The sequence below is a fragment of the Apus apus genome, unplaced genomic scaffold (genome assembly GCF_020740795.1).
Source record: "Apus apus isolate bApuApu2 unplaced genomic scaffold, bApuApu2.pri.cur manual_scaffold_34_ctg1, whole genome shotgun sequence".
In the NCBI taxonomy this organism is placed as follows: domain Eukaryota; kingdom Metazoa; phylum Chordata; class Aves; order Apodiformes; family Apodidae; genus Apus; species Apus apus.
Genome location: NW_026248849.1, coordinates 290,698 through 360,431, shown reverse-complemented (window position 1 = coordinate 360,431; position 69,734 = coordinate 290,698). Strand labels below are relative to the sequence as shown.

The 69,734-nt window shown below is 52.0% G+C and overlaps 4 protein-coding genes across 4 annotated transcripts; 2 read left to right on the top strand and 2 right to left on the bottom strand.

Annotated features, from left to right (window-relative positions):
* Window positions 1-9,180: 9,180 nt before the first annotated feature.
* Window positions 9,181-10,146, bottom strand: LOC127396217 (olfactory receptor 14A16-like). Its single transcript, XM_051643837.1, has one exon. It carries the CDS (start codon window positions 10,144-10,146, stop codon window positions 9,181-9,183), a length of 966 nt encoding a protein of 321 aa, XP_051499797.1.
* Window positions 10,147-18,733: 8,587 nt separating this feature from the next.
* On the top strand, window positions 18,734-41,989 carry LOC127396215 (histone acetyltransferase KAT7-like). The gene is made up of 10 exons (XM_051643836.1): window positions 18,734-18,962; window positions 19,419-19,849; window positions 32,120-32,230; window positions 33,333-33,524; window positions 33,705-33,794; window positions 39,553-39,693; window positions 39,991-40,081; window positions 40,248-40,394; window positions 41,034-41,140; window positions 41,822-41,989. Exons 1-10 carry the CDS (start codon window positions 18,734-18,736, stop codon window positions 41,921-41,923), a joined length of 1,641 nt encoding a protein of 546 aa, XP_051499796.1. The 3' UTR covers window positions 41,924-41,989.
* A 7,323-nt stretch (window positions 41,990-49,312) lies between these two features.
* Window positions 49,313-50,269, bottom strand: LOC127396214 (olfactory receptor 14A16-like). Its single transcript, XM_051643835.1, has one exon. The coding sequence runs from the start codon at window positions 50,267-50,269 to the stop codon at window positions 49,313-49,315; it is 957 nt and encodes a 318-aa protein (XP_051499795.1).
* A 10,633-nt stretch (window positions 50,270-60,902) lies between these two features.
* Window positions 60,903-61,874, top strand: LOC127396213 (olfactory receptor 14C36-like). The gene has a single exon (XM_051643834.1). The coding sequence runs from the start codon at window positions 60,909-60,911 to the stop codon at window positions 61,872-61,874; it is 966 nt and encodes a 321-aa protein (XP_051499794.1). The 5' UTR covers window positions 60,903-60,908.
* Window positions 61,875-69,734: the final 7,860 nt, after the last annotated feature.

Genomic DNA, 69,734 nt, shown 5'->3' with positions numbered 1-69,734 from the left:
GAGAGAAGGATGTTTTGAGGGACCACGTCAAGGGCCTCACACAATCCAGGGAGGTGACACCCATGGCTCTTCCCTTCCCAATGATGCAGTCACTCTGCTGCCCTATTTGCAACTGGCCTTATAACTCTGAGCACACACCACTGGCTCCTGGGACACTCCTTGAATGCCCAGGCCCTTCTTCTCAGGGTCACTGCTGAGTTGCTCAGCTCTCAGCCAGCCCTCATTCTGGGGATGATTCTGCCCCTGGCAAAGGACTGACTGCTTCTCTGGGTAAAACTCTGTGAGGTTTCTTCTGACCGAATCCCAGAGTTTTTTGAAGTCCCCCAGGAGTGAAGCTGTGTTTGGACCCCTGTTAATGTGTGTGTACAGGTGGCTCACCCTGACATGGGGGGCCTCTGGCAAGATCAGAGCATGAGGAATTGCAGAACACCACATATCTCAGGTGAAGGCACTAGTTTTATTCAATATGTGGCCAAGGTAGGAATGCCCATGGTGACAAGCTCAGAAACACCAAATGAAGGTACAAAGGAAGCCAAAGCAAGGGCCAGGGAGGAAAGTGTGAGCAGAGATGGGGTCTTTGTGTGGGAGGGCACAGAGATCACAGAATCACAGAACTGTCAGAGTTGGAAGATCATCTAGAGATCATCTAGTCCAACCCCCCTGCCAGAGGAGGTTCACCTAGAGCAGGCTGTACAGGGGGTTTTACTGTCTCCAAAGAATCATAGAATCATTAAGGCTGGAAGGGACCTTAAGGATCAGCAAGTTCCAACCCCCATGCCATGAACTGGGCACCCTACCACTAGACCAGGTTGCACAAATCCTCGTCCAACCTGGCCTTAAAAACCTCCAGGGATGGGGCATCAACAGCCTCCCTGGACAACCCATTCCAGCTCCTCATCACCCTTAGAGTGAAGAATTTCTTTCTAATATCTCACCTAAATCTCCCCTCTCTCAGATTAAAACCATTGCCCCTTGTCCTACCACTGTCCTCTCTCATGAAAAGCCCCTCCCCAGCTTTCCTGGAGCCCCTTCAGGCACTGGAAGGTGCTCTAAGATCCCCCCAGAGCCTTCTCTTCTCCAGGCTGAACACCCTCAACTCCCTCAGCCTGTCTTCATAGCAGAGCTGCTCCAGCCCTTTGATCATCTTTGTGGCCTTCTCTGGACCGTCTCCAGCAGCTCCATGTCTTCCCTGTGCTGAGGGCTCCAGAGCTGCTCTCAGTACCCCAGGTGGGGTCTCACCAGAGCACAGCAGAGGGGCAGAATCCCCTCCCTCACCCCGATGCCCACACTTCTTTTGATGCAGCCCAGGACACAGTTGGTTTCTGGGCTGTGTCCTGCTTTCAATATTAAAGCTGAATCCCAAAAACCAGAGGACAGAATTGCTCTCTATTACCCCCCCTCCACCCTCCCAAGGGAAGACAGAAGGGGAACAAGGAAGAGAGACTTAAACTTTGGAAACTGAAACTAGAAACAAATTTACTGCAACACAAGGTGAAAGGGTAAAACGTGGGGGAAGAACAGGGAAGTACTTCTATACAAAACCCATCTGGATGATGGCAGGGATATGGGACAGGCAGGGCTGCTCCAGGGAGAGGTCCACAGCTCCTCACAGCACCCGATGCAGGTGGATTCTGGAGCAGCTGGGAAGCCAAAGGAACCAGCAGCAGCCCCGGCAGGGAGAAAGGAGCAGGAAGGGAGAAGGGCCCTTATTCCAGCTCTCCTGGCTTGGATAGATTGTGACAGGGAGGGGGTGGGAATACTGACCCTTCCAGTCTTTCAGGCTCCTCAGGACCCTCTCTCTCTGTTGGTGTCCAACACCGTGCCAGGGTCTCCCAAACCATAACATCACAGCCCTTATTCCAAACCACTTCCCGTCACAATCATTCACCAGGTTGTGAACTGTCCTTGTGCAACAGAGTCCATTGGGTCCAGGCTCTGGATTTCCATCCACCGTGGCAGTCTCTCAGGGCAGAGGAGGTGTCACAGGGTCCCTTGGAGTTCATGCTCTTGTTCTGCAGGTTCTTCTTGGGCACCACTGAGTTCTCCTAGAGACATAACACTGAAAACAACTTATCACTGTCATGCAGTAATTAAAACTGTACAACCCAAACTAAATACTCTCAGCCAGGGTTAAGCTCCCCTGTGGAACACACGGAACTTCCCCATCCTCCTGCACTACCCACCAGGTATGTCCAGGACCTTGAGCAGAGACAACCCCACGGATGGGTTGGCCTCTGCCCAAAGCAGGGAACACCCAGACAGTTTTTCCCAGTAGATTCCTTTCACACACAACAGGGACTTTTTCCCCATCCACTCTATGTAAAAAGTTTGACTGGGCAGGCACAGCTTGGTTGGCAGATCCCCTGGTGTTAAGTAGCCAAGGAGCTTCTGCCAGATGTTTAACCCAAGTTTTAACAGTCCCACCACCCACTGCTTTCAGGGTGGTTTTCAGCAGGCCATTGTAGCCTCCAATGTTGCCAGCTGCTGGTGCATGGGAAGGGATGTGGTACATCCACTCAATACCATGCTCTTTGGCACAGCTGTCTACTAAGCTGTTCCTGAAATGAGGTCCGTTGTCTGACTCGATCCTCTCAGGGGTACCATGTCTCCATAACACTTGTCTTTCAAGGCCCAAAATAGTGTTATGAGCAGTGGCATGAGGGACAGGATACGTTTCCAGCCACCCAGTGCTTGCTCCCACCACTGTAAGCACGCATCGCTTGCCGTTACGAGTCTGAGGGAGGGTGATGGAATCAACCTGCCAGGCTTCTCCATCCTTTATTGGCACCAACGTCCGTGGCACCACAAAGGTTTTACCCATCTGGCTTGTTTGATTGGGGCACGTATGTCACAATCATGGATAACCTGTGCAATAGGACCCAGAGTTAAATCTAACCCTCGGTCACAGGCCCATGGGTACGTTGCATCTCATCCTTGATGCCCAGATGTGTCATGGGCCCCCCAGGCTAAAAACAGTTCACCTCTGTGCTCCCCGTCCCAATCTGTTTGCAACACTTTAGCTGCCTGCTCTGCTTGATGGTTGTGTTTCTGTTCTTCAGTGCCCTGGCTCTTTGGTGCGTGGGCATCTACGTCCCGTCCCTTTACTGCCAATGTCTCTAATCAGGCAGCAATATCTTGCCACAGGGGTCGGCCCAAAGGGGCTTCCCCCTGCGCTGCCAATTGTCCCGTTTCCATCCCTTCAGCCACCCCCACAAAGCATTTGCTGCCACCCAGGAACCCGTGCAGAGGTAAAGTATTGGCCCCTGCTCCCGCCCTGCAATGTCCAGGGCCAGCTGGACGGCCTTTCCTTCTGCAAATCGCCTCGAGCCACCTTCTCCATCCTCAGCTTGTGCAGCCTGTCTCGTAGGACTCCAGACTGCAGCTTTCCACCTCCAATGACTTCCTGCAAGATGGCAGGATCCACCAGTGAAAAGAGCAAATTGCTTTTCATGCTCTGACAGTTGATTACCTGGGGCAGCCTCCTCTGCACCAGTCCCTGTCTCGTCCGGTGCCATTCCAAAATCTTTGCCTCTGGCCAGTTCGGAATCACCTCCACCCTGCCTGGGCCACTGGGGCCCCTCTTCCAGCTCGCTGTGTTATCAGGGCCATCCCCTTGATCCAGGTGGCATGGGTGGCACGGTGTGTGGGTGAGGCCCTCCCTTTATCCATCCATTCCAGGACTGGCAGGCCAGGTGCTGGGAGGAGCGTTGCTTCTGCACCAATGACCTGGGAAGCAGCTCGCACTCCTTCACAGGCAGCCAGTATCTCTTTTTCACCTGGGGTATCATTGGCTTCTGAGCCTTTATACTGCTGGATCCAAAATCCCAAGGGACGACCTCTGGTCTCATCAGGTGCTTTTTGCCAGAGGCTCCAGACAAGGCCACTGTCACCAGCTGCAGGGTAGAGCACAGTTTTGGTTTCCTGTCCCACTCGGACGGGTCCCAGGGCCACTGTGTGGACTATCTCTGGCTTTATCTGTTCAACAGCCTGTTGCTGTTCAGGGCCTCATGGAAAAGTCCTTTTCTTTCTGGTGACTTCATGGAGGGGTTTCACAGTCTGAGTGTACCTGGGAATGTGCATTCTCCAAACCCCACTGTGCCTAAGAAGGTCTGTGTCTCTTATTAGTGGGTGCAGCCATGGCTGCTGTTTTACTGACCACATCCAGAGGGATGTGTCAGTGCCCTTCTTGCCATCTGACTCCTAGGAACTGGACCTCTCTGGCAGGTCCCTTGACCTTGCTTCTCTTTAGAGCAAAGGCAGCTTCTAACAGAAGCTGGATCACTTTTCTCCCTTCCTCAAAGACTTCCTCTGCTGCATTACCCCACACAATGATGCCATCAATGCACTGCAGATGGTCTGGAGCTCCACCCTTCTCCAGTGCAGCCTGGATCAGTCCATGGCAGATGCCAGGGCTGTGCTTCCACCCCTGGGGCAGTCCATTCCAGGTGTACTGGACTGCCCTCCAGGTGAAAGCAAATTGAGGTCTGCACTCTGCTGCTATGGGAATGGAGAAAAACACGTTAGCAGTGTCAATAGGGACAGACCATTGAGCTGCTGGGGATTCCAGCTCCTATTGCAGTTCCAACATGTCTGGAACCGCAGCTCTCATCGGTGCTGTGACTTCATTCAGACAAAGACTGTCCACAGTTAATCTCCATTCCCCATCAGGCTTCTGCACTGGCCATACGGGGCTGTTGAAGGGTGACTGAGCCCTCCTTATCACTGCTTGGCTCTCTAGTTGACCACTCAGCTTATGTGCTGGGAGCAGGGAGTCTCTGCTGGGGCGGTACTGCCCACGATGTCCTGCAGTAGAAGGGGTTGGTACCTGCTGCTCCTCCACCCTCCTCATGCCCACCACAGAAGGGTCCTCAGAGAGACCAGGCAGGGCAGACAGCCAGGTAATGCCCTCAGTCTCTATGGCTGCTACACCAAAGGCCCATTTATACCCTTCCAGGTCTTCAAAGTCCCCTCTCCGGAGCAATCTGTACCAAGGATGCAGGGAGCAGCTGGGCCAGTTACTATCCAATGGGTCTCCCAGTCATTCCCAGTCACGCTCACTTCAGCCTCCAACACACTCAGCTCTTGAGACCCTCCAGTGACTCCAGGGCTGGTAATGGAGTCTGCCCCTGTCTGGCTGGATGGTATCAAAGTGCACTGTGCAGCAGTGCCCAGCAGGGCTCTAGAACCCTGTGGTTCTGTTGTGCCAGGCCACCCAACCCACAGTGTCCAGTCAACTGGGTTATCCCTCTCCTGCAGCTGGCTGGAGGCAGGGCCCCTCTAACGTTGAGCATGGCATCCACAAGTAACACAGGGCTTTGTGTGGCGTGCTGGACTCTCCTCTGGGGTAGAGACCCACCTGCTTGGGCCAGCAGATACTTCCCGGGAGAGCCGAGCAGTCATCATGCTGGGACTGTTCTCTCTAGTGGCACCACCCTGCAGCTCCCGTGCTCTGGCACGCAGAACAGCAGTGGCTTTGCCGTCCCACCTGCTCGTGTCCTCACCATGTTCAGCAGAGGAGACCACAGAGAACCTCGTGTTTGATTCTGCATAACCTGAGCTGGTCTCCTTGGAGTGCCCCTGTTTCTGACAGCTGATACATGGTTCCATTCAGGAGAGGAATGGGTGGTTTGTGCCTCTCCAGTCTGGAGACCCTATCACCCAGCTTCTCACAGAGGTTTTTCCACTCCTCAACTGTTTTTTCCACAGCTGAGACATGGGCATTTAGGGGGTTAGAGATACTGTCTGCATATTACCTAAGCTGGTTAGCAAATTCATTGACAGTTGGTGGTGTTTCACCATTTCCCACAAAGACCCTTCCTCCCAACATGGTGGGATACATAGGAGGAGCACTCTGTGAGAGCCTCTTTAGCATGGGCTGACTGCATGGCAGCTCCTCAGGGCTTTCAGGTGTGTCCCCATTACCATAGATGACCTCCTGGACTGCCAGCTCTCTCAGACAGGTAATACCTGTTTCTACAGTGTCCACCTACTGGGGTGGCATCCAGTGTCCTCCCTGTGGGGATACTGGCTTTTGACAGCCATCAAAAGGCGGTGCCAGAGACTGTAAGGACCGTTTTTCCTGCCAACCATCTTATCAATGCCTGCATCTCTGGCTAAGGATCCCAACTGCAGAGCCTCCCTGCCCTCCAGATCGACCCCAGCAGCTCCCAGGCCATCCCACCCCAACAGCCTCCAAATCAGTGACTCATCCTCCCTGTGTGTAGGATCCTTTCCTCCATCCCGTGACTCCTTCATGGGCAGGGATTTAACCCTGATCTCAGGCCCGAATCGCTGCCGTGTGCTGTTCCTGCCCCAGGCTGCCTCTCCCCTGGACCAGCGCCTGCCCCTGTCTCCCAGTCCTCATCCCTCCCCGGGCGGTCTGACTTCTCCCCGTGCTCTCTGCGCCTTGTTCCTGGAGCCCCCAGGGCTGGTTGGGACTGAGGGGAGCGGTGTCACGCGCTGCCGCAGGTCCCGCTGACCCCAGAGCAGCGCCGGGGGCGGCAGCAGCGGCAGGGGCCGTGGGGGCAGCAGCAGCGGGGGCAGCAGGAGGGGCCCTGGGGGGCTGGCAGCGGCAGGTTTCCTGCACCACTTCCCAACTGGAGCCAGCCCTGGCACACAGCAGGCACAGCCCTCATGCAAGCAGAAGGGAACAGCCATGCCTGGGGCCCCCAGGCTCGGGCACGGGGAACTGGCCAGAGAAAGGAGCAGAATCATTTCTCATAACACCCAAATCCTCAAGTCGCCCTTGAACTGCCCAAGCCAACCCTCAGCCCAGCTCCTCCCAGCAGCAACCACTGCTTGAACCAAATGAGAAAACAACTCAGGTGGCAAATAGGACATAAAACTATAAATCATTGTCTATTCCCCCCCTTCCACCCTCCCAAGGGAAGACAGAAGGATAAGGAAGAGACTTAAGGGCTGGAAACTGAAACAGGAATGAATTTACTGCAACGTGGGTAAGGAAATAACACATGGGGAAAGAACAGATCTATACACTTCTGTACTAATATGGACAAAACTGATCTTGCTGATGGCAGGAACGGGTGGGTGAGGGTCCCTTGCAGCAAGGCCACTTCAGGAGAGGGGTCCACAGCTCCTCCCAGCACCTGGTGGAGTTGGATTCCAGAGAGCACCTGGTGAACTGAAGAATCCCCAGGCAGCAGCAGCAGCAGAAAGGAAGGAGGCAGAGGAAGGAAAGGGCCTGAGCTTCTGGTTCTCCTGCTTTTGTAGAGTATGGCAGGAACAGGGGGAATATTGACCCATCCCTGTTCCGACCCTCCTGGGTCTTTCAGGGAGTTAAGGACCCTCTCTCTAGTTCCTCTTACAGGTGCTCAACACCAGGCCAGAATCACTCAAACCTAAACACCCCTGACCCAGGTGCCATTGCCTGCTCAGGACCGACCTTCCAGCCCATGAATCCTGCAGACAGAGGCAGGTGACAGCAAGCCCAGCCCTGAAGGCAGGCTGTGGCCACCAGCAGGAAACACTCCCAGGTGCAACAGGCTGACAAAACAGGACTCACAGCCCTGTGGGCAGAGATGGTGGCCAGCAGCTGGGACAGGCTGGTGGCCCTTGGTTCAAGGAAGCACATCCCTCAGCTGCATCCAGGTGGTTTCCAGGGGACGTTGCTGTCAACATGGAGTGACCTGGAGACACTGTCTGTCCTACAGACCCTCACAGCTCCCCCAGGAAGAGCTGGGGGGTTGTGCTCTCTGGGGTTCATCTCACCCCCCGCACATGATGCTCATGCTCAGGTCTTGTCTGCACAGGGCAAACAGGGACTCCTGCCCTTGCTGACAATGTGTCCCTGTGGGAGGGACAAGCAATCTCTGTCAGCTGTGGTGAGAGGCCAGTGCTGGGGAGGGTGGTTGTTCTGGCTGCTGAGTGACAATGGCCCTGGGGCAGCTTTCCTGGGCTGCCCAGTGAAGACAGAGCAGAGCCTGCCCTGCTGGTTGCTCCTGCCTGTCCCAGGAGCCTGGCTGGGCCAGGAACACGCCGCTGTGCCCCCACCCTGCACACTCACACACTGGAGCTGTTCCCTGCTGCTTTCCTCTCGGGGACTCTGCCCAGCCCAGCTCTTCCCCAGCTCTCCCAGCTCCACCTCTCCCTGCAGCCCAGTCTGGGCAGGCCCTGCAGAATGAAAGGAGGAAATGGAGCTCAGGGGCAGGGACTCTCCATCTGGCAGGCTCAGCAGATCAGCAGCTCAGGAAGCCAACAGCCCCAGGGCCAGCCCTGCTCCCTCCCTCCAACCTCCCATCTCTCTCCTCCAGGCTCCTCCTGGCCTCCCCAGAGCTCAGAGTGAGTCCAGAGGAGGCCACAGAGATGATCCGAGGGCTGGAGCAGCTCTGCTCTGGAGACAGTCTGAGAGAGCTGAGGTTGATCAACCTGGAGAAGAGAAGGCTCCAGAGAGACCTTAGAGCACCTGCCAGGGGGCTCCAGGAAGGCTGGAGAGGGACTTTATTTCAGGGCCATGCAGTGACAGAATGAGAAGGGAAGAGTTTCAAACTGAAAAGAGAGATTGGGATTACACTTGAGGAAGAAATTCTTTCCTGTGAGGGTGGTGAGAGACTGGTGCAGGTTTCCCAGAGAAGCTGTTGCTGCCCCAACCCTGGAAGTGTTCCAGGGCAAGTGGGATGGATCTTGGAGAAACCTGATCTAGTGGGAGGTGTTGCTGTCCATGCAGGACAATAGAACTAGATGACCTTCAAGGTCCCTTCCACCCCAACCCACTCTATGACTCTGTGCAATGCAGGTCAGTGGCAGTGTCTCTCTGGCTGGCATGCTCAGGAGATCCTGGTGCCAGGCAGCCTGCAACCCTGGGAAAGTGGGAAGGGAACAGCTTGGATATGCCCAGGTGCTGGTGCTCCCTGGCAGTGCTGTTGTGCAGCCCTTACCCTGCCCCTCTGCACAGAGGCTCTGAGAAGGTCTCCAAGGAAGGATCTCTGAGTGGCTGGAAGGTCTGGATTCTGTTTAAACACACAGAGAGCACGGCTCCTGATTTACACAGTCTCTGGGTCAGACACAAGCTGGACAGACACAGAATTAGAAAGGGCACAAGTACTGACATTCCTTTCTGGACAACATTAGACAAAGAAAAACAGAGCAACAAAAACTCTGTGAAGTTGATAATGAAACCCCAGAAAAACTAGCAAAGATGGGCAGGACATACAATGAGATACATCAGCAGTGATTTGCACAAGAAGACAACCAGGTGAGCACTTCTGAAAATCCTCCAGTCACCAGTTTCTGCACAGCATCCTGGAGCTGCTGGTTCCTCATGCTGTAGATGAGGGGGTTCAGTGCTGGAGGCACCACTGAGTACAGAACTGCCACCACCAGGTCCAGGGATGGGGAGGAGATGGAGGGGGGCTTCAGGTAGGCAAAGATGGCAGTGCTGATGACCAGGGAGACCACGGCCAGGTGAGGGAGGCAGGTGGAAAAGGCTTTGTGCCTTCCCTGCTGAGAGGGGATCCTCAGCACAGCCCTGAAGATCTGCACATAGGACACCACCATGAAGACAAAGCAGCCAAATGCTAAACAGACACTAACCACAATAAGCCCAAGTTCCCTGAGGTAGGAGTGTGAGCAGGAGAGCTTGAGGATCTGGGGGATTTCACAGAAGAACTGTCCCAGGGCATTGCCCTGGCAGAGGGGCAGTGAAAATGTACTGGCTGTGTGCAGCAGAGCATTGAGAAACCCAGAGGCCCAGGCAGCTGCTGCCATGTGGACACAAGCTCTGCTGCCCAGGAGGGTCCCGTAGTGCAGGGGTCTGCAGATGGCCACGTAGCGGTCATAGCACATGATGGTGAGGAGATAAAACTCTGCTGAGAGGAAGAAAAAAAAGAACAAGAGCTGTGCAGCACATGCAGAGTAGGAGATGGCCCTGGTGTCCCAGAGGGAATTGGCCATGGCTTTGGGGAGGGTGGTGGAGATGCAGCCCAGGTCGAGGAGGGAGAGGTTGAGCAGGAAGAAGTACATGGGGGTGTGGAGGTGGTGGTCCCAGGCGATGGTGGTGATGATGAGGCCGTTGCCCAGGAGGGCAGCCAGGTAGATGCCCAGGAAGAGCCAGAAGTGCAGGAGCTGCAGCTCCCGCCTGTCTGCGAATGCCAGGAGGAGGAACTGGCTGATGGAGCTGCTGTTGGACATCCCAGCCCTTCACTCATGAGCTGCTGCCAGAGGAGGAAAGCACATTCACAAGTCAGGACAGCCCTGAGCAAATCTCTTTCCATTCCCTCCCTTCACACCCCAGCCCCTGAAAACAGACATTGTCTCCTTTTTTACAGAACCTTCCTGGATCTCCCTGGCTGGAGCTCTGGTCTGTGCTGGCCAAGTGTGCTGTGAGGAGCTGAGCTCCCAAGGAGTTCTCCCTGCTCCACAGCAGGAGGGAACTGGGAAAAGTATGTCAGCTTCAAAAATACCCTCTTTTCCTCATCTGTGATCCACTTGTGCATATTCCTGTAGGAGAACCTCCAGGAAACTCCTACAGCTGTGGTGCCACCAGCAGAGCTGGCTGGTCCCAAGCCCTCCAGCCCAGCATGTCCAGAGAAGCTCAGCTGGGCTGGGCCCAGCGGTTTTGCTGCCCTGGCCACAGCTGCCTGAGAGCTCCTGCAGAATCGGTGTCTGAGCTGCACCTTAGACACCCTTGTCCTTAGGGAGCCTGAGGGGAAGGGCAAGGACAGCACAGGCAGCAGGGCCAGATGGAGAAATGCCCCGATGCTCCCAGAGAGGGAGGACAGGCACCCTGAGGTGGCACTTGGACGCTTCTCCTCCGCAGGGATCAAGCTGCTAAGCAGGTGACTCAGGCTGAGATCCCAGTGCCTTGGAGCCAGGAGCTCTGCTGTGGAGCAGAGGAGACCAAGGGCTTGCTGCGGGGAAGGGACCTGACTGCAGCTGCTCCTGCTGGAAGCTGTCCCCACCTCTCCTCCCTGGCCCTGCTCACAGCCCCATCCCACCCAGCCTGTGCTCAGCTCTGCCCTGCAGAGCCCTCCTGGCAGCAGGACCCTGCCCAGGGGCAGCTCTGTGCTGGCCACTCCTGAAGAGGAGACCAGATCAGCCCTGGGGAGAGCACAGAGCTGAGGGCAGTGCTTCCTGCAGGCAGAGGAAAGGCTGAAGGCACTTTCTCAGGGGCCTTGACAAACCTGCTCCTCTCTCCCTGCAAAGCTGCAGGAGTCTGGGTCTCCTGTCCAAGCCAGCAGCTCCAGGACTGGTTCCTCCCCCCCCGCACAGAGGGGCATGCAAAGAGACACTCACCATGCCCAGGGCTGTGAAGATGTCTCCTTCAGCAGCTCTCAGCCCTCCTGCCCCTCCTGCCTGCCTTTATCCTCTCTCCCTGCCTGGCTCCTCTCCCCTGCTGCCTGCAGGCAGTGCCCTCAGCCCCTGCTGGGGCTCCTCTCCACAAGGCAGCCTCAGCTGCACACTCCCAACTTTCTGCAGCATTAATGGGTCCCAGGGAGGACCATTACCAGGAAAGGCTGCACAGGGGCTGCTTAGAGCAGGAACCTGGAAGCACTCATGGCAGGCAGGGAAAGGCCATGGCAAGGTGGCTCTGATGAGCAGTGAAGCTGAAGAAACCTCTCCAGAAGCCAGAGTCAGGTGCAAACTCCAGAGTTTCTGGCAGTGTGAAGGGGTCCCACTGAGGGACATCCCTGACAAAGCTGCCTGGGCTCTGGTGAGAGCAGGAACCTGGAGGCCCTGCTGACAGGCAGGCAAAGGCAAGGACAAGATGGCTCTGAGCTGGAGTCAGCCTGGCTGGGGGAGATGATTCCAAGGTGCAAGCCCTGACCCAGAGGCCCTGGGAGAAGAGATCCTGCCCCTCACACGTTGCTCAGGGCTCTGCCCGGGCACTGGGATGTGGGGATGTGCAGTGCCTGGAGCAGGACTAGGAGACACTCTTTCTCAGGCTCACAGGCTGTGATGAGGAGCCCATGGAGTCCTGCTGCTCTCATGAGAAGGTGTCTCCTCGTAGGCAGCAGCTGCAGAGAGAAGCTCCACAGCCCAGGAGATCAAGACCTGGGCTGGGGGCTCTCAGCCATGGCTGTGCCCCCAGCTGTCCCCACCACAGGCTGTCCTACAGTGTCTGACTCCTGCAGCTCTTTCACTGCACGCTGTGGACATCCCCCTGCTTCCCAAACTGGCCACCCATGGTGATGTCATGGCCATACATCCCATTTAAGGCTCTACTGCCCCATGGTGATGTCATGGCCATACATCCCATTTAAGGCTCTACTGCCCCATTGTGATGTCATGGCCATATATTCCATACAAGGCCATATGAGGTACTGAGACCTGAACCAAAGAAGACCTCTAGAGGAATCTCACAACCCAGCACTATATATAGATGTATGTTTTAATGACAATCTCTAACTATCTGGTGCAACACTTACTGTCTAGCTGTAACCAGCAGAAAGATCTCTCTTTATTTAGAGGCTCGCTGCAAGGCCATGAAACCAGACATCTGGCCTTGGGGAGACAGATATGGTTCAAGCCAAAACAGGGAGAGATACCACCCACCCACCCCCCTTTGGCCCAGCCAGTCACAACACTGGTTTTGAAATGAGTCCCATGGTCTGACTCAAGTCTTCCTGGAAGGACCATCTCCTTCATTCCTTCTATTTAGCAGCCCTTGTACAAGTCTCAGGAGAACAGCAGTGAGTTTCTTGTCTCAGGTTCTCGTGTCCTCTTTATTAGATCACACTAGAGAGACCACAGGTGGCATCCAAGTGGGTCCTGCCTCTCTTGCTGCTGTCTCCTAGCAGGACGTGTCCCCTTCATGGCTGCAGCACCAGCCTTCCCATCTCTCAGGCATCTTGTTCCTTCCCTCAGACAGTTTTTCCATGGCTGAGGTGTGGATCTGATCAGAGATCAGGGGGATCAGAGATCATTTCTCCATGCTGTCGTGCATTGAAAGCCACTTCACTCACAGTTGGTCTTTTGTAGTCATCAAACCATCCCCTGAAGCAGAACATCTGGGCATGTGCTGCTGGCACAGCCTGCACAGACCTCTGGAGCATTTGTGTGTCACCCAGAATGTCACCAGGATCTGTAACCCCTTGTTATCATAGATCACCTCTGGCACAGCCAGTTCTCTCAGACACGTGATGTCTCTCTCAAGAGTGGCTGTTCTGCTTCGGCGCCAGTCGATGTCACCCTTGTGGGGTTATCTCTGCCATCTTGCTCTACCATCCACAGAACATTCTAAACATTCAGCAGAAGCATCTCCAGAGCAGCTCCACCGAGCAGGATGATCCCAGCTGCACACCACATGTACAACTGCATCTTTGGAAAAAGCTCCAGCAGAAACTTTGCAGGAAGGGTCTGTTCAGTTTTCAACCCCTCAGTAGATTCAGCAGAAGTGCAGCCCATTGCTACCTGAGGGATTCCTGCCTTCAGAGCTGGAATCTTCAACATTCACCAATGACTTTCGAGCCTGGGCTAAAGATTCAGCCCCACGTGGGGCACCAATAATTGCTGTCACAGTTTGACTCAGGATGGGAATGGAAATGGCCTTTGTCTAGACAGTCTGCACCTGGAAGGACAGCTTTAGAAAGGGCCATTGTCTCATGACCACCAGGCAAAATATTGTGTTGAGGCTCTGGACTTGGTTTTCTCCTTGTCCCTTCTTGGGGTAGCCAGGAGGTGTTGCAGTTTTCCTACAGTTGGTGTTGCTCATTCTCCCACCCACTGCCCCCAAGAAGAGTCCTGACCCACAAGTGAGGGGTAGGATCTGCCTTCCTGTTGCCTGGGGCTCAGAGTTTGGCCTCACTGCTTCATAGAATAAATAAAGACACTAAGAATTCTTAGCTTCAGAGCCACCTGCACAGGGACTTCGCCTCCCTGCAATCACAGCCTCCAATTACCTGCTCTAAGGAGTCCCTGGGGAGGCTTTGTCAGCAATAGCCCTCAGTGGGGCCAATCAATGCTTCAAGGTACTTTCAGTTTTGCTTCTGGCTTCTTGAAACCAACCATTCATTCATTCATTCATTGATTCATCCATCTCTCAGCACCTGGGGTTCCTGGACTCAGCACCAAATACACTGTGGGGCTCATTAAGATACAACAACCCTAACGAGCTGTGACTTTTCCTATAATGATGTTCAGGTCCTCAAGACTTGAACAGCTAATTGGAATCTTTTCATCATGTAGTTAAGCAGGAATCTCTCATTATGTGCCTAATGAAAATGGCTTGGTTTTCTTTATTTGAAAGGCTCTCTTTTGTGGCTTCTCAGCTTAGAGGAGAGATAAAGGCAACTCAATACAAGATGAGAAATGAAAAACTAACAGTGAGATAAAGCTAAATAAATCATTTGTCAGACTTGTTCTAAAATTCATGTTAAACAAATGCAAGTACAACATAAAAATACTTTTTCTGCTTCACGTCTGTTTCAGAGCTGTATTTTCCCTCATAACTGCTTTAAAAATATTTGAAACATTCTCTTTTTAAGTGATATCTGTGTTGTAGATATTTTGTCATGTTATACTTCATTCTGCTCTATTTCATATTGTATTTTTATCTTAGATGTTGTATAATTGCATTTGCTTGGCATACATTTTAAAACTCTTTTTTTATTAAATATCTTAAAACAGTAGTTAAAAATATAATAAATTGTTAAAAAAGACACCCTAGACCAATAGCACTTGGAGAATGCTTCTATCAGCTCTTCTCTCAAATGAAAATCATCCAAAACACGTGTTGAAATAACCCCCATTTTTATGAGGTACTGTCTGAAATCTTCCTCCTGAACTACATGATGAAAATGCTCCCAAGGAGCTGTAAGGGTCTTGAAGACCTGAAGAGACAGGGAGACAAAAGGCTCGTTAGGGCTCTCTGCACTTTAATGACTCCCAGGGTGTGTTTGGTGCTGAGTCCATGATCCTCAGGTGCTGAGGGAAGACTGAACAAAGTGCTCAGGAAGCCAGAAGCAAAACTGAAAGTGCCTTGAAGCAGTGATTGGCCCCACTGAGGGCTATTGCTGACAAAGCCTCCCCAGGGACTCGTTAGAGCAGGTAATTGGAGGCCACTGTCAAAGTAATTAAAAAAAACATAAAACAACTAAAAAAGCTTGTTAGTGCTTTGTAATACTTGCTTGTTAGGATGAGGATGATCTAGCTCGTTAGGGCTAATGACATGAACCTCAGATACTGAGAGAAGCCTGAACAAAAGGAAGGACCCTGAAGCACTCAGGGGTCCCCCTGAGCCTGACAAAGCCTCCCCAGGGCCTCGCTAGAGCAGATCATGGGAGGCCATGAGTGCAGGGAGGCAAAGGCCCTGGGCAGGTGCCTGTCCTGCTGAGAAACCCTTTGCTTTGTTGGATGGAGCAGAAAGGCCAAGCCCTGAGCCCAGGCCCTGGGAAGGCAGATCCTGTCCCTCTCACAGGGCTCAGGGCTCTTCCTGGGGGCAGTGGGGAATGAGGGGGAGGAATGACAAGGGAAAGGAAATGCTGTGACAGTTTGGTTTTGGATTTTTTATTATTTTTGGTGATATAAATATATTTATTTGTTATTAGGATTAGGATTATATTTTGTTTCAATCATTAAGCAGTTCTCAACTCAACCCACAAAAGTTCTTTCCTTTTTCCCCCAGTTCTCCTTCCTGTCCCACTGGGAGGAGGCCACGTGAGCGAGGGGCTGTGTCTTGCTGAGTTGCTGGCTGGGGTTAAACCTGAACAGTCCTTGTGATTTGTGGTGCCCAACGTGGGGCTGGAAGGGTTCAGAGAAGGACAGCTCTGATCAGAGCATGGTAAAATAAACCAGTTATAATTGTTCCTTGTATTGGTTTCACAGTCACTGGGCACCATGTTGGTTGCTTTGCTCTCTGAGCTGTTATGAGAGCTGTGGGATGTCACACCTTCCATGCTTCTGGAGGTGCTGGTGGTCACCTCTGGAGCCTGGCTCAAGGGCATCACTGGGCTGGGCTGTGTGACCCTGATGGTGAGACTGACCCGGGATCCAGAGTCAGCACTGCTGTCACCTCTGTCCTTCAGCTGCAACCTCCTGGAGACTGTTAACAATGACAGTCCTCACCATTTCTCCCCGCTGAACCCATGGATGGAACAGACATCTCTGGCATTCAGGGGCCCTGAAACACCTGCTGCAATCAAACAAGCCCAGCAGTTCCAGCCTCCCTGCTTTGGAGGACAATGGCTGAAAGAGAACTCTGGGGAGGTCTGGCACATGGATCATATCACACTGCCACCAACCACCAAGGCAAGTGCCATGTGCTCACCAAGGTGGAAGGAACCACCGGATGGCTGGAAACATCTCCTGTGTCCCCTGCCAGCACCCACACACTGTCCTGGCCTTTGGAAAACAAGTCCTATGTGACATGGTACCCAGCAAGGATGGAGTCAGACTGGGCCAAAGGGCCCTGAGTGGGTGTATCACAGCCCCCATCATGCACCAGCCTCTAGGAACATCTAATGAAGCAATGGAACACACTGAGAGCAAGGGGTGGTGGGACATTCTGACACTGGGACACATATTTAGCAACAGCTACATACTCAACACTAGAGGACTGTGGGAAACTGTCCTTTTCTTCCCCATATAAGTCTAAACAAAATGTCTTTTAAGCCAGCGAAGGCCTCTCCTGATTATCCCCAGCTAACAAACTAAAACAGACTCGCTTCTCAAGGACAACGGAACCCAAAACAACAGCTGTGGCCCGGGACAGAAAGGATGGGCGACAAGCCACCCTGTGCCCCTGGCAGTCACCGCCCTAACGTGGGGCTGATGGACGCTCGTTGGCTCTGGGCAGTGACACTGACTGGACAGGTGGGTCAGGGGGTATCAAAGGGGCGAGGGCAGCAGGTGGGCCCTTCCCTCCTCCCTGAGGCCCGTTCGGACACTTTCTGCCTGGGACACCCCCCTGCTGCGGACACTGGTGCTGGGACCCTGCCTGCCTGCCTGCCCCGGGTCCAGCCTGAGCCTCAGCGCTGAGCGTGCCGGGGTCCCGAGCCCTGGGGTCGGGGCTGGAGCCCCCTCCCCGTGTTGCTGCCGCTGGAGGGGAAACCAGCGGCTGCTGCACCCGCTGCCGAGAGGCTGCCCCTCCGACACCACGGACCTGCCGTCCTGCCTTCCGGCCACCGACCGACGCTGGACAAGCCGCCGGAGGGTAACATCACCTCACACACACACACACACACACACACACTCACACATTCCTTTCCTCATACTTGCACACACAGCGCGACCTCTTAAGGAGGACCGGCATCGGGTTTCCTTCCCTCCTCCCTCCTCCCTTTGGTCCTTAATCCTCTCCCTTAAAAGCACCTTTGCATTGCCTCCCTAAAGGACACTTTCTCACCACATACATATTGATATCCCTGGTAGCCATTCACACCTGTATTGTCCCCGAACATCATCCCTCGGTTTGTGTTAACCCTTAATAAACCTATTAGTTTGTGGAGTAAATCTTGGCTTCAGAGGCAATTTCTGAGCGTGGTGGGGTGGGGGTGCTTTCTAACACCCCCCCTGAAATACGGCCCCGCGGTGGCCGTTCCTCCGTGAGAGGCAGCGCCGCGTGTGACCCTCGGGCTCATTCACAAACCCCTCCACATCGGGAGGGGCAGTCGCAAAAGGATCCTGACAGCCGGGAGCCCCCGGTACCGGCTTGCGACATCTGGTGTCAGAAGTGGGATAACGGGGGTCGTTAGAAGCCCCCCACGCTCTGAAATTGCTTAACTAGTAACAAAAAAAAAAAAAAATAAAAAAAATTAATTAATTAATTATATAAAAGAAAATGGCAACCAAGGGGGATATAGGTGATGCAGATGCTGTAAGTGCTGGTACAGAAAACGTAGAAAATGAAATTAGTGAGGAAAGCACTGAAGTTCAGGAGGCGCCATTTTCATCTCCCTCTAGTTTTGAGGAGGAATTGCAGAAATGGGCATTTGTGCGTCCCTTCTGGGAGCACCTTAAGAGGCGCGGGCACGCTCTACAGAGGGAGCAGTACAAAGTGATTTACGATGCCTACATGGGGGGAGACCTCAGTAGACTCGCAAATTACATCATGACTTTGGAAGATGGTACTCCTCTGTCTAAAGAGCTTAAAAAGGAGATTAAGAAACACGGGCTTGATTTCATCAATGCCCGAAATTTCTTTATCCTGGCCATGGTGGTGCAGCAAGCAAAGGAGGGATTACAGCAAAGAACTGAAGGGTTACAGCGAGAGAATAAAGAGTTGCAGCAAAGAATTGAAGGGTTGCAGCAAAAACCCAAAGAGTTGCAGCAAGAGATTGAATGGTTGCAACAAGAGATTGAAGGGTTGCAGCAAGAGAATATAAAGTTGCAGCAAAGAATTGAAGGGTTGCAGCGAGAAATTGAAGGGTTAAGAAAGCAGGGAAAGGAGAGAACTGGTGCCACCCTGTCTCACTTAGGTGATAAATGTGGGGAACTTGCTAATTGTGAGGATTCCTCAGGTTCTGGTAGTCAGGATACTGAGGTCTTGGATGACTTTAACACACTAAAGAAATGTAAGCCCGTAAACTCTGAGCAATCAGATAGGAAAAGTGTGAGTTTTCATTTCGGGACAGAAAAGCAGCGCCCGATTTTGGAATCAAAGCCACAGCCGCAAGAGCAGCAAGCCCCCGCACAGCTGCAGCCCCCCCTCTCCAGGGAGCAGGAGGAGGGACTAAGGGCAGATTTTAGGATATTACACGAGGCAGTTAAGGACTTCATGACACATAACACTCAAAGAATTAGCAATTTGGAGATAAATGTCCATAAAGTTTCCACGATTATGGACAATAGGTTTAGTGATTTGGAGATGGATATTCACCATAGCATTCGAAGGATTGGTGAATTGGAGAAATATGTCCACCGACTTCCCATAAATAGGGACAAAGTCCCAACTAATTTACCTTCTCGCTATACCGGTTCTGAGGATGAGGATGAGGAGGAGGAGAGAATAGAGCATAAACAACTGCGCCCGGTTATGAGAACGACTTTTGCTCTTGATGAAGATACTGGTAGGAAGAAAGATAAGGTAGTCAAGGAAGTAGCTTACACACCATTAGAATTGGCACAAATTAGAAAACAATACAGCAGGCGCCCATCTGAGACAGAGGCTGAATATGTAATGAGAGTGTCCCTCACAGGAGGAGACGAGATCAGATTAAGTGAACAAGAAGCTAGAGGGTTCTGGGGATCTGGAATTATTCTAACGACTGGAGAAGGGGGACACCCCTGGTCCCTAACCCAGCGAGCAGCTTTCTTTGTTGGCTCGACTGATCCCCTTAGCAGAGGAGAGCCGAGGACCCTGAGGGGGGGCTATTCTAACATTTTGGACAATGTCCAAAAGGCTGCTGCAATTCAAATGATTTATGACCATGATTTAGTACCAGATCAAGAAAGTCCTATGAATCTTCGAGTGAAACCAGACAGAATGAAGGCCTTAATCAGGGGGCTCCCTCTGTTACTTAAAGAGGCAGCCGTGAAAATCAAACTTAGAATCGAAAAAGGAGATCTGCGAGGATTTACATGGTCTGATTTGGCCAAAGAATTTATAAAATACGGCAAGGAATATGAGGATACATCTGATTCTGAAGATGTTCCCAAGCCTTCTGCAGCCAGACAAAAGACTCGACCCTCCTATGCTGATGTGGCTGCCAGGGCACCCTGGGATCCTCCTAAGCAGCGGGAGAAATCACGGGGTGACTGGACAGTCGTGGATAGATCTAGAAACAACAGAAAGCCAAACAGCACCCATAAAAGCCAGTACCCTGAAAATAAAGGTGCTTCATCTCGAGGTGATGACAAAGGGCCCTACGCTAAGCTTAAGGAGGAAGCCAGGCGTAAAGGTATCCCATCGAAGCTTTTGTCTCAGGATTATTCTTATCAGCTTCTGAAAGACCTGGTAGAAAGTTGGCCTACACGGCCCAGCTCAAGGTCTAATTCAAGAGACAGATCCAGGGAAAAACCCAACAAGTCGGGAAACTAAATAGCCCTCCTTCTGCCAAGAAAAAGAAATCAAAAAGAAAGAAAAAGAGACGGGGGGGGGAGAGGAAAACCAAAATTTTGACATAGGAAATGAAAATGATCAACAGAAAAATGACAAACAATCAGGCCCTAAAGCTCCCAACCCTCCAAGAGATTGGCAAAACGTACTACGATTAGTTCAAAACAAAAATGGGGACTTGGAGCTTACTTGTGCTGTTGGGCCAAGACGCTATCCTGTAACATTTGTGGTGGACACAGGAGCACAGATTTCCACGCTAAAAGCTGATGTAGCTGAACAATGTGGCATTAAACCAGCTAAAAAGCCAATATATGTAAGTGGACCATTTGGTAACTCTGCTTTACAAAAAACAGCTAAAGTCACTTTAAATCTACCAGGAGAGGAAGAACCGATTCGGACTGAAATGATTGTGGGTGACATTCCTTACAATTTGTTAGGAATGGATGTTCTCTTGGGCCGAGCGTGGAGAGATGAGAACGGTCGCTACTGGAATTTTGGCACACCCACACTAAAGCTGAGGTTGCTACAACGTGCTCCCCATCTGCCACAAAGCAGGATCACAAATATTAAGCAGTATTCCATTCCTGTTGCTGCTAAGGAAGGCATCAAAGAAGTCATTTCTGATCTAAAACAAAAGGGCATTATTGTGCCCTGTCATTCACCATTTAACTCCCCAATTTGGCCTGTAAGAAAACCCAATGGTAAATGGAGAATGACAGTCGACTACAGGAAATTGAATGCCAATACAGATGCACTCACCGCTGCTGTACCTAACATTGCTGATCTGGTGTTAGAGATCCAGGAAGCAGCACAGCCAGTGCTGGCCTCCCTGGACATAAAGGATATGTTCTTCCAAATCCCTATTGATCCTGAGGACCAGAAGTATTTTGCCTTCACTTGGGATGGGGTGCAGTACACTTTCACAAGGTTGCCCCAGGGATATAAACACTCACCCACACTAGCTCATCACGCGCTTGCGTGTGAACTGGAAAACATTCCAGAAATCAGAAATAATTCCAAGGTAAAAATCTATCAATACATAGATGATGTGCTGGTACGGGGCCAGAGTGAGGGGGAGGTAAAAGCAGTTTATGATGCTATCATCAAGCATCTCACCGATATGCAAATAGAAATCCCTGAAGAGAAAAAGCAACCTCCATCCCAAGAGGCAAAATTTCTGGGAATAAGATGGAAAGGGGGGACCTGGAATATTCCTTCCGATACTTTATCTTACTTAGGAGAGATAAAGGCACCCACCAATAAGAAAGAACTACAAGGAATACTAGGAACCTTCCAGTATTGGAGAAAGCATATCCCAGACCTATCCATCATAGCACGTCCTCTTTTTGATCTATTAAAGAAAAATCGTCACTGGGAATGGGATCAATCTCATGATGAGGCCCTTGAACTGTTGTTATTGGAGGCGCAGACATACCAAACTCTGGGGCCCCTTCACCCGGAGGATCCAATAATAATAGAGTGGGGGTTTTCAACCAGTGCCCTATCATATCATTTTTGGCAACAGGGACCTACTGGGAGTACTCGACCAATTGGCTTTTACTCTCAGTCATTGAAAGATTCGGAAAAACGATATTCTGTTCTGGAGAAGGGATTGCTAACAGTGTGTACAGCACTAAAAGAAATCAGCAAGATCATTAAAAAACAAAAAGTAATTCTTCTTGGCCCTTTCAAGGTAGTTAACCAAGTACTGTCTGGAAAGGCCCCTCCAGAAGGAATATCCCAAAAGGGGACAATCAGAAAATGGTATAGTCAAATTGAGTACTATTCTGGACTGTTCCAACTTGAAGAAGGCCCAGATAAACAATTGAAAATCCAGGAACAAATTGAATCTACAAATGAAAAGGATCTGATAATGAAAGTTCCCAGTCCTATCAAAGAAGCCCCAGAATATAGAAGTGAACTGGTTAATGCTTGGTTCACAGATGCTTCATCCCAAAGAGAAGAGAAAACTTGGTTGTTCAAATCTGCTGCAGTTAAACCTGCCACAGGCGAACAAATCATAAACCAAGATAAGGGCAGTGCCCAAGTGGGAGAATTGGACGCTGTTCTTAATGTTTTGGTTTAGACTAGATGATTGGTAAATCTAAGTGTTTTCAATGTGTGTATAATTTATTTGTTAAAACTAGTAATAATTAGTGATCATAGAGCTCTTGAAGATATGTTAGATTGTTAGACATGTGATTGTATATACTCATACTATATGGGAATTGTTCCCTTGTTCATACATATGTGTATTCCAGCCAACACCCACGGAGGGTGAGGATCAAATGTGGAGGAGAAGGATTTGGGCAGGAATCCAGATATAATATACATTTATGCCCATAAAATTTAACTTTACACCTTGCTGCCTTAAAAGCCACGGGGTGAGATGTGGGAAACTGTCCTTTTCTTCCCCACATCAGTCTAAACAAAATGTCTTTTAAGCCAGCGAAGGCCTCTCCTGATTATCCCCAGCTAAGGGACTAAAACAGACTCGCTTCTCAAGGAGAACTGAACCCAAAACAACAGATGTAGCCCGGGACAGAAAGGATGGGGGACAAGCCACCCTGTGCCCCTGGCAGTCACCGCCCTAACGTGGGGCTGATGGACGCTCGTTGGCTCTGGGCAGTGACACTGACTGGACAGGTGGGTCAGGGGGTATCAAAGGGGCGAGGGCAGCAGGTGGGCCCTTCCCTCCTCCCTGAGGCCCGTTCGGACGCTTTCTGCCTGGGACACCCCCCTGCTGCGGACACTGGTGCTGGGACCCTGCCTGCCTGCCTGCCCCGGGTCCAGCCTGAGCCTCAGCGCCGAGCGTGCCGGGGTCCCGAGCCCTGGGGTCGGGGCCGGAGCCCCCTCCCCGTGTTGCTGCCGCTGGAGGGGAAACCAGCGGCCGCTGCACCCGCTGCCGAGAGGCTGCCCCTCCGACACCACGGACCTGCCGTCCCGCCTGGCGAGAAGGGGCCACCGACCAACCCTGCCGCTGGGAACGGAGCCTGGGGACAGGCTGGGGGTGACACCACCTCACACACACACACACACACACACTCACACATTCCTTTCCTCATACTTGCACACACAGCGTGACCTCTTAAGGAGGACCGGCGTTGGGTTTCCTTCCCTCCTCCCTCCTCCCTTTGGTCCTTAATCCTCTCCCTTAAAAGCACCTTTGCATTGCCTCCCTAAAGGACACTTTCTCACCACATACATATTGATATCCCTGGTAGCCATTCACACCTGCATTGTCCCTAAACATCATCCCTGGGTTTGTGTTAACCCTTAATAAACCGATCAGTTTGTGGAGCAAACCTTGGCTTCAGAGGCAATTTCTGAGCGTGGTGGGGTGGGGGTGCTTTCTAACTCCCCCCCTGAAATACGGCCCCGCGGTGGCCGTTCCTCCGTGAGAGGCAGCGCCGCGTGTGACCCTCGGGCTCATTCACAAACCCCTCCACATCGGGAGGGGCAGTCGCAAAAGGATCCTGACAGCCGGGAGCCCCCGGTACCGGCTTGCGACACTCCCATTGACCCCCATTGATCCCACTGATCCCCATTGACCCCATTAATCCCCATTGATCCCATTGACACCCACTGCTGCGCATTGATCTCACTGACCCCCACTGATTCCCATTGATGCCACAGCCCCCCATTGATCTCCATAACCTCCCCATTGATCCCATTGACCTCCATTCATCTCATTGATCCCACTGACCCCCATTGATCCCATTAACCACCACTGCTGTCACTGACCCTCATTGATCCCATTGAGCCCCATTGATCCCCAATGACTCCACTGATCCTATTGATCCCACTGACCCCATTAACCCCCATTGATTCTCACTGACCCCCATTGATCCCCACTGACGCCACAGCCCCCCAGCTAAATAGCCCCCCACGGACCCCACAGATCCCCCATTGACCCTATAGCCCCCCAGCCTCCCTGGCCCCCATGCACAGGGAGGGGCAGGCGGGGCTGGCAGCGGCGCTGGTGGCTGCATGTGGGGCTGGCCCCACACAGGGGGTGCAGAGGCTCCAGGGGCTCCAGTCTGACCAGTTAACTGCACTGGGAGGGCACGGGGAGGCCTCAGCCCACAGGACCCCTATAGAGGGAGCCTATGGGAGAAGCTATAGGGTGGATATTGGGTTCTATGGGGTGGCTATAGGGCAGCTATAGGGCTCCATAGGGCAGTACAGGGCAGCTCTAGAGTTCCATAGGACTCTATAGGGTGCTGTGGGCAGCTATAGGTCGCTACAGGGGAGGCTGACTCACAGGAACAGCCCTGGATGTTGTAGCAGGGCTGGAGCTGGATGGTGCCCCATAGATCCGTGGGGCAGGAGGAGCCCGGGCTCTGCCCCCCACGGCGGCCTGGCAGGCAGTGGCTGAGCCCCACGGCTGGCCTGGTGGCACCAGGTGGCACCCAGTGACACCCAGTGTCACCCAGTGTCACCCAATTGTGCCTGGTGGCACCCAGTGACACCCAGTGACACCCAGTGACACCCAATGGGGCCTGGTGGCACCAGTGACACCCAGTGTCACCCAGTGACACCCAATGGGGCCTGGTGGCACCCAGTGACACCCAGTGACACCCAGTGAGTCTGTAGGAGGGGCTAAGGCAGCAATCAGCCAATCAGACTCGTTCCTCTCCCAGTGGCTCGGCACAAGCTCCGCCCCCTCTGGCCTCCTCCAATCAGGTGAGGCACCATGTGGGCATGGCCACCGGAGGGGGAGGGGCTATGGGGGTCACAACAGAGTGGGCCCAGTGACTCCCAGTAGCCCCCCCGTGACTCCCAGTCTCTCTCAGTCCCTCCCAGTTCATCGATTATCTCCCAGTTCCTCCCCTCCCAGTATCCCCAAGTCACACCAGTGTTCCCAGTTCCCACAGACACCTGGTACCCCTGATCTCCCCATCCCCTCCCAACACCTCCCAGCATCCCTTCAGTGTATCCCAGTACCCCAGTGCTCCCAGCATCCCTCTAGTGTATCCCAGTATCCAAGTGCTCCCTGTCCTCTGCCCCCCATCCCTGCCAAATGTTCCCCAGTGCCCTCCCAGTATCCCTCCACTCCTCCTAGAGCTTCCCAGTATCCTCCCAGAGCCCACCAGTCACCCCTGTGACCCTAGTGCTCCCAGTTCCCCCCACCACCCTCCTGTACACCCCCAACCCCCACTGCCCCTCCCAGTTGTCTCCACTGCCCTCCCAGTATCCTCCCAGTGCTCTCCCAGATAACAGCCCCAAATCCCCTCCCTGGCACATCAAACACCCTTTACATTCACCTGAGCTTTCACCTGACCTGTCATTGTTTTCATTCTCTACTGTCCATTGGAAAACAAGGGGTGCAAAGCCCAGCTCAAAGTGACTCTGGAGCAGCCCGTGTCAGGGCAGGGTCAGGCTTCCCCTGGCCCTTCTGGACTGGAGGGTCGAGCTGGTTCCCTGGCTGCTCCTGGAGAGAACTTGGCTTGTCCAAGATGCTCCTGGGCAACCAAAGGATCTCATCCCTTTCCCAAGGTCACTTCCCTGCAGCCACTGCCAAGGGAACAGCTCCAGCAGGGAGCACAGGCTGGCAGCAAAGCCCAGGGCTTGGAGTAGGACTCCAGAACGTGGGCAGAACCTGCTCCATCAACGCTGCCCTGCAGGGCCTGACCTGCACCCCCCTCTGCCCAACTACCTGCTCTGGGGAGCACAGCCCAGGTCCTGCATCCAGAGCTTCTTCCACCTCACCTTGGGACATCCTCCCTCATCTCCCACCCCAGTCGCTGCAGGTGCTTTGACATGTTTTCTCACCCCTTGCAGGACAGAACGACTCCCTTCTTCTCTCTCAGGCACAGGAGATATTCCAGGCTGGACAGGCAGGACGGCGCCCTCATCTTCCTGCGGTGCCCTCTCGACGCCACGCACAGCTGGTCTGCCTGAGAGAAGAGGCTGAGCACAAGCAAATCACCTTCTCCCTCTTCCCCAGCCCTTGGGGCTCTCGAGGGGCTCCCACCAGGGAAAACCTGGGACCTGGCTTTTCAGAGAAAGCAAAGCTCCTGGAGGAGAGAACTCCCTGCCTCCCCATTGCTTCCCAGCTGGGACATGTCTTCTCCCCCAGCCATGGCCCATCAGCCATGGGAGGGCTCCTTGCAGGCCAGCGACGAGCGGGGGGACCGGATGGACCCCCCGTCTGTGGAGCTTCCTGGTGCCCACCCACCTCCCAGCTCTCCAGGCACAGGCCTGTTCACAGCATGTCCAGCTGCTGAGGGCAGGACCAGCCCAGGGGCAGGGGGACCCAGGTCTCCTTCCCCAGGCCCTGGTGCCATCTCCCACCTGCTGCTGCTGTGCAGGCCTCCAGCAGAGCCCTCCTGGCTGCAGCAGAGCTCCTGGAGCAGCCGCAGCTCAGGGACCTTCTGCAGAGCAGAGAGAGAGGGAGGGTTGGAACCCAGCCCGTGCAGACCCTCCAGTGCAGCCCAGGCCTGCCCTCCAGGCTCTCCCACTGCCTCCCAGCCCAGACCCGTGCCCCCCAAACCCTCCTGCCCGCACCAAGGACACCCCCCAGGCCTCTCCCGCTCCCGGACAGGAGCTCGAAGGGCAGGGGGGTCAGTCAGGAGGCGCCAGGAGCTGACGGAGCTTCTTCTCCAGGAAAGGCGGAGAGACCTGGGGCGTCTCAGCCCGGAGAGGAGCTGGTGGTGACTCCTGCCGCTCCCGCCTCCTCCTGCCGCCTGCCCAGGGCAGCCCCGGGCAGCCAATCACAGGCAGCGGCGCCTCAGGGAGGGCGGGAGCCGGACCCCTGGCGGCCAATCACAGCCCGCAGCTCCTCAGGGCACAGACTGACAGCCCTCCCGCCCAATGGCGGCGAAGCCCTGAGCAGCTCTAAAGCGGGTTCTTGCTTGGGCTGGGGATCAGTCCTGCAGACACAGCCCGGCAGGGAAGGGCAACACGCGTTTGTGCACTTAAACATACACGTGTGTTTCTTGTCTGAGAGGGGGGCGGGATTATACAGAGTGATTCCCTGAATTCATGATGATATTTAAATCATTTCCCCGCAGTCATTAACATCAAGCTACACCCCTCCCCATGTGCACTGCCTCTCGGGGCCGTGGGCAGGGGTCTCTGGGAGGAAGGCTCGTGGTCTGTGCTGAGCTGGGTCCTGTTGTTCCTCATGCTGACAGGCTGGCTGATGTACCAGTGAATCCTGCTGCTTGGGCTCTGCGGGAGACACAGCCCAGTTCAACACAGCCCTTGTGACCAGCAGGAACAGGTTCTACTCTTCAGCACCATCTGGGTTTGGCCAGTTTAGCCCTGAAGTCTCTAACTCGGCTGGATTCCTGCTTGCTGGGAGGAGGAGGAGCTGCTTGCTGGGAGGAGGAGGAGCTGCTCCTGTGGAGCCCTTTTCCAGGTGCGGGTTTCCCGCCCCAAGGGCAGGAGGTCGCTGTGTGCAGGAAGGGGAGCAGCTCCTGGCCGCGCCGGGCGCCTTCCCTGCTGCTGGGGAACCTGAGGGCCGTGCAGGTGGGTCCAGCTGGTCCCAGCAGGTGAGGGGTGGGCGTCTCCACAGCCACCCCCAGGCCTCTGTGATGCAGGGCCTGTTGCCCGGACACCGCTGTGATGGGTCTGCATGGGGACCAGGGGGTATGTAAGGAAGCCAAGCCGTGGGGTGCCCACTGCCAGGAGAGCATCTCCCTCAGGAGGCAGCAGCTCCCCTGGACACCCGTGGCACGTCTCCAGCAGAGGACAGCCAAGATGTCCATGGAGAAGGAGCAGGCCCGTTCTCAGCTCAGCAAAGAGCTGCCAGGCCTGCAGCAGAGGCGGCAGAAGAGGAGCAGGGCAGGAGGAGAGGGGAGCCCGGGCACAGGAGCCGTCCCAGCGGGGACACGGGGGCTGCGGGCACAGAGGTCCCGCTCCCACGGCCTCTCTCCTCGGCTCCTCTTGCAGCCGGGCAGGCTGGCCCTGCAGGAGGGGATGGCCCATCAGCCATCCCTGCCACTGCTCCTCAGCAAGGCAGCAGCCCCTGGGCAGGCACCTGCAGCTGGGCGCCCCAGAGCTGCCCCCACCTGCCCCAGGCTGCCCCCTCTGCCCCCTGCACCCCCTGCCAGGGGCACGTCCAGCAGCGACCGACAGCCCGTCCCGTCTGCTGGGGGCATCTGGGCTGAGCGGGGCAGACGCCCCAGGGCCCAGAGCTGGAGACCTGTCCTGTCCAGCCCTGCAGCCTCTGCCCCAGCCGGGCAGGACACAGCCTGGGCCCCAGCCCAGGAGGCCATTGGCAGGGTTGTCAGCGGGCGCTGGGGACCCGTCCAGCAGCCGGTGGCACCGCGGGACCGGGCGGGCAGCTCGGCCAGGGCAGCCGAGGGTGGATGGGCCCCTGGGGCTCGGCCCCTGCCCGCTGCCCCCCGTGCTCCTCAGGCCACAAGAGCTGCCCACAGGGCCCCCGTGCCAGCTGCCCTGGGCAGGGAGGCAGGGCCAGGAGGCCGGGGAGCAGGGGCAGAGCACCAGTTGACATGCACCATGGGCCAGCCCAGCATCCCAGAGCAGCGGGTGGGTCCTGGAGCTGCTGGGGAACATCTGCCTGTCCAGCTGGTGCAGCTGGAGGTGCAGCAGAGGAGCCGTGGGGCCTGCAGAGAGCAGAGCCTGGAGCAGCCCAGCAGAGCCACCCTGCTGCAGCAGCAGGACATCCTGGAGGAGAGGCAGCTTCAGCAGCAGGGTGAGAAGTGGCATTTCTCCCTGGTGCAGTCTGTGCAGCTCCATGTCAGATCCAAGCAGGTGGGTGCCAAGGAGGACACGGGTGGGGGCAGGGCAGGGTGATGGAGCCTCCCTCTGCCTGGAGTCAGCTGCTGCTCTGCAGAGCTGCAGCCCCATCATCTCCTGCACCCCTGCCCCAGCAGCCACTGCTGGCAGGTCCCCAGCAGGCATCTGGTGGTGGGAGCCAGGCTGCCTTTGCCATCGTTCCTGTGCTCTCCTTCCAGGTCTGCAAGGCGAGCTTGAACCTGCACCAGCCAGAGATCACAGGCAGGGAAATCCTGAAGGCTGCCAGGGGCAAACAGGACACGTTGGAGTGGCTGGAAGGGGCTGTGGGTCCCAGCTAGTGCCCCACGGGCAGTGTCACCCGGGGCTGGATGATATCATAGTGGGTGATGTCATAGTTGGTGACATCATAGTTGGTGATGTTGAAACAAAAATTCAGAGCTTCCAACCCCCTGCTTTCTAACACTCCTCACCGCAGTGGGAGGCTGGTGCGGCTGGGTCAGGATTCCGAGATCAAGACCCAATAACAACAACCAAGCTGTTATTGAGCAGGCATTCTTTACTGCAGTGCTGGGCAGCACTGGGGATCCTCCACCATGAGTGCTCCAAGGAGCCAGTGAAACACCCTGACTAATATACACCAAAAACATGCATCTTCAGTTCCATGTCAGTGAGTCCCCAGAATTCTTTTACATACTCATTTTATTTCCTGGAATTGGCTATCTTTGTAATTATGCCTGCTTGAGGGTCTCCTGTGGGGGTCTTTGTTGATTCTAGTCCTTTATCGTCTTTGTCCTGTCTCTGTCCTGGTCCTGTCTCCAGTCTCCCACTGGTAGATTGCCCAGGTGGGTCAGAATCCACATCAGTGTGTCTGTAGGCTGCCAGGGTCTTAGAAGACTTGATGTTATCACAACCTCCAGGATGCTTGGCATAGTTGACTGATAGTTTCACAAAGCACCTTGTTTTAAAAGCAACCCTTAGTATAGCAAATTCATTACTTTAGTAAACTTTTATGAGGCTATATTTCTATTGAATTTACTAACAAATATTCTATGATGTATCAATCCCTCCTTTTCTTTAAACTTTGTAAATTCCTTTACAAAGATTCTAGATCATTATATTTCATTACTTTAGGCAAGGCCCAAATTCTTAAAGTCAGTTTCTTTAGCCTATACCATAAAAGGCAATTAATGACTGTCAGTATAATCACAAACACCAATAGTATCAAAAGTGGGTGAATTAAAACATCCCAGTTTCTTTATGCAGAGAATGATTATGCTGAGAAGATATCCCACCTATGATGGGCAGTTTCAGATTCAATTTGACTAGACAGATCAATAAGTTTGTCTTTGGCTGTTACTGTTTAATGTTAGACTCAGCCAAGGTTTTATTCTGCTTCCTTAAATGCTCTCGAAGTTCTTGAGACTGGTTCAATATCTCATTTAATTTCCCCCAAGATAAGCTTGCATGACTTACGTTCAAGCTTTCATAGTGCCACAACATTGCCAGCTTTTCCTCTGTATATGCAAAAATAAGTATGTTTGTCCGTGCCAGGTTAAATGGGTTATATTCCTGAGACACCCTACAAACAGGGTAGTCATTCCATATTCTTAAACTACTGATTGTTAGTTCAATAGGGAGGGCTTGATCCCACCCTAAATGTATTTATCAAATGATTAGCCTTTTCCACTTGCCCACTTGTTTACAGGTGGTAAGCTGTGTACAATTTCCAATTAATTTCTAAGAATTTACTAGCTTGCTGAACCACTTGTGACACAATGTGTGTTGCCCTATCAGAGGAGATCACCTCTGGCACTCCAAACCTAGGAATAATTTCTTTCAATAAAATTTTTGTGACTTCTCGGGCCTTGTTGATTCTACAGGGGAAGGCTTCAGGCCATCCTGAAAAGGTATCTGTTAATACTAACAGATACCTATACGCACCCTTTCTAGGGAGTTCTGAAAAATCTATCTGCCAATTTTGGCCTGGAACATTCCCTTTATCAATACTTCCAAATTGTATTCAATTCTCCACCTTTGGATTATTTTTTAAGCAGGTTTCACATCTATCAACTATACTCTTCACAGTTTGAAACTGATTCCTGGCTACTATTTGCTTTGTAAGAGAATTGTACAAAGCTCCAGTTCCCCAGTGTGTCTTGTCATGCTCTGTTTTTACCAGTTTCCATAACACCCTGAAAGGAACCACTATTCTGTTATCTCTCAATTTTGCCCAACCTGTTGATTCAATCTCTGCTTCCACATCTTTGATTAATTTAAGATCCCTTTCATCATAATTAACTGAATCAGGTAGTGTCAAAGTTTTCTCAGGAATCAGACTTAATACCTCACCTTGTTCCGCCACCCTTTTTTTTTTTCATAGTCTGCCAATTTATTTCCCACCTCCTGGGCAGTGTTACCTTTCTGGTGTCCTTTGCAGTGCATAATAACAACAGCTGAAGGCAATTGTACAGCCTCCAAAAGTCTCAGAATCATGTCAGCATGCTTGATGTGTTTTCCTAGGGTTGTCAAAATTCCTTATTCCTTCCAAATAGCTCCATGAGCTTGATCTACACCAAAGCCATGTCTTGAATCTGTCCAGATATTCACTCTTAGACCTTTAGCAAGCTCCAGTGCTCTCACTAGAGCAATTATTTCAGCTTGCTGTGCAGATGTATCCTTAGGGAGGGACTTTGCTTCCACCACTCGATCCCTGGTGGTTACAGCATATCCTGCCATGCGGACTCATCTTTTACAAAACTGCTCCCGTCGATGTACCAGGTGTATTCAGTTCCTCCAGTGGTTCCTCCTTCAAGTCAGAGCTGCTTGCATACACTGTCTCTATAGTCTCTGTGCAGTCATGTGTGATGGCTTCCATTTCCTGCTTATCACTCAGAAAAGAAGCAGGATTAATGATGGCAGATGTAGTAATTTCAACATCATCTTGTTCCATTAGGACTGCTTGGTACTTCAGGAACCTTGATGGTGAGAGCAAATACCCCCCCTTTTTGTCCCAGAACAGAGGTTACTGCATGGGAAGTATGCACAACCATCTTTTGTCCCAAAGTGAACTTCCAGGCTTCTTGAATATTCAGAACAACTGCAGCCACTGCCCGAAGGCATCCTGGCCATCCTTTACTAGTTGTATCCAGTTGTTTGGAGATGTATGCTACTGCTCGCTTATAGGGACCCAGCTTCTGGGCTAGAATTCCCAAAGCCACCCCTTGCTTTTCATATGAGAACAGCCATGAAGGGCTTGGTTATGTCTGGCACACCCAAAGCTGGTGCCCTCATTAGCTCTTGTTTCAATTCTTGGAATGCCCTCCTGTCTGGAATGAGACAACTAAGCAGGAGTTTGGCTTTCCCAGCCATCCTATAACATTCTCAGCTAAAAAAAGCTGCAAGATCCAACAGCTTGGTAGCATCATGGCAGCAAAATCTCCTGTTATTTTATTGCTCCAGGAGCACAGACAAACCTATGGCAACACTAGGGAACCTCTCCTTGAAAACCTGATCAGTGAGTATGACTTGGAGCTTTTCCGGAGAGCACAAGCACGGGCATCTGAGGACGTGGTGAGACTTCTGACTCCTATTATACCTGATAGCAAAGGTCTTTGTCAGGAATGTGAAGGCTTCCTGGGTGTTGTTGTTCAGGTAGAATCAGAGTTTGCAAGAAGGGCAGCTCCAGCCCAGCCAAGTCAGCAAAGCTGCTGTAGGGGTAACATTGGAGTGCTGAAAGCACACAGCTGGAGTGAAGCTTTTGCAGTGAGAATGGAGGAATAATTAGTAACAGCCCCATTTAGCAGGTATTTATTTTCAGTGAAAGAAAAGACAGCCTCACCTGCTGAAAGGATGGCTAAGGAGTGTTGGCAACAGAACCCATCCTGACAGTAGCCAGTGACTGTGGAGTGGAGGCTGAGGCTTCTGTAGGTGCTTTGCAAAGCCACCTTCCACCTCCAGAGATGAACCAAAAGGCACTTTGATGCTTACCAGTAGCAATTGCATCTGGGATATCTGAGGCAGAGCATTAGGCTGTATCCTCTTCCTTAAATTAAGAAATAAGCTTGAAGTGGCAAGGAGCTTCCATTGCTTCCATGACAAGAAGAGGATGACCCTAGTGTTGGCATGCTGCCAAGCACTGATTTTTGTGACATTTCCTGATGTCAGTAACTACTGCTTGTGGACAGGGCTCAGACGGAGGCTGATCAATGAGGGGTCTGTGGGAGGGACTGTTAGACATGGTCACATTGAAAGATGACTTTTTACAGTCATTGTAGTAAGAGGACAAGGGAGGATGGATTAAAACTGGAGGAGGGAAGATTTAGGTGATACATGAGGAGGAAACTGTTTACTCTGAGGGTGGTGAGACCCTGGCCCAGGCTGCCCAGGGAAGCTGTGGCTGCCCCATCCCTGGCAGTGTTGAAGGGCAGGTTGGATGGGGCTTGGAGCAGCCTGGGCTGGTGGGAGGTGTCCCTGCCCATGCAGGGGGGTTGGATCTAGATGATCTTGAAGGTCCCTTCCAACCCAAACCAGTCTGGGATTCTGTGAATTTAGAAGACTTGAAGTAAATTCTTTTCCTTGAGGGAAACAAATACGACCTTCCCACCGACCTCCCTTGTTTTTGTTTTGTTGTGTTTTTTTTTTTTAAATAATCCTCCATTTTTCCCATTCCCAGGAACAGCTGCGGCTCCAGGGCCAGATCACAGAAGGCAGCAACATGATTAAAACCATCGCGTTTGGCCGCTACGAGCTGGACACCTGGTACCACTCCCCCTACCCAGAGGAGTATGCTCGCCTGGGCCGTCTCTACATGTGTGAATTCTGCCTCAAGTACAGGAAGAGCCAGACAATACTTCGCAGGCACATGGTGAGGGCTGGGGCAGAGCTGATCCCCCTGCCTTACACCTGCTATCAGCATCTCCACTGAAAGCATTCCTGCTGTTATCTCCGCTTTAGGAGACCCGTGTGTTTCCTGGTATATCCAGGAGCTGGGAAATTTTTTCCACCCTGAAAACGCCGTCCCCCTGTCGTTGTTTTCCTGTCATAGGCAAAATGTGTTTGGAAACACCCACTGGGTGATGAAATCTACCGGAAAGGCTCCATCTCAGTGTTTGAAGTGGATGGGAAGAAGAACAAGGTAAGGAACTGCCATCCTCAGGCCAGTCTGGAGTGGCTTTCAGATGTGCTGGGCACTCCTTTCCTGTAGAGAAGCAGGACACAAGTGGCCCTTTCTCCCTCTAGTTGTAGAAAGACTAGAGTCTGATCTGTCCACACTTGCAGTTTTGTCTGTGTTTTCCTTGTGTGTGGAGAGTTTTGCAGAAGACTGGCTGCGTGAGAAAGGTCACGTAGACATGATACAGCTGGTTAATTGTAAGAGCTGAGAAAAGGGAGTTTTGCAAGAAACCAGGACAGCATGCCCTTGAGCACCAAACCGCTGTACAATAACAAGATATGATAGAGGGAAAGCTTGGACATGAGTGTGAGAAAGCTAACCTGGGAACACTAACTACAAGAATGTAATCAAAGGTGTGGTTAACATTAATAGCTAGCCAATGGTGAGCTTAGCTTTGCACTATGTTATGAGCTTCATTATTGAGAGTATAAATATGGCCTGATTGGAGTCAATAAACGAGACTTGCTGATCAATCACCATGGTCGGTCGCTTTTCTCCCGTCGCCTCCCACAAATGGTGACCCCAACGGAGAACGACCACGGCGGAGCGACGAGGTGGTTCGGGTCCTGAAGCAGCGGGGACGGCGAAATAAGCACCGAGAAGGAGGGGGTGCCGCGCCCTGGGTGACCGCAAAGGCGAGCCCGGCCGATACGTGCTGCGGAGACCTTGTAAGGCTGCAACAGCGCTGACGATTTAATCATGGAAAGGCAAGCAGCATATGATTTATTTTCTTGCTTTTTAGAAAAGCGTGGGATTAAGGGTATAGATGTTAAGAAGGAACTCCCTGGGTTGTTAGCTTATGGATATGATAAGGGGCTCTTTTTGAACCCCCACACAGTACATGAGCTACAGGAATGGCGTAAATTTGGGGATAAGCTATGGGAGGCCACTTTAGAGGATGATAAGACTGCTAGAAAATTGGGCAAGTTATGGAAAGTTGTTTACAATGAGCTTTTGCAACACCAGGCTGAAAGGAGGGCATCGCAACAGGCTAATGTGGCACAAAGTAGAAATAGAGACTATAGCGGCTGGTCTGAGTGTCCGTTACCCCCCGCGACAGCCACGGTTACGCTGCCACCGCCAGCCCCTGCGTCTCCCCCGCCTGCCGACTCGGTGAGGCCAACTGCTCCCCCGGAGCCGCGGCCCGGGGGCCCCCAGCTCCGCGGTGGCACTGAGCCGATCCCTGGGGCGGAGAGCGACCTAGCGGAGGATATTGCAAAGGAGCGCAGGGAGGCTTGGGCTGCACTGGCAAAGGATTGCATGGAATCGGGGGATAGTGGGGCATTAGGGGCTGCGCAAGACGTAGCCTGCCCAGTGATGTATACGCCGCTGGCTGAGGGAGGATTACAAGCCGCTATTGCGCCTCTGGATTGGAAACTTTTATCTCACTTACGAGCCACTGTTAGTCAGTTTGGTGTTAAAAGTGAACCAGTAAAGCAAATGCTAGATTATATTTGGGGAACTCAGCTGTTGTTGCCGGGTGACTGCAGAGCATTGGCTAAGCTGATTTTTTCACAACATCAACAACTCCTTTTCAGTGCCCATTGGCAGGCATTATGCCAGCAATGCACCCAAGTGCAACGGGCACCGGAAGACCCCTTACGAGGCGTCACCTTAGCCGAGCTGATGGGCTTAGGTGCATTTCTGCAGACTGAGGCACAAGCATTACTTGGCCCTGCTAAGTGTAGGGAAGCTATGAGGCTGGCCCGGGAGGCCATGGATCTAGTGAAGGAGCCAGGGGGAATTCCATCCTACATGGGAATCAAACAGGGAACAGATGAGGCTTTTGGCAATTTTATAGATAAAGTTGCTAATGCCATTGAACGAGCTGGGGTCCCTGACTATATGAAGGGTGCACTGTTAAAGCAGTGTGCTATCCAAAATAGTAATGCAGCAACAAAAAATATATTGAGCACCTTAGGGTGGGAGTGGACCATTGAACAAGCCCTTGAGCGCCTTTCCAGTGTACCCGCAGGTCCCCAAGCCATGCTAGTAGAGGCAATCAAAGAACTAGGGGCGGGATTACACAAGCAAGCTGAGGCAGCGCAGACTCAGGTGTTAGCTGCTCTTGCACCCTTACAAGCCTCTGCGATAACTGGTGTAAAGGCTCCATCTAGCGGCCGACTACGGTGTTGTCTCTGTGGAGGAACGGGTCACATACGCCGGGATTGTCAAGCCACCAGCCTGTGGTGTCAGAAGTGCCGCGTCGATTCCCACAACACAGGCGCTTGCCGACGCCGTCCGGGAAACTACAAGGCCAGCGCGAACACAGCCAACAGCAGCCGCGCTCAGACACAAATAGCTGCTGCCCAGCAACAAGCACCGGTACCCTCCTACGGCCCGCCACCACCGGAAGCCTCGGCCTGGACCTGGCAGCTGCAGTAACCGTCTCACTGATGACCACTCGACCCGAGAAAGTGCCAACAGGGATACAAGGACCTATCATAATCCAAGGACAAGCTATGGGTGCTTTGCTTTTAGGACGTTCTTTGGCATCAATGATGGGACTGTTTGTATTTCCTGGAGTAATTGATGCTGATTATACTGGAGAAATACAAATGATGGTACACACCACTCAACCTGAATTGATCCCAACAGTTCTGGTTCCTGAGGCTCTAAAAAAGCTAATGAAAAGCGGGGCTCTATCATGTCTCAAAGATCTGCATAAGAATTATTCTTCACACAAAGGGGATGGGATCCTGAGGACATGGAAAGTCATCTATCATTATATGGATGACATTTTGTTTGCGCAGCAGCAATCATTTTCTGACCAGCACATTAGAATAATACAGGAAACATTAAACGAACAAGGACTGGTAGTAGCCCCAGAAAAAAAATCCAAATGTCGGCGCCCTGGAAGTATTTAGGGTGGACGCTCACAGATTCAACAGTGTCCCCACAAAAACTGCAATTAACAACGCGAATAGCTACGCTACATGATGCTCAGCAGCTGTTAGGAGACCTACAATGGCTGCGCCCCGTTGTCGGCATACCTAATGAATTGCTGGACCAGCTGAGGCCTCTACTCAAGGGTACTGACCCCATGCAACCGGTCACAGTCACAGCAGAGCAACAAGCTGTTCTACAACAAATAATTGACTGTGTGCTCTGCGGCACTGTACGCAGACGGGACTTTACCCTCCCGATACAGCTCATCATCTGGTGTGGCCCTAAGTATCTATTGGGTGCCTTAGCTCAGCAACAAAAGAAAACGGGGGAGGTATGGGTATTAGAATGGATTTCTCCCCCATTGCAACAACATAGAACCCTTTATCAGAAAATTGAAATGTTGGCAGATTTAGTGAAAAAGGGGCGCGAACGAGCGCTGCAAGTCACAGGAGTGGAGCCAGAGCAGATATAGATACCTATAGTCACTTTATATGGGCCACCGCTCAGGCTGGGGAGAAGGCCATACATGTGGAAAGGCACCTCAGTAGCTGTTTTGCGGTAATGGGAACACCACAGCTGATAAAAACAGATAATGGCCCAGCCTACTCTAGCAAAAGGGTTAGAGGATTTCTGCAGTCATGGGGGATCAGACATATCACAGGTATCCCCAACTCTCCAACAGGGCAAGCAATTGTAGAAAGAGCCAATGGCACTTTGAAGAGGTATCTAAAGAAGTTCTCTGACACAAAAGATCTTCAGGGAAGGTTGCTAAAATGTCTCTTTGTGCTAAACTTTCTCTGTGTTTTTGGAGAAAATAAAGAACCTGCTGCCATCAAGCATCATGTCCCTCTAACAGGACAAGAGGAGCAAAATGTGAGGGTTAGATACAGAGACCCCAAAACAGGTCAATGGCAGGAGCCAGCAAGGGTCTTATATTGGGGTCGAGGGTATCTTTGTGTTTCCACCCCAACAGGTCCACTTTGGGTCCCAGCAAGATGGACTAAGCCAGTGTTGGATGCTGTCGACGCGCTCAGCCCACCACCACAGGAACCTGTTACAGAACAACACCTGGCGTAGGGACGCCAGAAGACAATGAGGACTTTTGTTTTAACAATTATAGGTGTTCTTGTTGTTTCAGGAGTTGCCGTATGGGTCCCAGCTCAACCAAAAGAAAACATATGGGTCACTCTAGCCAACAAAACAGGTCAAGAGGCAATATGCCTATCTTTGTCCTTGCCAGGTAACCCTTTCTCTACATGTTTAGTAGATGTGCCTTTAGATGACTTTTGTCACTCTTTCACAATTATTGTTAGATGTAGACTCGGTGTGCCACACTATGCTGCAAAATTGGGCAGCTATAGATTTTTATTGTTAGCACAAGAGCACGGCTGTGAAGACTTTGAAGGAATGTGCTGTATGAACCTCTCTGATCACTCGATGTCAACCCGTGCCCAGTTGTCAAAACTCCAACAGCTTACCAACCGTTTACAACAAGACACAGGTCTAGGCCTTGACAGCTGGCTCAAAGGCCTAGGTTTAGGCCCTTGACTAAGGGGAATCATACAATATGCCTTAATTATTGTTAGAATGATTTTGTTAGCCTTGCTAATATTACCATGTATACTAAGCTGCTTATAGAAAATGATTAATTGTATGTTAAGTCAAGCTTTCCCGGCTAATCAAATGCTCCACAAAGAAAACAGGGGAGATGTGGAGAGTTTTGCAGAAGACTGGCTGCGTGAGAAAGGTCACGTAGACATGATACAGCTGGTTAATTGTAAGAGCTGAGAAAAGGGAGTTTTGCAAGAAACCAGGACAGCATGCCCTTGAGCACCAAACCGCTGTACAATAACAAGATATGATAGAGGGAAAGCTTGGACATGAGTGTGAGAAAGCTAACCTGGGAACACTAACTACAAGAATGTAATCAAAGGTGTGGTTAACATTAATAGCTAGCCAATGGTGAGCTTAGCTTTGCACTATGTTATGAGCTTCATTATTGAGAGTATAAATATGGCCTGATTGGAGTCAATAAACGAGACTTGCTGATCAATCACCATGGTCGGTCGCTTTTCTCCCGTCGCCTCCCACACTTGTGGTTATTCCTCAGCCACGTTGTGCTCCAGCAGTTCCACCTCTTGGCTCATACAGTGCTTGGACATGTGTGTCAAGATCCTGTACTGCAGGGTAGGGGGAAGATTTCTGTGCTCAGTCTCAGTGGGTTGTGCTGCCCACCTCCCATTCCCTGTGGATACTTGGACAGCTCGGGGTTAGTGTGTGAACCAGCCTCCTGTTGGTGAGGGTGACCTCCTTAGCCCTGAGTTGAAGGGCAGAACATGGATCTGCAGCTGCACATTCGGTGCTGGGCAGCAGCACCATGTGTGTCCTGCCTCTGGTTGTATCTGCTCTTGGGAGGCTTCAGAGGAAGGAACAAAGAAACAAATGCAAATGCTAAATTTTGCACTGCGGGAAGCTGGGAGGAGGCTTTTCAAGTGACCAGAGATAACCTTGAAGCAGAGGATTAACACAGTACAGTGCAAGCAAGCAGAGATCCAACCTTCTGCTTCCTTCACCGAGTGGTATCAGATACCACAGATGTGGTATCTGGGGAGTTAAGAGATTGATATCATAGACGTCAATTCCCACCCTTAAGGAAGCTGGGCTTATCAAGTTTCATCACAAATGGAATTGTTTATGGCCTAGCTGCTTTGTGTGAAAGACTGTACCTCATTTCTCAGATCATTCAGAATTTTCTTGTCATTTGCCATGGTTTTGTCCACTCTTGGGGTGTCCCACTGTAATAAACAGATGTATTCTACTCTCCTGCTTCTAGATCTACTGTCAAAACCTGTGTCTGCTGGCAAAACTTTTCTTGGACCATAAAATACTGTATTATGATGTTGAACCCTTCCTCTTCTATGTCATGACAGAAGCAGACAACACTGGCTGTCACCTGATAGGTTATTTCTCCAAGGTTAGTTGAACATCCATACACATCCAGGCACAATTCATGGCCAGCTATCCTAGGCTTAAAGTTGTGCACCAAACACCCAATGTAATGGCTCATCAAGCAAGACACTAAGCCAGGTTGGTAGCTGAAGGATGATTGTGTGACTTGTTGTTAGGCAGGTTTTTCTGCTGTTGCTCCTTTCACCTTGTATTGTATCAGTTGCACAGGCTTGTTCAGTCTGCTGGGATGATGATATCCCCATTGTTTGTACAGATCAAGACCTGTTAATCTCTCCTCTCTCTCTCTCCTTGTTTTTACGAGAAGGATTCTTTTCTCAGCTACAATGTTTCTTGTATCCTGACAATGCCCCAGTACATGAGGCAAGGTTATGGCAAGATGCTCATTGACTTCAGTAAGTATGGAGAGAGAAATCCTGGAGGCATGATAAATCTAACATATCTACGGTTGTGGCTGAGCAGGCTTCATTCTAGCTGCTTTCTCTGTGTGCTAAAGAGGGTAGCAGTCAGGAGAGAGTAGTTTAGGAAGGATAAATGTTGGGTTTTTTTTTTCCTCTGCAGGCTATTTGCTTTCCAAAGTAGAAGAAAAAGTTGGCTCTCCAGAACATTCTCTGTCTGATTTAGGGCTCATCAGCTACAGGAGCTACTGGAAGGAAGTTCTTCTTCGTTACCTGCGTAATTTCCAAGGAAAAGAGATTTCTATCAAAGGTATGCTTCCCAGGGAAAAGGTTTGCAGTGAGTGGGTTCAGGAACATCCCCCTGCATCTCATTCATTCATCTTCCTTAAAGATGGGGCAGGTCATGCTTCACTCATGGAGATGTTTGTGTAGCAGCAGAGCTGGTGGAATATTCCTATAATTGGGTATGGCTGCTTTCCAGTCCTGCCACCACTAAAGATAAGTCAGCTTGAAGAGTATAAAACTATATAATGGCTTATTCTTTAAAAAAAATACATTTAAAATATTCAGAAAGGACTTTATCCCTCTGTAGATTAGAATAATTTAATTTTCTAATTAAAACTTGAATTTTAAATAGGAAAATGGCTCCAGTGAGAGGCTTTCTGATGCTGTGGGAAAACGTTGAGACTATTTGAACTTCTTTAACATTATTTCTATGATGATGGCACCAAGGAGTGTGCAGCATCTCCCAGACATGTCAGGGTAGTTCTGAAGGGTGAAAGGCTGTAAGTCAGACAGCCAGAGCAGGTACCTCCTCAGCATGTGCAGGGCATTTTGTGTGCATCCCTTCCAAGAGAGTTGCCTGAAACTTGGAGGTGACAAGTAACAATTACAGGCTATTGCAGGGGAATCTGTGTCTGTTCTAACATAAAGTGCTGCTGGTTTGCAGAAATCAGCCAGGAGACTGCAGTGCATCCTGTTGACATTGTTAGCACCTTGCAGGCACTTCAGATGCTCAAGTACTGGAAGGGAAAACACCTGGTCCTGAAAAGACAGGTAAGATTTGTGGTGGCTATTTCTGCATATTTTTTTTGTTTCCTTGTATTTAGCTGTTTAATTCAGATGAACTCATTGACATCAGTATTTCCTTTGTGTTGTGCTGGACTTTCCAGTCTTTTGGTTCTAGCCGAGGGGGAACACTGTAGTTTTCAAATGCAGTAACTGATCAAATATGATGTGAACATCCAAGGTGAGTCTTCAGTAGTGTAGAACATGGTGCACTGACTTTCCTTTTCTCACGTGTGGAATAACTTTGCTCGGTGTAAGTGGCTTTTTAGGGGACAATGGATCAATATTCCCATTGTGCTCCTCCTCATGCCTGCCCTTTATTGGGCAAATGGTTGACATAGAAGTGAACTGAATCAATGGAATCTTGAATGAGTCCTGTTTGTACCTTGTTTAGATATGAGACAAGTGGTTTATAAGTCCCCAAGTATGGCACCTCTCTTTTGTTCTTCCCTCCCTGAGACTTCACTTGGTTGCTAAAAGCAGCTGATCAGTGGGATTGGAAGGGCCTGGAGAAAGCTCTGCAGAGGAAATGTTATTTTTGTCATGTTGAGCAGTTAGGAGGCTGGTCACCTTCAGGCTTGTGGACTTGGCTGTGTGCTGTTGTACCTTGGATAATTCTCCAGTGTGGATCGTGTGTTTTAACCTGCCCTTTCATGCTCTTTCCCTTAGGATCTGATTGATGAATGGAGAGCCAAAGAGGCTAAAAGATCCAACAGCAATAAGATCATGGATCCCAGCTGTTTGAAATGGACCCCTCCTAAGGGAACTTAACTGTCTCTCACTCCTGAAGCCAGTGAACCCCAGCAGTAGGAAGTACCCTAGGGATCTCTGTCGTATCTGTTGTTTTTGTGATTGGCTGGTTCAGGACCCTCCCAAAAGTTCATTTCCCCTTGATTCTGTCCTGGCCCAGATCTTTTGTGCTCACCACAGATGCTGGTTCTGAGGAACTTGATGTTTCGGCCTCAGTGAGGTTGCAAGGATTGGATCTGTGTAGGACCCAAACGAAGCTCCTAGCAGCACTGGCCCAAGGAGTTCTGATGTCTGGTACTGTACCTGTCCAGTCACTGGTCTTACCCTCATGTTCTGATTCTGACGAGGTTGTGTTGTGTCCTATAATCTGGTTGTTTCTTCCTTCAGGTTCCTTGCAAGAATTTAGAACAGCATAACTAGCTCCTGTATTCACCGAAAATTAACCCTGTCCTTCCCAGCTTCATGGTTCTGCTAGGGAATTTAATTCAACCTCCAGCCAGTCTGAGCCCTTATCTTGATCTATTGTCCAGATAGGATCTAATTTAGACCTAGAGGCTTCTGCCAGGATCGGGGACAATTCATTTTCCAATGCTCTTCTTGCTTACAATATACACACTGATATAACCCAACCAGGCTCGATTTCAGCAGTAACTCAGACAATGATCTTACTCTGGCCTGGTCTCTGCTTTTTTGCTTTCTGTTATCCAGGGCAGGCCGACATGTAAACAATACGTAAACTCTACTGAGCTTGTACCCAAAGCACGCTCACGCGTGCTGAACCAAAAGCTCACTCTACTGTGCTCTTGCCACCCTGCGGGGTTCTTACGAACTGCGACTTACGAGGCAGCCTTCCAACTGACCGGTCCCAAAAACAAACAAACAAACAAACCAACAAACAATAGAATGCCTTATTCTTACCAGAGGTCCTTGTCTGCTCCTGCCTGGATCCGCCAAATCGGTGAGTCCCTCCAGAGAACTCTCTGGGGCCAGCCTAGGGGGTCGCCGATTCAGAGGTTCCCGCAGCCGAGCAGAGAAAAGAGTCCCATCTGGGTCACCAACTGAAACAAAAATTCAGAGCTTCCAAACCCCCTGCTTTCTAACACTCCTCACCGCAGTGGGAGGCTGGTGCGGCTGGGTAAGGATTCCGAGATCAAGACCCAATAACAACAACCAAGCTGTTATTGAGCAGGCATTCTTTATTGCAGTGCTGGGCAGCACTGGGGAGTTCTCCACCATGAGTGCTCCAAGGAGCCAGTGAAACACCCTGACTAATATACACCAAAAACATGCATCTTCAGTTCCATGTCAGTGAGTCCCCAGAATTCTTTTACATAGTCATTTTATTTCCTGGAATTGGCTATCTTTGTAATTATGCCTGCTCGAGGGTCTCCTGTGGGGGTCTTTGTTGATTCTAGTCCTTTGTCGTCTTTGTCCTGTCTCTGTCCTGGTCCTGTCTCCAGTCTCCCGCTGGTCGATTGCCCAGGTGGGTCAGAATCCACATCAGTGTGTCTGTAGGCTGCCAGGGTCTTAGAAGACTTGATGTTATCACAACCTCCAGGATGCTTGGCATAGTTGACTGATAGTTTCACAAAGCACCTTGTTTTAAAAGCAACCCTTAGTATAGCAAATTCATTATTTTAGTAAACTTTTATGAGGCTATATTTCTATTGAATTTACTAACAAATATTCTATGATGTATCAACGTCATAATGGATGACGTAATAAAGGGTGATGTCACAGTGGTGATTTCATAGCAGATGCCGCCATAGTTGGTGATGGCATAATAGGTGACGTCATACTTGATGATGTCATTAAGGATGATGTCATAGTTGTTGAGGTATCATAGTTGGTGACGTCATAGTGGATGATGTCATAATGGGTGACGTCATAGTGGGTGATGTCAAAATGGGTGACGACATAATGGATGATGTCATAATGGGTTACGTCACAATGGGTGATGTCATAATGGGTGAGGTCATAGTTGGTGATGTCATAATGTGTGACATCATAATGGTTGACGTCATAGTTGGTGATGTCATCAAGGATGATGTCATAATGAGTGATGTCATGCTTGGTGATGTCATAATGAGTGATGTCATGCTTGGTGACGTCATAATGGGTGACATCATAATAGGTGACGTCATAATGGATGACATCATAATGGATTATATCATAATGGGTGTCGTCATAATTGGTGATGTTATAATGGGTGACATCATAATGGATGATATCTTAAAGGTGACATCATAGTTGGTGATGTCATAATGGAAGAAATCATAATTGGAGGTATCTTAATGGGTGGCGTCATAATGGATGATATCATACTAGGTAACGTCATAATGGGTGATTTCATAAGGGGTGACGTCACAATGGGTGATGTCATAATGGGTGAGGTCATAGTTCGTGACATCATAATGCATGATGTCATACTGGGTGACGTCATAATGGGCAACGTCATAGTGGGTGATGTCATAAAATGTGACAGTATCATGGGTGATGTCATAATGGGTGACATCATAACGGGTTATGTCATAATAGGTAACGTCATAATGGATGATGTCATAATGGGTGACGTTTTCGTTCATGACGTCATAATGGGTGATGTCATAATCAGCGATGTCATAGTTCATGACGTCATAATCAATGATGTCAGAATGAATGATGTCATAATGGGTAATGTCATAATGGAAGATATCATAATAGATGATGTCATAATGGATGATGTCATAAAGGGTGACATCATAGTTGTTGATGTCATAATGGAAGACATTATAATGCATTACATCATAATTGGAGGTATCGTAATGGGTGTCATCATAATGAATGACGTCATAATAGATGATTTCAGAATGGGTGATATCATAACGGGTTATGTCATAATAGGTAACGTCATAATGGATGACGTCACAATGGGTGACGTCACAATGGGTGACGTCATAATGGGTGACATCATAGTTGGTGATGTCATAATGGGTGATGTCATAGTTGGTGATGTCATCAGGGGTGATGTAATAGTTGGTGATGACATAGTAGATGACATCATAATGGATGATGTCATAACGGAAGATGTCGTAATAGATGATGTCATAATCAGTGACGTCATACTTGGTAATATCATAATGGGTGACGTCATAATTGATGACATCATAATGGGTGATGTCATAATGAGTGACGTCATAATGTATGATGTCATAAAGAGTGACGTCATAGTTGGTGATGTCATAATTGTTGATGTCATAATGCATGACATCATGATGGATGATGCCATAATGGATAACATCATAATGGGTGATGTCATAATGGAGGACATAATAACTGGTGATGTCATACTGGGTGATGTCATAATGGATGTCGTCATAATCCGTGACGTCATAGTGGGTGACGTCATAATGGGTGTGTGGGTAGTTAGGGTCTGGCGGCCGGAAGATTTCGCGCTGTACGGAAAGATAAGGCCCCTCTCCTAATAGCCAATAGCACTTAGTTCACGATGTAAGCAGACGGAAGTGACACCACAGACCTAACTCATATAAACACCGCGGTAAACACTAATAAACGCCATTTGCCATCCACCACATTGGTGTCTGTGAGCTGATGGACCGAGCGGCCTGGGGTTGGCCGCCGTGCCGTTCTTGAACCAGGTCGTCACGCCTTCCACGAAAGGCAACAGGTAATACAGCAGAGGAAGTCTTTGAGAAAGGGAGAAAAGTGATCCAGCTTCTGTCAGAACCTGGCTTTGCTCTAAAGAGAAGCAAGGTCAAGGGACCTGCCAGAGAGGTCCAGTTCCTAGGAGTCAGATGGCAAGAAGGGCACTGACACATCCCTCTGGATGTGGTCAGTAAAACAGCAGGCATGGCTGCACCCACTAATAAGAGACACAGACCTTCTTAGGCACAGTGGGGTTTGGAGAATGCACATTCCCAGGTACACTCAGACTGTGAAACCCCTCCATGAAGTCACCAGAAAGAAAAGGACTTTTCCATGGGGCCCTGAACAGCAACAGGCTGTTGAACAGATAAAGCCAGAGATAGTCCACACAGTGGCCCTGGGACCTGTCCGAGTAGGACAGGAAACCAAAACTGTGCTCTACCCTGCAGCTGGTGACAGTGGCCTTGTCTGGAGCCTCTGGCAAAAGGCACCTGATGAGACCAGAGGTCGTCCCTTGGGATTTTGGATCCAGCAGTATAAAGGCTCAGAAGCCAATGCTACCCCAGGTGAAAAAGAGATACTGGCTGCCTGTGAAGGAGTGCGAGCTGCTTCCCAGGTCATTGGTGCAGAAGCAACGCTCCTCCCAGCACCTGGCCTGCCAGTCCTGGAATGGATGGATAAAGGGAGGGCCTCACCCACACACCATGCCACCCATGCCACCTGGATCAAGTGGATGGCCCTGATAACACAGCGAGCTGGAAGAGGGGCCCCAGTGGCCCAGGCAGGGTGGAGGTGATTCCGAACTGGCCAGAGGCAAAGATTTTGGAATGGCACCGGACGAGACAGGGACTGGTGCAGAGGAGGCTGCCCCAGGTAATCAACTGTCAGAGCATGAAAAGCAATTTGCTCTTTTCACTGGTGGATCCTGCCATCTTGCAGGAAGTCATTGGAGGTGGAAAGCTGCAGTCTGGAGTCCTACGAGACAGGCTGCACAAGCTGAGGATGGAGAAGGTGGCTCGAGGCGATTTGCAGAAGGAAAGGCCGTCCAGCTGGCCCTGGACATTGCAGGGCGGGAGCAGGGGCCAATACTTTACCTCTGCACGGGTTCCTGGGTGGCAGCAAATGCTTTGTGGGGGTGGCTAAAGGGATGGAAACGGTACAATTGGCAGCGCAGGGGGAAGCCCCTTTGGCCGACCCCAGTGGCAAGATATTGCTGCCTGATTAGAGACATTGGCAGTAAAGGGACGGGACGTAGATGCCCACGCACCAAAGAGCCAGGGCACTGGAGAACAGAAACACAACCATCAAGCAGAGCAGGCAGCTAAAGTGTTGCAAACAGATTGGGATGGGGAGTACAGAGGTGAACTGTTTTTAGCCTGGGGGGCCCATGACACGTCTGGGCATCAAGGATGAGATGCAACGTACCCATGGGCCTGTGACCGAGGGTTAGATTTAACTCTGGGTACTATTGCACAGGCTATCCATGATTGTGACATACGTGCCCAAATCAAACAAGCCAGATGGGTAAAACCTTTGTGGTGCCACGGACGTTGGTGCCAATAAAGGATGGAGAAGCCTGGCAGGTTGATTCCATCACCCTCCCTCAGACTCGTAACGGCAAGCGATGTGTGCTTACAGTGGTGGGAGCAAGCACTGGGTGGCTGGAAACGTATCCTGTCCCTCATACCACTGCTCCTAACACTATTTTGGGCCTTGAAAGACAAGTTTTATGGAGACATGGTACCTCTGAGAGGATCGAGTCAGACAATGGACCTCATTTCAGGAACAGCTTAGTAGACAGCTGTGCCAAAGAGCATGATATTGAGTGGATATACTTGGCGGGTAGTGCAGGAGGATGGGGAAGTTCAGTGTGTTCCACAGGGGAGCTTAACCCTGGCTGAGAGTATTTAGTTTGGGTTGTACAGTTTTAATTACTGCATGACAGTCATAAGTTGTTTTCAGTGATATGTCTCAAGGAGAACAGAGTGGCACCCAAGAAGAACCTGCAGAACAAGAGCATGAACTCCAAGGGACCCTGTGACACCTCCTCTGCCCTGAGAGACTGCCACGGTGGATGGAAATCCAGAGCCTGGACCCAATGAACAATATTGCACAAGGACAGTTCACAACCTGGTGAATGATTGTGACGGGAAGTGGTTTGGAATAAGGGCTGTGATGTTATGGTTTGGGAGACCCTGGCTGAGGGAGTTGAGGCTACTCAGCCCGGAGAAGAGAAGGCTCTGGGGAGATCTTAGAGCACCTTCCAATGCCTGAAGGGGCTCCAGGAAAGCTGGGGAGGGATTTTCATGAGAGAGGGCAGTGGTAGGACAAGGGCAGTGGTTTTAATCTGAGACAGGGGAGATTTAGGTGAGATAATAGAAAGAAATTCTTTACTCTAAGGGTGGTGAGGAGATTGAATGGGTTGCCCAGGGAGGCTGTTGATGCCCCATCGCTGGATGTTTTTAAGGCCAGGTTGGACAAGGATTTGTGCAACCTGGTCTAGTGTTAGGGTGCCCAGTTCATGGCACGGGGGTTGGAACTTGCTGATCTTTAAGGTCCCTTCCAACCTTGATGATTGTATGATTTTTTGGAGACAGTAAAACCGCCCTGTACAGCCTGCTCTAGGTGAACCTCCTCTGGCAGGGGCGTTGGACTAGATGATCTCCAGATGATCTTCCAGCTCTGACAGTTCTGTGATTCTGTGATCTCTGTGCCCTCCCATACAAAGACCCCATATCTACTCACACTTCCCTCCCTGGCCCTTGCTTTGGCTTCCTTTGTACCTTCATTTGGTGTTTCTGAGCTTGTCACCATAGGCATTCCTACCTTGGCCACATGAATAAAACTACTGCCTTCACCTGAGATATGTAGTGTTCTGCAATTCCTCATGCTCTGATCTTGCCAGAGGCCCCCCATGTCAGGGTGAGCCACCTCTATACACACATTAACAGGGGTCCAAGCACAGCTTCACTCCTGGGAGATTTAAAAAACTCTGGGATTCTGTCAGAAGAAACCTCACAGAGTTTTACCCAGAGAAGCAGTCAGTCCTTTGCCAGGGGCAGAATCATCCCCAGAATGAGGGCTGGCTGAGAGCTGAGCAACTCAGCAGTGACCCTGAGAAGAAGGGCCTGGGCATTCCAGGAGTGTCCCAGGAGCCAGTGGTGTGTGCTCAGAGTTATAAGGCCAGTTGCAAATAGGGCAGCAGAGTGACTGCATCATTGGGAAGGGAAGAGCCATGGGTGTCACCTCGCTGGATTGTGTGAGGCCCTTGACGTGGCCCCTCAAAACATCCTTCTCTCTAACCTGGAGAGAGAAGGGTTTGATGTGTGGACTGCTCAGTGGATGAGGAATAGGTGAGATGGTCAGATCCAGAGGGCAGTGGTGAATGGCTCAGTGTCCAGATGGAGATGGTGACAAGTGTCCCTCAGGGGTCCGTCCTGGGACCAGTCCTGGTTAATATCTGTATCAATGACCTAGAGAGCTGAGTGGTGCAAGTGACATGGCTGGGGGACAGGATGCCATGCAGAGCAGCTAATTTGGGTTACTGGACAGCCAAGGACTCAGAGCAAGTGTTAGAAACTTTAATCATGGATCAAAGGAAACAAAGCAGGTCCGTGTCTCAGTTGTAGCGACACAAGTGCAAACATCTTTGCAGGAACAAAACCATGGATGACAATAACAACCACCATGGAGCAGAATATCAAAAAAGCAGAAAACAAAACTGAATAAACAAACAAAAATATTATGTCATAACAAAAAACTGAGTCATTTGTGGAAAGAGGCTTTAAATCTCTCACTCTTTAACAATGAAGAAATCACTTTCCTGAGGGCGTCCGTGAGCTCCTGGTTCCTCATGCTGTAGATGAGGGGGTTCACTGCTGGAGGCACCACTGAGTACAGAACTGCCACCACCAGGTCCAGGGATGGGGAGGAGATGGAGGGGGGCTTCAGGTAGGCAAACATGCCAGTGCTGATGAACAGGGAGACCACGGCCAGGTGAGGGAGGCAGGTGGAAAAGGCTTTGTGCCTTCCCTGCTGAGAGGGGATCCTCAGCACAGCCCTGAAGATCTGCACATAGGACACCACCATGAAGACAAAACAGCCAAATGCTAAACAGGCACCAACCACAATAAGCCAAAGTTCCCTGAGGTAGGAGTGTGAGCAGGAGAGCTTGAGGATCTGAGGGATTTCACAGAAGAACTGTCCCAGGGCATTGCCCTGGCAGAGGGGCAGTGAAAATGTACTGGCTGTGTGCAGCAGAGCACTGAGAAACCCAGAGGCCCAGGCAGCTGCTGCCATGTGGACACAAGCTCTGCTGCCCAGGAGGGTCCCGTAGTGCAGGGGTCTGCAGATGGCCACGTAGCGGTCATAGCACATGATGGTGAGAAGGGACCACTCTGCTCCGAGGAAGAATAAAAGGAACAAGAACTGTGCAGCACATCCTGTGTAGGAGATGGCCCTGGTGTCCCAGAGGGAATTGGCCATGGCTTTGGGGAGGGTGGTGGAGATGCAGCCCAGGTCGAGGAGGGAGAGGTTGAGCAGGAAGAAGTACATGGGGGTGTGGAGGTGGTGGTCCCAGGCGATGGTGGTGATGATGAGGCCGTTGCCCAGGAGGGCAGCCAGGTAGATGCCCAGGAAGAGCCAGAAGTGCAGGAGCTGCAGCTCCCGCCTGTCTGCGAATGCCAGGAGGAGGAACTGCCTGATGGAGCTGCTGTTGGACATCCCAGCCTTTTCCTCAGGAGGTGCTGCTGCCAGAGGAGGAAAGCACATTCACAAGTCAGGACAGCCCTAAGGAAATCTCTTCCCATTCCCTCCCTTCACACCCCAGCCCCTGAAAATAGACATTGTCTCCTTATTTACAGAAACTTCTTGGATCTCCCTGGCTGGAGCTCTAGTCATGTGGGTCAAGTGTGCTGTTGGGAGCTGAGCTCCCGAGGAGCTCTCCCTGCTCCACAGCAGGGGGGAGCTGGGAAATGTCTGCTTCAAAAATACCCTCTGTTCCTCATCTGTGATCCACTTGTGCATATTCCTGTAGGAGAACCTCCATGAAACTCCTACAGCTGTGGTGCCACCAGCAGAGCTGGCTGGTCCCAAGCCCTCCAGCCCAGCATGTCCAGAGAAGCTCAGCTGGGCTGGGCCCAGCGGTTTTGCTGCCCTGGCCACAGCTGCCTGAGAGCTCCTGCAGAATCGGTGTCTGAGCTGCACCTTTGACACACTTGTCCTTAGGGAGCCTGAAGGGAAGGGCAAAGACAGCACAGGCAGCAGCCCCATCCCACCCAGCCTGTGCTCAGCTCTGCCCTGCAGAGCCCTCCTGGAAACAGGACCCTGCCCAGGGGCAGCTCTGTGCTGGCCACTCCTGAAGAGGAGACCAGATCAGCCCTGGGGAGAGCACAGAGCTGAGGGCAGTGCTTCCTGCAGGCAGAGGAAAGGCTGAAGGCACTTTCTCAGGGGCCTTGACAAACCTGCTCCTCTCTCCCTGCAAAGCTGCAGGAGTCTGGGTCTCCTGTCCAAGCCAGCAGCTCCAGGACTGGTTCCTCCCCCCCGCACAGAGGGGCATGGAAAGAGACACTCACCATGCCCTGGGCTGTGAAGATGTCTCCTTCAGCAGCTCTCAGCCCTCCTGCCCCTCCTGCCTGCCTTTATCCTCTCTCCCTGCCTGGCTCCTCTCCCCTGCTGCCTGCAGGCAGTGCCCTCAGCCCCTGCTGGGGCTCCTCTCCACAAGGCAGGCTCAGCTGCACACTCCCAACTTTCTGCAGCATTAATGGGTCCCAGGGAGGACCATTACCAGGAAAGGCTGCACAGGGGCTGCTTAGAGCAGGAACCTGGAAGCACTCATGGCAGGCAGGGAAAGGCCATGGCAAGGTGGCTCTGATGAGCAGTGAAGCTGCAGAAACCTCTCCAGAAGCCAGAGTCAGGTGCAAACTCCAGAGTTTCTGGCAGTGTGAAGGGGTCCCACTGAGGGACATCCCTGACAAACCTGCCTGGGCTCTGGTTAGAGCTCCACAGCCCAGGAGATCAAGACCTGGGCTGGGGGCTCTCAGCCATGGCTGTGCCCCCAGCTGTCCCCACCACAGGCTGTCCTACAGTGTCTGACTGCTGCAGCTCTTTCCCTGCAGGCTGTGGACATCCCCCTGCTTCCCAAACTGGCCACCCATGGTGATGTCATGGCCATACATCCCATTTAAGGCTCTACTGCCCCATTGTGATGTCATGGCCATACATCCCATTTAAGGCTCTACTGCTCCATGGTGATGTCATGGCCATACATTCCATAGAAGGCCATATGAGGTACTGAGGCCTGAACCAAAGAAGACCTCTAGAGGAATCTCACAACCCAGCACTATATATATATGTGTATATTTTGATGACAATCTTTAAATACCTGGTGCAACACTTACTGTGTAGCTGTAACCAGCAGACAGATCTCTCTTTATTTAGAGGCACGCTGCAAGGCCGTGAAACCAGACATCTGGTCTTGGGGAGACTTATATGGTTCAAGGCAAAACAGAGAGAGATTCCACCCACCCACCCCCCTTTGGCCCAGCCAGTCACTAGACTGGTTTTGAAATGAGTCCCATTGTCTGACTCAAGTCTTCCTGGAAGGACCATCTCCTTCATTCCTTCCATTTAGCAGCCCTTGTACACGTCTCAAGAGAACAGCAGTGGGTTCATTGTCTCAGGTTCTCGTGTCCTCTTTATAAGATCACACTAGAGAGACCACAGGTGGCATCCAAGTGGGTCCTGCCTCTCTTGCTGCTGTCTCCTAGCAGGACGTGTCCCCTTCATGGCTGCAGCACCAGCCTTCCCATCTGTCAGGCATCTTGTTCCTTCCCTCAGTCATTTCTTCCATGGCTGAGGTGTGGAACTGATGGGGATCAGAGCTCATGTCTCCATAGTGTGATGCTTTGAAAGCCACTTCACTCACAGTTGGTCTTTTGTAGCCACCAAATCATTCCCTGAAGGAGAACATCTGGGCATGTGCTGCTGGCACAGCCTGCACAGACCTCTGGAGCATTTGTGTGTCGCACAGAACGTCACCAGGATCTGTAACCCCTTGTTATCATAGATCACCTCTGGCACAGCCAGTTCTCTCAGACACGTGATGTCTCTCTCAAGAGTGGCTGTTCTGCTTCGGCGCCAGTCGATGTCACCCTTGTGGGGGTATCTCTGCCTCACAGCTGAAAGAAGTTGGCTCCACAGGCTGGGAGTTCCTGCCTTACTCCCAAGTGCTCTGTCAATGCAGCATCTCTGGCCAGGGATCCCAACTGCCTGCCTTCTCTTTCGTCCGTGTCAGAGATTTCAGCCCCACTGTCAAAGCAGCAGAGCAGCCAAGGCAGAAGGGGCTCACCTTCATGGAGGGTCAAGTCCTTTCTCATGAGGTGCAGTTCCTTTAGAGAGAAAGGTTGGACAAGGTCATCGTTGTCATCTGCTCGAGAAGGGCCTGCTCCTCCATCTGCTTGAGAATAATCTTCTCCATCACTCTCTTCCTGGTCCTGTGGAAGCTGTGGAGATTTCAGACAGGGATGAGCTCTGGGACCAGTTGTCTTTGCCTTTCCCTTGATGACAGGATGAACCTTTACTCACTGGATGGAGGGCGAGTGGCCTTGGTCTTTGCAGCAGCAGCAGTGGTGGCAGCAGCCTTGCCTGTGGGGGAGTGGCAGTGAGGGGAACAACATCTTGCTCTACCATCCACAGAACATTCTAAACATTCAGCAGAAGCATCCCTACTGAAACCTGCCATTCAGATCCAGAGCTGGGAGATTCAGCCCGAGACAAAACGCAGAGGTAAAGCTGACCCTGCCATTACCAACATGGACCTTTCTGTTCACATCAAAGCCCTTACTACACACTGCCACCCTATAGATCAGTATCAAAACCCCTGTGAGCACTAAATATCTTCTCACAGGAGAGATGATGGCTTTGGCTACAGCCTTATAAATAAAAAACAATGACATACATGAACCAATCACATCTACATAAAAGAATCAGCAGAGCAGCTCCACAGAGCAGGATGATCCCAGCTGCACACCACATGTACAACTGCATCTTGGGAAAAAGCTGCAGCAGAAACTTTGCAGGAAGTGTCTGTTCAGTTTTTATCCCGTCAGTAGACTTAGCAGAAGTGCAGCCCATTGCTACCTGAGGGATTCCTGCCATCACAGCTGGAATCTTCAACATTCACTAATGACTTTCGAGCCTGGGCTAAAGATTCAGCCCCACGTGGGGCACCAATAATTGCTGTCACGGTTTGACTCAGGATGGGAATGGAAATGGCCTTTGTCTAGACAGTCTGCACCTGGAAGGACAGCTTTAGAAAGGGCCATTGTCTCATGACCACCAGGCAAAATTTCGTGTTAAGGCTCTGGAATTGATTTCTTCCTTGTCCCTTCTTGGGGTAGCCAGGAGGTGTTGCACAGTTTTCCTACAGTTGGTGTTGCTCATCCTCCCACCCACTGCCCCCAAGAAGAGTCCTGACCCACAAGTGAAGGGTAGGATCTGCCTTCCTATTGCCTGGGGCTCAGAGTTTGGCCTCACTGCTTCATAGAATAAATAAAGACACTAAGAATTCTTAGCTTCAGAGCCACCTGCACAGGGACTTTGCCTCCCTGCAATCACAGCCTCCAATTACCTGCTCTAACGAGTCCCTGGGGAGGCTTTGTCAGCAAAAGCCCTCAGTGGGGCCAATCACTGCTTCAAGGTACTTTCAGTTTTGCTTCTGGCTTCTCAAAACCAACCATTCATTCATTCATTGATTCACCCATTTCTCAGCACCTGCGGTTCCTGGACTCAGCACCAAATACACTGTGGGGCTCATTAAGATACAACAACCTTAACGAGCTGTGACTTTTCCTGTAATGATCTTCAGGTCCTCACAACTTGAACAGCTAATTGGAGTCTTTTCATAATGTAGTTAAGGAGGAATCTTTCATTATGTGCCTAATGAAAATGGCTTGGTTTTCCTTATTTGAAAGGCTCTTTTGTGGCTTCTCAGCTTAGAGCAGAGATAAAGGCAACTCAATACAAGATGAGAAAGGAAAAACTAACCATGAGATAAAGCCAAATAAATAATTTGTCAGACTTGTTCTAAAATTAATGTAAAAAAATGCAAGTAAAATATTAAAATATTGTTGCTGCTTCACCTCAGTTTCAGAGCTGTATTTTCCTTCACAACTGCTTTAAAAATATTTGAAACATTCTATTTTTAAGTGAAATCTATATTGTAGATATTTTGTTACGTTATAATTAATTATGCTGTATTTCATTATGTATTTCTCTTAGATGTTGTATAATTGCATTTGCTTAGCATACATTTTAAAACTCTTTTTTTATTAAATATCTTAAAACAGTATATAAATATAATAAATTGTTCAAAAAGACACCCTAGACCAATATCACTTGGAGAATGCTTATATCAGCTCTTCTCTCAACTGAAAATCATCCAAAATACCCTTTGAAATAACCCCCATTTTTATGAGGTACTGTCTGAAATCTTCCTCCTGAACTACATGATGAAAATGCTCCCAATGAGCTGTAAGGGTCTTGAAGACCTGAAGAGACAGGGAGACAAAAGGCTCGTTAGGGCTCTCTGCACTTTAATGACTCCCAGGGTGTGTTTGGTGCTGAGTCCATGATCCTCAGGTGCTGAGGGAAGACTGAACAAAGTGCTCAGGAAGCCAGAAGCAAAACTGAAAGTGCCTTGAAGCAGTGATTGGCCCCACTGAGGGCTATTGCTGACAAAGCCTCCCCAGGGACTCCTTACAGCAGGTAATTGGAGGCCACTGTCAAAGTAATTAAAAAAACTGTAAAACACGAAAAAAAAGCTTGTTAGTGCTTTGTCATACTTGCTTGTTAGGATGAGGATGATCTAGCTCGTTAGGGCTAATGACATGAACCTCAGATACTGAGAGAAGCCTGAACAAAAGGAAGGACCCTGAAGCACTCAGGGGTCCCCCTGAGCCTGACAAAGCCTCCCCAGGGCCTCGCTAGAGCAGATCATGGGAGGCCATGAGTGCAGGGAGGCAAAGGCCCTGGGCAGGTGCCTGTCCTGCTGAGAAACCCTTTGCTTTGTTGGATGGAGCAGAAAGGCCAAGCCCTGAGCCCAGGCCCTGGGAAGGCAGATCCTGTCCCTCTCACAGGGCTCAGGGCTCTTCCTGGGGGCAGTGGGGGCTGAGGGGGAGCAATGACAAGGGAAAGGAAATGCTGTGACAGTTTGGTTTTGGATTTTTTATTATTTTTGGTCATATAAATATATTTTTTTGTTATTAGGATTAGGATTATATTTTGTTTCAATCATTAAGCAGTTCTCAACTCAACCCACAAAAGTTCTTTCCTTTTTCCCCCAGTTCTCCTTCCTGTCCCACTGGGAGGAGGCCACGTGAGCGAGGGGCTGTGTCTTGCTGAGTGTCTGGCTGGGGTTAAACCTGAACAGTCCTTTTGATTTGTGGTGCCAACGTGGGGCTGGAAGGGTTCAGATAAGGACAGCTCTGAGCAGAGCATGGTAAAATGAAGCAGTTATAATTGTTCATTGTATTGGTTTCACAGTCACTGGGCACCATGTTGGTTGCTTTGCTCTCTGAGCTGTTATGAGAGCTGTGGGATGTCACACCTTCCATGCTTCTGGAGGTGCTGGTGGTCACCTCTGGAGCCTGGCTCAAGGGCATCACTGGGCTGGGCTGTGTGACCCTGATGGTGAGACTGACCCAGGATCCAGAGTCAGCACTGCTGTCACCTCTGTCCTTCAGCTGCAACCTCCTGGAGACTGTTAACAATGACAGTCCTCACCATTTCTCCCCGCTGAACCCATGGATGGAACAGACATCTCTGGCATTCAGGGGCCCTGAAACACCTGCTGCAATCAAACAAGCCCAGCAGTTCCAGCCTCCCTGCTTTGGAGGACAATGGCTGAAAGAGAACTCTGGGGAGGTCTGGCACATGGATCATATCACACTGCCACCAACCACCAAGGCAAGTGCCATGTGCTCACCAAGGTGGAAGGAACCACCGGATGGCTGGAAACATCTCCTGTGTCCCCTGCCAGCACCCACACACTGTCCTGGCCTTTGGAAAACAAGTCCTATGTGACATGGTACCCAGCAAGGATGGAGTCAGACTGGGCCAAAGGGCACTGAGTGGGTGTATCACAGCCCCCAGAGGTGCCAGAGGTGATCTATGATAACAAGGGTGTCACAGGCCGGTACCGGGGGCTCCTGGCTGTCAGGATGTTTCTGTGACTTCCCCCCCCAGTGTGGAGGGGTTTGTGAATGAGCCCGAGGGTCACACGCGGCGCTGCCTCTCACGGAGGAACGGCCACCGCGGGGCCGTATCTTAGAGGGTAGATCAGAACACCCTCCCACCACGCTCACAAATTGCTACTGAGGCCAATGTTTACTTTATGAATTAATCGGTTTATTAAGGGTCAACACTAATTAAGGGAACAAGGTTCAGGAGAGGTTGTCCAGGTGTGTATTGGAAAAGGGATTCCAAGGTACTATGGTCTTATTAAAGGCACACTCTGAGGAGGAGTGTAAAATCAATGGAGTGAAAGGGCAGGAGTTGAGCCCGGCAGGAAAGTTAGAGTGTGAGTGTGTGTGTGTCTGTGTGTGTGTCTGTGTCTGTGTGTGTGTGTCTGTGTGTGTGTGTGTGTGTGTGTATTTACCCTCCTTCCGCAGCGCGTGGTTCCCGGGATGCGCTGGCAGGCTCGGCAGGAGATCCGTGGGGGGGCTTCCCGGGAACCGGGGCGACCCCTCCCAGCAGCAGCAGCTGCACCAAGCACGGCTCCAGTCCCGAAGCAGATGACAAACGCAGGCTGGGCAAGCTCCTACTTTGGTCTGGTTTGGTTCAGGCTGGGCAGGCAGGGTCCCCGGGGAGCGGGCACAGGTGCCCCCCTTTCCGCTTCTCCGGGCAGCGGTCGCGGGGCAGCCCCCCCTTCCCTCTCGGCTCCTCCGGACAGCGGGGCTGGCGTTCCAGGGGCTTCTGCTGCTGCAGCAGGGTCTGCTGCAGGTTCCCATGGCTTCTGCTGCTGCAGCAGGGTCTGCTGCAGGTTCCCATGGCTTCTGCTGCTGCAGCAGGGTCTGCTGCAGGTTCCCACGGCTTCTGCTGCTGCAGCAGGGTCTGCTGCAGGTTCCCATGGCTTCTGCTGCTGCAGCAGGGTCTGCTGCAGGTTCCCATGGCTTCTGCTGCTGCAGCAGGGTCTCCTCCTGGGCAGGCAGAGAGCACCAGCCTGCAGATCTTGCCCTCTTTTATAGATCAGAAATCACTGTTCGAGAAAGTACCTCTGTTCAAATTAGCCAGTTAGCCCTGTCCAGGTACGTCCTCTGTCAGAGGCATCTTTAACCTATTGTCCCTTCTTCTGCCAGTTATCAAAACCCTTATGCTCTTGTCTTGCTGTGGAGTTATCTGGTAGAGCAGGAGGCCTCTTCCACTCAGTCCTTTGCCAAAAGAGCAAAAAGACACCACTCTTGCTTTGCTGCTTGAAAGGCATTTTGTTCAGTCTGATGTGGGGGGAGAGAAGATGGACCATTCCCCAAAAAGAGGTTACAGATCCTGCTGACGTTCTGGGTGACACACAAATGCTCCAGAGGTCTGTGCAGGCTGTGCCAGCAGCACATGCCCAGATGTTCTCCTTCAGGGGATGATTTGATGACTACAAAAGACCAACTGTGAGTGAAGTGGCTTTCAAAGCACGACAGTATGGAGACATGACCTCTGATCCCCATCAGTTCCACACCTCAGCCATGGAAGAAATGACTGAGGGAAGGAATAAGATGCCTGAGAGATGGGAAGGCTGGTGCTGCAGCCATGAAGGGGACACGTCCTGCTAGGAGACAGCAGCAAGAGAGGCAGGACCCACTTGGATGCCACCTGTGGTCTCTCTAGTGTGATCTTATAAAGAGGACATGAGAACCTGAGACAATAAACCCACTGCTGTTCTCCTGAGACGTGTCCAAGGGCTGCTAAATAGAAGGAATGAAGGAGATGGTCCTTCCAGGAAGGCTTGAGTCAGACAATGGGACTCATTTCAAAACCAATCTAGTGACTGGCTGGGCCAAAGGGGGGTGGGTGGGTGGTATCTCTCTCTATTTTGGCTTGAACCACATCAGTCTCCCCAAGGCCAGATGTCTGGTTTCATGGCCTTGCAGCGTGCCTCTAAATAAAGAGAGATCTGTCTGCTGCTTACAGCTACACAGTAAGTGTTGCACCAGGTATGTAGAGGTTGTCATCAAAATATACACATATATATATAGAACTGGGCTGTGAGATTCCTCTAGAGGACCTCTTTGGTTCAGGCCTCAGTACCTCATATGGCCTTAAATGGGATGTATGGCCATGACATCACAGTGGGGCAGTAGAGACTTAAATGGGATGTATGGCCATGATATCACCATGGGTGGCCAGTTTGGGAAGCAGGGGGATGTCCACAGCCTGCAGGGAAAGAGCTGCAGGAGTCAGACACTGTAGGACAGCCTGTGGTGGGGACAGCTGGGGGCACAGCCATGGCTGAGAGCCCCCAGCCCAGGTCTTGATCTCCTGGGCTGTGGAGCTTCTCTCTGCAGCTGCTGCCTACAAGGAGACATCTTCTCATGAGAGCAGCAGGACTCCATGGGCTCCTCATCACACCTGTGAGCCTGAGAAAGAGTGTCTCCTAGTCCTGCTCCAGGCACTGCACATCCCCACATCCCAGTGCCCAGGCAGAGCCCTGAGCAGGATCTCTTCTCCAAGGGCCTCTGGGTCAGGGCTTGCACCTTGGAATCATCTCCCCCAGCCAGGCTGACTCCACCTCAGAGCCATCTTGTCCTTGCCTTTGCCTGCCTGTCAGCAGGGCCTCCAGGTTCCTGCTGTCACCAGAGCCCAGGCAGCTTTGTCAGGGATGTCCCTCAGTGGGACCCCTTCACACTGCCAGAAACTCTGGAGTTTGCACCTGACTCTGGCTTCTGGAGAGGTTTCTTCAGCTTCACTGCTCATCAGAGCCACCTTGCCATGGCCTTTCCCTGCCTGCCATGAGTGCTTCCAGGTTCCTGCTCTAAGCAGCCCCTGTGCAGCCTTTCCTGGTAATGGTCCTCCCTGGGACCCATTAATGCTGCAGAAAGTTGGGAGTGTGCAGCTGAGCCTGCCTTGTGGAGAGGAGCCCCAGCAGGGGCTGAGGGCACTGCCTGCAGGCAGCAGGGGAGAGGAGCCAGGCAGGGAGAGAGGATAAAGGCAGGCAGGAGGGGCAGGAGGGCTGAGAGCTGCTGAAGGAGACATCTTCACAGCCCTGGGCATGGTGAGTGTCTCTTTCCATGCCCCTCTGTGCGGGGGGAGGAACCAGTCCTGGAGCTGCTGGCTTGGACAGGAGACCCAGACTCCTGCAGCTTTGCAGGGAGAGAGGAGCAGGTTTGTCAAGGCCCCTGAGAAAGTGCCTTCAGCCTTTCCTCTGCCTGCAGGAAGCACTGCCCTCAGCTCTGTGCTCTCCCCAGGGCTGATCTGGTCTCCTCTTCAGGAGTGGCCAGCACAGAGCTGCCCCTGGGCAGGGTCCTGCTGCCAGGAGGGCTCTGCAGGGCAGAGCTGAGCACAGGCTGGGTGGGATGGGGCTGTGAGCAGGGCCAGGGAGGAGAGGTGGGGACAGCTTCCAGCAGGAGCAGCTGCAGTCAGGTCCCTTCCCCGCAGCAAGCCCTTGGTCTCCTCTGCTCCACAGCAGAGCTCCTGGCTCCAAGGCACTGGGATCTCAGCCTGAGTCACCTGCTTAGCAGCTTGATCCCTGCGGAGGAGAAGCGTCCAAGTGCCACCTCAGGGTGCCTGTCCTCCCTCTCTGGGAGCATCGGGGCATTTCTCCATCTGGCCCTGCTGCCTGTGCTGTCCTTGCCCTTCCCCTCAGGCTCCCTGAGGACAAGGGTGTCTAAGGTGCAGCTCAGACACCCATTCTGCAGGAGCTCTCAGGCAGCTGTGGCCAGGGCAGCAAAACCGCTGGGCCCAGCCCAGCTGAGCTTCTCTGGACATGCTGGGCTGGAGGGCTTGGGACCAGCCAGCTCTGCTGGTGGCACCACAGCTGTAGGAGTTTCGTGGAGGTTCTCCTACAGGAATATGCACAAGTGGATCACAGATGAGGAAAAGAGGGTATTTTTGCAGCTGACATACTTTTCCCAGCTCCCCCCTGCTGAGGAGCAGGGAGAATTCCTTGGGAGCTCAGCTCCTCTCAGCACACTTGACCCACATGACCAGAGCTCCAGCCAGGGAGATCCTAGAAGGTTCTGTAAATAAGGAGACAATGTGTGTTTTCAGGAGGTGGGGTTTGAAGGGAGGAAATAGGAAGAGATTTGCTCAGGGCTTTTCTGACATGTTAGTGTGCTTTCCTCCTCTGGCAGCACCTCCTGAGGAAAGGGCTGGGATGTCCAACAGCAGCTCCATCAGCCAGTTCCTCCTCCTGGCATTCGCAGACAGGCGGGAGCTGCAGCTCCTGCACTTCTGGCTCTTCCTGGGCATCTACCTGGCTGCCCTCCTGGGCAACGGCCTCATCATCACCACCATCGCCTGGGACCACCACCTCCACACCCCCATGTACTTCTTCCTGCTCAACCTCTCCCTCCTCGACCTGGGCTGCATCTCCACCACCCTCCCCAGAGCCATGGCCAATTCCCTCTGGGACACCAGGGCCATCTCCTACTCAGCATGTGCTGCACAGCTCTTGTTCTTTGTCTTCTTCCTTCAAGCAGAGTGGTCCCTTCTCACCATCATGTGCTATGACCGCTACGTGGCCATCTGCAGACCCCTGCACTACGGGACCCTCCTGGGCAGCAGAGCTTGTGTCCACATGGCAGCAGCTGCCTGGGCCTCTGGGTTTCTTTATTCTCTGCTGCACACAGCCAGTACATTTTCACTGCCCCTCTGCCAGGGCAATGCCCTGGGACAGTTCTTCTGTGAGATCCCCCAGATCCTCAAGCTCTCCTGCTCACACTCCTACCTCAGGGAACTCGGGCTTCTTGTGGTTAGTGCCTTTTTATTCTGTGGCTGCTTTGTCTTCATGGTGGTGTCCTATGTGCAGATCTTCAGGGCTGTGCTGAGGTTCCCCTCTCAGCAGAGAAGGGTCAAAGCCTTTTCCACCTGCCTCCCTCACCTGGCCGTGGTCTCCCTGGTCACCAGCACTGGCATGTTTGCCTACCTGAAGCCCCCCTCCATCTCCTCCCCATCCCTGGACCTGGTGGTGGCAGTTCTGTACTCAGTGGTGCCTCCAGCACTGAACCCCCTCATCTACAGCATGAGGAACCAGGAACTCAAGGATGCTGTGCAGAAACTGGTGACTGGAGGATTTTCAGAACTGCTCACCTGGTTGTCTTCTTGTGCAAATCACTGCTGATGTATCTCATTGTTTGTGCAGCCCTTTTTTGCTAGCTCTTTTGGAGTGTGATTATCAACTTCATTCACTTTGCTCTGTTTTGCTTTTTCTGTTGTTGTCCAGAAAGGAATGTCAGTACTTGTGCCCTTTCTAATTCTGTGTCTGTCCAGCTTGTGTTTGACCCAGAGTCTGTAAATTCGGAGCCGTGTTGTCTGTGTGTTTAAACAGAATCCAGACCTTCCAGCACTCAGAGATCCTTCCTTGGAGACCTTCTCAGAGCCTCTGTGCAGAGGGGCAGGGTAAGGGCTGCACAACAGCACTGCCAGGGAGCACCAGCACCTGGGCATATCCAATCTGTTCCCTTCCCACTTTCCCAGGGTTGCAGGCTGCCTGGCACCAGGATCTCCTGAGCATGCCAGCCAGAGAGACACTGCCACTGACCTGCATTGCACAGAGTCATAGAGTGGGCTGGGGTGGAAGGGACCTTGAAGGTCATCTAGTTCTATTGTCCTGCATGGACAGCAACACCTTTCACTTACATTATGTTTCTCCAATCTCCATCAAATCTGGCCTTGAACACTTCCAGGGTTGGGGCAGCAACAGCTTCTCTGGGAAACCTGCACCAGTCTCTCACTACCCCCAAAGGAAAGAATTTCTTAGTGAAATCTACTAAAAATCCCTTTTTTTCACATTGAAACTCTTCCCTTCTCATTCTGTCACTGCATGGCCCTGAAATAAAGTCCCTCTCCAGCCTTCCTGGTGAGATGAACCCCAGTGAGCACAACCCCCCAGCTCTTCCTGGGGGGCTGTGAGGGTCTGTAGGACAGACAGTGTCTCCAGGTCACTCCATGTTGACAGCAACGTCCCCTGCAAACCACCTGGATGCAGCTGAGGGATGTGCTTCCTTGAACCAAGGGCCACCAGCCTGTCCCAGCTGCTGGCCACCATCTCTGCCCACAGGGCTGTGAGTCCTGTTTTGTCAGCCTGTTGCACCTGGGAGTGTTTCCTGCTGGTGGCCACAGCCTGCCTTCAGGGCTGGGCTTGCTGTCACCTGCCTCTGTCTGCAGGATTCATGGGCTGGAAGGTCGGTCCTGAGCAGGCAATGGCACCTGGGTCAGGGGTGTTTAGGTTTGAGTGATTCTGGCCTGGTGTTGAGCACCTGTAAGAGGAACTAGAGAGAGGGTCCTTAACTCCCTGAAAGACCCAGGAGGGTTGGAACAGGGATGGGTCAATATTCCCCCTCTTCCTGCCATACTCTACAAAAGCAGGAGAACCAGAAGCTCAGGCCCTTTCCTTCCTCTGCCTCCTTCCTTTCTGCTGCTGCTGATGCTGCCTGGGGATTCTTCAGTTCACCAGGTGCTCTCTGGAATCCAACTCCACCAGGTGCTGGGAGGAGCGCTGGACCCTTCTCCTGAAGTGGCCTTGCTGCAAGGGACCCTCACCCACCCATTCCTGCCATCAGCAAGATCAGTTTTGTCCATATTAGGACAGAAGTGTATAGATCTGTTCTTTCCCCATGTGTTATTTCCTTACCCACATTGCAGTAAATTCATTCCTGTTTCTGTTTCCAGCCCTTAAGTCTCTTCCTTATCCTTCTGTCTTCCCTTGGGAGGGTGGAAGGGGGGGAATAGACAATGATTTATAGTTTTATGTCCTATTTGCCACCTCAGTTGTTTTCTCATTTGGTTCAAGCAGTGGTTGCTGCTGGGAGGAGCTGGGCTGAGGGTTGGCTTGGGCAGTTCAAGGGCGACTTGAGGATTTGGGTGTTATGAGAAATGATTCTGCTCCTTTCTCTGGCCAGTTCCCCGTGCCCGAGCCTGGGGGCCCCAGGCATGGCTGTTCCCTTCTGCTTGCATGAGGGCTGTGCCTGCTGTGTGCCAGGGCTGGCTCCAGTTGGGAAGTGGTGCAGGAAACCTGCCGCTGCCAGCCCCCCAGGGCCCCTCCTGCTGCCCCCGCTGCTGCTGCCCCCACGGCCCCTGCCGCTGCTGCCGCCCCCGGCGCTGCTCTGGGGTCAGCGGGACCTGCGGCAGCGCGTGACACCGCTCCCCTCAGTCCCAACCAGCCCTGGGGGCTCCAGGAACAAGGCGCAGAGAGCACGGGGAGAAGTCAGACCGCCCGGGGAGGGATGAGGACTGGGAGACAGGGGCAGGCGCTGGTCCAGGGGAGAGGCAGCCTGGGGCAGGAACAGCACACGACAGCGATTCGGGCCTGAGATCAGGGTTAAATCCCTGCCCAGGAAGGAGTCACGGGATGGAGGAAAGGATCCTACACACAGGGAGGATGAGTCACTGATTTGGAGGCTGTTGGGGTGGGATGGCCTGGGAGCTGCTGGGGCAGATCTGGAGGGCAGGGAGGCTCTGCAGTTGGGATCCTTAGCCAGAGATGCAGGCATTGATAAGATGGTTGGCAGGAAAAACGGTCCTTACAGTCTCTGGCACCACCTTTTGATGGCTGTCAAAAGCCAGTATCCCCACAGGGAGGACACTGGATGCCACCCCAGTAGGTGGACACCATAGAAAGAGGTATTACCTGTCTGAGAGAGCTGGCAGTCCAGGAGGTCATCTGTGGTAATGGGGACACACCAGAAAGCCCTGAGGAGCTGCCATGCAGTCAGCCCATGCTAAAGAGGCTCTCACAGAGTGCTCCTCCTATGTATCCCACCATGTTGGGAGGAAGGGTCTTTGTGGGAAATGCTGAAACACCACCAGCTGTCGATGAATTTGCTAACCAGCTTAGGTAATATGCAGACAGTATCTCTAACCCCCTAAATGCCCATGTCTCAGCTCTGGAAAAAAACAGCTGAGGAGTGGAAAAACCTCTGTGAGAAGCTGGGTGATAGGGTCTCCAGACTGGAGAGGCAGAAAACCACCCATTCCTCTCCTGAATGGAACCATGTATCAGCCATCAGAAACAGGGGCACTCCAAGGACACCATCTCAGGTTATGCAGAATCAGACACGAGGTTCTCTGTGGTCTACTCTGCTGAACATGGTGAGGACACGAGCAGGTGGGACGGCAAAGCCACTGCTGTTCTGCGTGCCAGAGCACGGGAGCTGCAGGGTGGTGCCACTAGAGAGAACAGTCCCAGCATGATGACTGCTCGGCTCTCCCGGGAAGTATCTGCTGGCCCAAGCAGGTGGGTCTCTACCCCAGAGGAGAGTCCAGCACGCCACACAAAGCCCTGTGTTACTTGTGGATGCCATGCTCAACGTTAGAGGGGCCCTGCCTCCAGCCAGCTGCAGGAGAGGGATAACCCGGTTGAATGGACGCTGTGTGTTTGGTGGCCTGGCACAACAGAACCACAGGGTTCTAGAGCCCTGCTGGGCACTGCTGCACAGTGCACTTTGATACCATCCAGCCAGACAGGGGCAGACTCCATTACCAGCCCTGGAGTCACTGGAGGGTCTCAAGAGCTGAGTGTGTTGGAGGCTGAAATGAGCGTGACTGGGAATGACTGGGAGACCCATTGGATAGTAACTGGCCCAGCTGCTCCCTGCATCCTGGGTACAGATTGCTCTGGAGAGGGGACTTTGAAGACCTGGAAGGGTATAAATGGGCCTTTGGTGTAGCAGCCATAGAGACTGAGGGCATTACCTGGCTGTCTGCCCTGCCTGGTCTCTCTGATGACCCTTCTGTGGTGGGCATGAGGAGGGTGGAGGAACAGCAGGTACCAACCCCTTCTACTGCAGGACATCGTGGGCAGTACCGCCCCAGCAGAGACTCCCTGCTCCCAACACATAAGCTGATTGGTCAACTAGAGAGCCAAGCAGTGATAAGGAGGGCTCAGTCACCCTTCAACAGCCCCGTATGGCCAGTGCAGAAGCCTGATGGGGAATGGAGATTAACTGTGGACGACCGTGCCCTGAATTCAGTCACAGCACCAATGAGAGCTGCGGTTCCAGACATGTTGGAGCTGCAATAGGAGCTGGAATCCCCAGCAGCTCAATGGTCTGTCACTATTGACACTGCTAACGTGTGTTTAGGTCCGACCACTGTTAAGAATCTCCAGTGCAGAACTAGCCCCTTTGTTTGCCCTGTCAAAAGGGGACACTGACTTACGTTCTCCCTGCAGTCTTGGCTCTGAAGCCGCTTAATCTTTACAGAAGGTTGCCATGGCAATAATGGTCAGGCAAGCACATTGATGGGCTCCTGAGTTGCCTTTTCACCTTATTCTCTTAAATCCCGCCCGGCAGCCTCGTGCGCTGATATTTCAGTGGGATCCCCAAATGTCAGATCCCCTGCTCCTTATGGAGTGGGTCTTTTTATCAAACCAGCCAACAAAACCTGCCTTGACCCAGCACGAGATGTTTGCCTTTTTGATGGTTAAGGCCAGGCAACGCTTGTTGTTGCTGGTGGGCGTGGACTTTTGCTGTATCTGTTTGCCTGTTACCAATGTTTATCTGCAGTGGCTGAACCAGCGGTCAGACACGTTTGCTGTGGCATTGGCAGATGATACAGGCCAACTTACATCCCACCCGCCTCAGCACAGGCTTTTTACCACTGCCTTTAATTTGGTACCTCTGCCTAGAAGAAGCGACCGGCCATTACAGGCCCTTACAGTTTTTACAGACGGGTCTGGGAGGTCGCACAAATCAGTCATTTTATGGTGGGATCCTCAGTCTAATGGATGGGACTCAGACGTAACCGCTGTTCCCAGATCCCCTCAAAGTGTGGAACTAGCTGCAGTTGTTGGGCTTTTCGAAGCTGGTCTGCCCCACTTAACCTTATCCCTGATTCAGCTCCTGTTGCAGGAGTTGCTGAGCGGGCTGAAGCAGCATCACTGCATGATGTGTCACATCCTGCTCTATTTGTTTTGTTACAGGAATGGCTTTTTCTTTCAGACTCGCGGCCTCACCCCTATTTTATCATGCATGGAAGGTCTCACCCTTCTCTGCCTGGCTTGATTGCAGAAGGAAATCGACAGGCTGACTTAATGCCCTCACCAGTTCAGGTATCACCAGATGGCAGGGCACAAGCTCAACTTGGTCATTCCTTTTTCCACCAAAATGCAGGAGGGTTAAAACGACAGGTTGGGCTCTCTTCACAACAAGCATCTGATATTATTGCTGTTAGCCCTGACTGCCAAAGACATTCCTTTCCTCAGTCGAGGATATTCCCTTCTCCTCCCCAGGCCCAGCGCTTTTCTTCCCCACTCCCAAGACTCTCCCTGCCCTTTTTGCTCTCGCTTGGTCCTTCTCCGGCTGTTTTCCTCCTGGAAGAACAGAACCATGAGGTTGGACTCCGCACTCGCTTCGCACTCATGTACGTCTCACTCACACACACACACACACATGAGTCTCAAACCACCAGGGTGACACTTCACAGTCAGTTTTCTCACCTTGGTCCGTGCACGGAGTTTGCCCGGTCGATATCAGGGCACCTACTTCCCTTTATCCTTTATTCCCCCCTCTGTGGTTTGTGGGATCTGTTTATAACCGGTCTCGGGTCTGGGAACCGTGGAACATAACGGGGTGCACCTTTCCCTTCCCCAGGATCACTGATCCAGGGAACCCTGAAATCAAGGGGTGCACCTTTCCCTTCCCCAGGATCCCTGATCCAGGGAACCCTGAAATCAAGGGGTGCACCTTTCCCTTCCCCAGGATCCCTGATCCAGGGAACCCTGAAATCAAGGGGTGCACCTTTCCCTTCCCCAGGATCCCTGATCCAGGGAACCCTGAAATCAAGGGGTGCACCTTTCCCTTCCCCAGGATCCCTGATCCAGGGAACCCTGAAATCAAGGGGTGCACCTTTCCCTTCCCCAGGATCCCTGATCCAGGGAACCCTGAAATCAAGGGGTGCACCTTTCCCTTCTTCGGAGACGACCACTCCCTGGATGATGATTTTGGATCCCGAACGAGCCCCCAGATTCCTGAGAAACGTTTGTGGTGCCAATGAACAGGCTCACACGGATCCTTCAGCCAAGCACAGTTTATTTACACTCTGGCAAGAGCGGGTGACCTAAACCAGCAGGCACACCCATAATAAGGTGGATAATGGTTGATATTCCCTATTCCCAATGCAGTTCCCTCCCCTGTTTCCCCCCTGGCTGGGCACTCCAGGGCTTACAGCCTGTCCCACGCTTCAAGTTATCCCATAAGTTTCCCACCCCTGTTTCCACATTCCATTCTAGCAGGTTACTTTTTACCTTTTAAGGTATAATTCTGACCTTTCTTGCCCCCTTGGCTGTCTTCCCAATCACCAACATGATCTGTACCCACTGGTGTAGATGGAAGTGGCTTTGTTGGGTCTGATCTTGGCCGTAAATCCTGCTCCATGTTGGGATCCCCAGATGGAGCCCAACTCAGTCCCTCAGCTTCTTGGACCATAAACCACTCCAGGTGTCATGGGAACGTATCTCACTTCTCAAACAAACTATAATATTCCTAACACTAGGGTGTATATATATGTAGAAAAACCAACCCAACACTCTGCTTCTAACAGTAGGACACAAAAACAACCCTTACATTTCATTTCTAACAGAAGACAACTGGTACAACTGGTCCTGATGGGCAGACACCTGGCCCTGCATCAAGGACACCAAGCCTTGCAGGGAGGACACCTGGTCCTGCAGGGGGGACACCTGGTCCTGCAGGGGGGACACCAGGACATGCAAGGAGGACACCAGGACATGCAGGGAGGACACCTGGTCCTGCAGGGGGGACACCAGGACATGCAGGGAGGACACCAGGACCTCCAGGGAGGACACCTGGTCCTGCAGGGAGGACATCAGGACCTCCAGGGAGGACACCTGCTCCCTCAGGGCAGTGTGGAGGTGGCTGAGCTCTCTGAGCTGCAGGAGAGCTGCCTGTGTCTGGGTGCAGACGTTCTCAGCATCCCCCATGGCCTCCTGCTGGGTGCCCATGCTCACTATGGTGGGCTCAGCAGGGGCAAACTGGCTCCCACTGCCCTGCTGGGAAGAGAAGGCAAAGGGATCAGGGTGACAGGCAGATGCGCAGCAGCACCGGGGGCTGCGTTGGAGCCACCAGCACTTGCTGATGGCGACGTGGGGAGGACCCAGAGCAAGCAGAGCAGCGTTTCAGCCCCAGCTCTTCCTCCCCAAAACTCCATCCCTTTCCCACTGGAAGCCCCAGGTGCCAGCAGGACTCAGCTGAACTCAGACCCTGCTCTAAGGGCAGCGCGCGGGCCCTGCAGAGCCCGTAGGAGGGGGCTTGGGCAGGGGAGCACCCAGGGGACCAGCCAGAGCCTCTACCTTGGAGATGCTGCTCCCCTCCTCTCTCCTCTTGCTCTGCCCCACGCTGGTGGCCACGGAGGCAACCTGGGGGCCGCTGACGGTCGGGCTGGTCTCCTGCTCCTTGGCTAACAGGTTGTGCAGCTGCCCCAGCTTGGCTGGGAGCAGACGGCGCCGGACCCCAAAGTTGACCGAACACGTGTCTCTTGGCACCAGGACGAGGTCCAGAAGCTGGGGGGGGCTGAACGAGTTCATGGTGCTGTCCTGTCTGGTACAGCAGAGCTGAGCAGGGACACCAGAGGCTTTCTGCCAGGGGTATCTGTCTGGGTGGGTGAGAGGGATGGAGAGCTGATAGCCTTCCTTCTCCTTGTCACCTCAGAGAGCGATCCCAGCTGGGGGGTCACACGAGTGGCAAAGTGAGCCCCGGCGTGGGGTTTTTATAGGGGGGAGAGGCTGATGTCACAGAGCAGGGCTGTGACCCCACCAGGCAGCGCTGGAGGGCTGGGGGCTGCAGGGCTGGGGGTGCCCCAGCACTCAGCACTGGCACAGCTTGGCTGCCTCCTCCTGCAAGAGGAGCTCTAGGACAGCCTGAAAACTCGGGGGATGCAGGTCAGTGTATTTTTGGAGGCAGAAACCCAGGAAAAAGACATTCCAAGCACACCAGTCCACACTGGAGGTGGCTGGAGGACGAGG

Bases quoted from the DNA above. Each gene is read 5' to 3' on its own strand.
- LOC127396217 (XM_051643837.1), bottom strand. From the start codon at position 10,146: ATGTCCAACAGCAGCTCCATCAGCCAGTTCCTCCTCCTGGCATTCGCA.
- LOC127396215 (XM_051643836.1), top strand. From the start codon at position 18,734: ATGGACAATAGGTTTAGTGATTTGGAGATGGATATTCACCATAGCATT. The intron at 33,795-39,552 runs GTAAGGAACTGC...TCCTGCTTCTAG, and splicing joins TGGATGGGAAGAAGAACAAG to ATCTACTGTCAAAACCTGTG. The intron at 40,082-40,247 runs GTAAGTATGGAG...TTTCCTCTGCAG, and splicing joins CAAGATGCTCATTGACTTCA to GCTATTTGCTTTCCAAAGTA.
- LOC127396213 (XM_051643834.1), top strand. From the start codon at position 60,909: ATGTCCAACAGCAGCTCCATCAGCCAGTTCCTCCTCCTGGCATTCGCA.
- LOC127396214 (XM_051643835.1), bottom strand. From the start codon at position 50,269: ATGTCCAACAGCAGCTCCATCAGGCAGTTCCTCCTCCTGGCATTCGCA.